Source organism: Rhinolophus sinicus, chromosome 3 (genome assembly GCF_057876585.1).
Source record: "Rhinolophus sinicus isolate RSI-liver-muscle chromosome 3, RSI-T2T, whole genome shotgun sequence".
NCBI lineage: Eukaryota > Metazoa > Chordata > Mammalia > Chiroptera > Rhinolophidae > Rhinolophus > Rhinolophus sinicus.
The window spans coordinates 4040653-4112138 of NC_142503.1; the positions used below are offsets into that span (position 1 = coordinate 4040653).

At 48.4% G+C, this 71486-nt stretch overlaps 1 protein-coding gene, 1 long non-coding RNA gene and 1 pseudogene across 2 annotated transcripts; 2 read left to right on the forward strand and 1 right to left on the reverse strand.

Moving 5' to 3' along the window:
- Nucleotides 1-3626: 3626 nt before the first annotated feature.
- Nucleotides 3627-5971, reverse strand: LOC141570736 (uncharacterized). Its single transcript, XR_012495194.2, has 3 exons — nucleotides 5525-5971; nucleotides 5134-5266; nucleotides 3627-4375 (listed from the first exon to the last, which is right to left on the reverse strand). It is a non-coding gene; the product is annotated as an uncharacterized LOC141570736 (long non-coding RNA).
- Nucleotides 5972-6629: 658 nt separating this feature from the next.
- UBE2QL1 (ubiquitin conjugating enzyme E2 QL1) lies at nucleotides 6630-43763 on the forward strand. The gene is made up of 2 exons (XM_019743382.3): nucleotides 6630-7911; nucleotides 42392-43763. The coding sequence occupies exons 1-2, from the start codon at nucleotides 7150-7152 to the stop codon at nucleotides 42521-42523; spliced, it is 894 nt and encodes a 297-aa protein (XP_019598941.2). The 5' UTR covers nucleotides 6630-7149; the 3' UTR covers nucleotides 42524-43763.
- LOC141570467 (60 kDa heat shock protein, mitochondrial pseudogene) lies at nucleotides 31867-42385 on the forward strand (annotated as a pseudogene).
- Nucleotides 43764-71486: the final 27723 nt, after the last annotated feature.

Here is a 71486-nt window from a genome sequence, read left to right on the forward strand (position 1 = left end):
CCAGAAGAGTCGGAGCAGGCAGGACTTTCCATGATGACCCTAAAGACTATCGTAACTCTTAGAGCTGCAGGGCCGGTACACCTGAAATCAGTCCTCAATGTTTGGTTCCTGAGGTTATAGAATTATAAATACAGTGAATTCATTCACAGCTGTGCCAACCCTCTGGCGAGTTAGAGCCTTAGCTGTCAAGAAGCAGCACCTGACAATTGAAATGAGTCCACCAGGTTGACTCGGAAAGCTTTGAGAAACGTACCCTAAAACCCCTTGAGCATCCCTGCTGGCCGGCAGTAGCTTCTCCTCACCTGAGTGGGAACACCAGCCTGCCTTTGCCTGAGACCCCACACTACCTTGCCCAGGGGAGGTGCCTTTCTAGGGGAGCCCTGCCGTCCTCAACATTCACCTCTCACTCCTCATTGGCACAAAACCAGAGCCCAGCTCACCCAAGAGGACAAATGCCCTGTCTGACCCAAAAGGAGAGAGTTGATACTCCTAAGGAATTGCAAGATAGTGTTAATTATACTGGAAGACCCTGGGTCCCAAACTGAAGGGCAGAGTGAGAATTGCTCAGGTGCAGACTTGAGAAAATGTCTAATGAAGATCACACACATGCATGATCTAAAACCCTTCATTTTATAGTTTTACTCCCCTCACTTGAGCTGTTAAAAATTCACGTAGGAAACTACACGTAGTAAAAACTTCTAACCGACTCCCAGCGTCCATATCTCCATTTCTTTCTAGTGAGTTGAAGCTGGCACCTGCTTTCCAGCAAGAGTGTACGTCTCTCAGACGCCTTTGGAGCTGGGATGGAACGGGATATGACTAAAGGTGGTGTAGGTAACGTCCAAGGCATTGAATTACAGGCATTTCCAGAATCAGCAAAAGGCAGCCACTGAAACTGCCCCTGAAGCTATGTGGTAACTGCCTTGTTCTATTACATACAAGAGCAATGCACTTCTTACGTCGTTGAGCATCTGGGTTATTTTTAAAGTGTTTTAACTAATACAAGATATATTATTTTAAAATAGAAACAATGCAGGGAATGATACATTACTTAAAATTTCACATGAATTAGTTTAACCAGCCATTTTCTTCCAGAATCCTTGAAGTTCAGTCAAAGACACCCTGGTACCTGGAAGGGTGCCCACCCAGTGCTGATGGCAGACTTCCTTAATCAAGGACCATGTTTCCCTCTAAGCCCAACACTTACCCTTCTGAACACAGCACCGCTGGCAGCTTCTACTAAATGATCCAAGTTGCCAAGGTGATAAAACCCCCTTGCCATCCTGAGTGAGGTTTGTATGGAAAACAGCAAACTGAGGTGGTCACTAAAGTGAAGGCTTTGAGAACTAAGTTAGAGAGTGGCGGGTAGTGGGTGACGGAGGATGGGTCAGGGAGTGGCGGGCAGTACGTGATGAAGGATGCCACAGAGCTGTGCTCTGTGTGGGCACCATTTCCAGCAGGGGCAGTGTACATTGGATAGACATTCTACAAGTCAGAGTCTTGCTTACAAACAGTAGAGTTCATCTACTACAAAGAATGTATAAGTGTCATTTAAAGAATCTCCAGGATGGTCAGAAATTTGATTTGGAGGCTACATCGCCTGAATGACATTCAAATTATACCACTGAACCCCCTCCATGGAGACCCTACTGTTCCGGCCAGGGTACAAGCATGGAGATGGAACTGTCCGCTCTGAGCTTCAAACCCCGGGAGGAGTGGCTGCTGCCTCTGAAATCTGAATCACCAGGTCCCCTAACAAGGACTAACCCTCTGTGGGCCTCCATCTTCTAACCAGAAGTTCTGCTCTGGTGCAGCGGATTGGCTGAGACAAAGCCTGTGCATGGCTGTAAGGAAGTCAGGGAAAGCACGTCTCTGGCTTCAAGTGAGTTAGGGAGTGGTGGGTAGACAGAAGAATCATAGGGGCTGTATTGGTTATCTATTGCTGCATAACAAATTGTCCCCAAACATGACGGCCTAAACGAACAATGTTCTTTCTTATCTCTCACAGTTTCTTTGGGTAGGGAACTCAGTCAGGACATACTGGGGATAGCCTGTTTTTGCTTCCCAATGTCTGGGGCCTCAGCCGGAAGCCTCAAAAGCTGGGGCCAGAATCATGTGAGGACAAGTTCACTCACATGTCTGGTGGGATCTGCAAAGACCTTCACTTGACTGAAGGTTGGACACCCTTCACCTGGCCTCTCTACACAGCTTGGGCTTCCACACAACATGGCTGGGTCCCCCAGGCAAGCATCCTGAAAGAAAGCAGTCAGAGCCTGCACTTTTTTATGACCCAGCCTCAGAAGTGACATGGCTTCACTGCATGCTCCTACTCCACTGATCAGAGCGCTCACAGCCCCATCCGCCCAGACTCAGGAGGAGGGAGCACAGAGCCCACGTTTTCCTAGGAAGAGTGACAAGAGGAAGAAGGACGCGTAGGATGGGACCCATATCCAGGCATGGCCAGCTTTGGGAAAGCCCGTCTGCCACAGGAGGGAAATTTTCCAGACACAGGAAGGGCTGCTAAAGTGCTAGTGGACAAAAAGCAGGATAGACGTCCTTCACCATCTATTTCAGATCGGCACTGCTCACCTCGTGCAACGCCCTTCTTCCCTTTTCTAGCCTTCCTTCCCTTCCTCTCTTCCTGCCCCCCTGCTCTTCGCCTCCATGAAGGCCTGTGGAATGTGGCACTGTGAGGAGAGCCTCGAACAGGCACCACGAGTGGGTACCAGGCTCCCTCTCCCACCACCTTTTGTATGACTTTGGGCAAGAGCGTCACTGCTGTGGCTTCGGATGTCTGTGCTATAAAATGAAAGGTTGAGTTTTTAATTAAACAACAAAACACGTGTGTGTCCATGTGTGTCTTAAGTAAATGCTGAGGTAAGTATGGAACATTCCTTGATGTTATATAATATAGAGGAAGATGTAATACATAGGAAAGCTACTATATATTATATATCTTATATGTGACACACACACATATTGCTTGGGAGGGCATTTGAGATAAGGCAGAGTGCCATCTAAGTGCCAACTTGATGACTGATAAATGAATGACTTAATAGGTCATGTGACCCAATGAGGTCAGAGATCCACATTCTGCTGCCTTGCAGTGAAGTCTTCTAACAGGAAATGTCGTTTTGTTTTTGTTTTTAATTTTGACAGTGATCTTAAACCTTTGTCCCAGATGATAAACAATATGTATGAATTGGGGGCAGGTATTTTGAGGTGGTCTGGCTGACGCCTTGACAACTCTATGAGGTTGGCAGAAATAGGACCAACTGGGAAAACGGGCACAGTCCTCTGAGGCAAAGAATAAATGGGCAAACCCCAGTTCTGCATCTCTTCATAAAAACTGCCCCTGGAGACAGCTGACCCCTGGAACCACTCACTTGGATGCTCATGGGGAGTCATTGGCAGGCACAATGCAATTTCCCAGTAAGGGACACTTGTGGTAACCAGTGTTTCCTCCTCCCTTCCTTCCTTTCATGGTGGATTGGCCCAAGTTCTCTCTCTCTGTCTCTGTCTCGCTCTCTGTCTCGCTCTCTCTCCCCAGACGTTCCCTAACCATTCCCCGCCCTTCCCCATCACTACTTGTGAACAGAGGAGGAGATAGAGACCCACAGTGTCCTTAGAGATTATTTTATTTAACTAAATGCTCTCAATTCAACGCTCCCAATGTTGTAAACTTAATCTTCAATAAGCTAATTTTTAAAGTTTGCTAATATTTTTTCATTATAATTGCAATATATTCCTTTTCAGAATATTTTAAAATCAAATAGAAGTGAATAACTATAGCAACAAAATGTCATCTCTACACATGCTTGTCTGGGTAGGTATCCATTCATCGAAGTGGGACTTTCTAGAATCTTCTGGGATATGAGAAGGAGGACGTTTGCCAGCCACACTGGCCCCTACCATCCTGTCACATAAGCAAATGTTTGGGTCCATGGACCGGGGAACTGAGGAGGGAGTAAGCTGAGAACACTTATCTGTGCTAACATGGTAATTGTTACCATTTATTTTTCTTTCTCCTTGTCTTTTTTCCTACCCACGGTTTTACATAGTGGATAGAATTTTGCACTCTGTCTTGTCACTTAAAATTATTATGCTGATCATATTTTCATCTTGCTATATAATGTTATTGCTGCATAATATACACTCGGGTAGATTAGGTATAATTCACCTAACACTTCCCCCTGGTTGTAACTTTAGGTTGTTTCCAATTTTTAATTAACATTTGGCCTTAGACCTGTAAGGAGTTGATCATTGACGCTGTGTGCCAGGTACGTAACAAGGAAGGTGACCACCATCTCATGTGCCGGCCGGTCTTGCTTTGGCCTCTTGTCCCAGCCTCAGTATTAACTGTAATCCTTTCACTCTCAAGGAAAAAAAAAAAATCTGCATTCAGACAATAAATTATACGATCACTCTAGTAATGATTCCATTCAAAAATAAAGGGCTTGCAGACAGTTCCCTGGGATTTTAAACCATTCCCAAACCACATGAGACAACATCCTGAGCCCCGCCCAAGGTCAACTGATTCTGTGGTGATGACAATCACATGGTAGAGGCTTTGTCACCTCCAGGACCTTGGGAATTGGGGCTGAGAGGCCCATGTCACAGACCTGGCAGTTCAGTGTGCCATCTGGAGCAGATGGTCAACCACCAGCTCAGGCCATGGAGGCACAGGGACCAGGTCGGAGCACATGACTGAGCTGGGCCAGCTGCTGAGCATCTTCAAAACTCAGTTTCTTCACCAAAAAAAGGGTCGGATAAAACCTGAGAGGGTTTCTGCCTGCGAATCCTACCAATGTCACCTTTCAGCCTTTTCATATCCCTCTTCCCACAGGTGAAATGAACTCACAGTACTTAACAGACAAACATTGTCATCTTCCTTCTCAACCCATCTTTAAAAAACAGAGCAAGATGGAGCAGAGTCACCAAAGAAGCCCCTGAGACCGGGACAAACAGACCTTCAGTAGCTTGCAGCTAAGATTCTGTCATCAGCCACTGGTCTTGCCTGGGCCACTGCCCTGCCCAGTCCCACCCACTTGAGCACAGCCCCTCCCCGCCCCCCAGAACTGCACCTGGTGGGGGGGGACAGCACTACAGGGTGCAGGGTGCGTGCCTGCTCACCTGTAGGGCGTGTGAGGATTATGCTGACACCTGGCTCTCCTGGAAGACAGCCCCAGAAAAGCGAACCCCAGACCCATACTCGTGTCGGCAGCGGCCTGAAGAGGTATTGTTCACAATCGAAGTGTTTCATAATCTGGAAAAAGTGAAAATGATATAGACATTCTTTTAAAAAATCATGGTCACCCCAATAAATTTAATACTAAAATAATCATGCTGGCATCAGAATGCACATGCTCCACTGACAAACTTAGAGGTTCCCCAAGTTGAAAGCCAAACCAGGAACAGCGGTGAAGCTTAGAGTCCTTAGCCATTTAGGTTTACGGGGTAATTTTCCCTATACGTCAGTGGTCATCTCCGCCTCTCACCGCTGCCCAGGGTTGGCCAGACTCACTAAACTGCGTGGCAGCGCGCTTTCTGCAAACATTGAAGCTTTTCTGGTTCCCAGGACGTTCCAGCTTCTGAGGCTCAACATTTTTTTTGCTCGAAATTTCCACAGATAAAAATAAGTTTCAAGCGTTAAAGGCAAAAAGGGAGGGGAGGGATGAAAGCGTCCAGGTTCAAGGAGGCTCTACTCCCCTTCCGCGGGCAGTCCCGGGGTCAGCTGTGGGTACAGAGGACTCCGGGGGCCGCAGAGGCGCCTGCCCCGCGCCCTGAGCACCCGCGGGCGCCAACGTTGGACGTTTCCCCGCAGTCTTTTGGAAACCAGCAGAAAGCCAGTGTTCCGTGGTCCCCTCCTCGGGGGATCCCTGTTCAGAATGCAGGGACCCTCCTGCGTGGCGGACCGGAGGGGAATCGGCCGGGGCAGCAGGATAAATTCGCGTAACGTTAACCCTTTAAAGTCGTGACTGAAGGGACTTTAGGAGGTTTGCGGTGGGCAAGTTCCCCGCATCGTCTTCCGCCGGCCCTGATCCTTCCATCAGCCTTTATGAAAGCGTCGCCGCCCCTGGTCCCCTGGTCCTGCCCCACGCCGGCCCAGGATTGCTGTGTGGGACGTCAGGCTCCATCTGGTCCCAGGGAATCAATAACCAGGTTGCTTTCCACGCTTCCCACTTCCTCTTCCCCTCCAGATTGTTCTACCAGGGTTAAGTGAGGTCGGAGGCTTGGGCTTCGGGACAGGGGGGTGGGGTTGGGGGTGGCGAGCCCGTATCCCAGGCAAAAGGACCGGAGTCTGTGAGACCCCCATTAGCGCTCGCTCTAGCGCGACCCATCTCCCCTGGTCCCCACCCTCGCGCCGGCTTCTGCCAGCTGGACGGCCTCGCGCGTGGAGACCCCGCAGCGCGGCACCCCGCCGGCCCGGCGCGCGCCGCTGTCTCCCCCCAGCGGCCGTGCGCGTGGCGCCGCGGGAGCCGGGCGGCGGGCGGCGGGCGGGCGGGCGGGCGGGCGGGGCGGCTCGGCGAAGGCACGCCCGCGGCTCCGCCCCGCGTCCCCCTCCGGCTGGCAGGGCCGCCCCCTCCGCGCCGCGCTCAGCTCAGACAGAGCAGCCGCCTCTGCAATGTCAGCAGCCGCAGCGGCGGCGGCGACGCGAGTGGCAGCGGCCGGGGCCCCGCGGTAGCCGCCAGCGCGGCACGGCCCGGCGGGCGCTCACGGCGGGAGCCCGCGGCCACCTCGCTGCCTCCGGGGCGCTGCGGGCGACTCTGCGCGCCCCGGCGCGGCGCTTGGACTCCAGGCCAGCCGGGCTGCGGCCGCGCACAAAGGACTGTGGACACCGGGCTCCGGGGGCTGCGCCCAGAGAGCGGCTCGGGGACGGCCAGCCACGCCGCGTCTCCTCCACGCCTCCGCTCCCCGGCGGCTGGAGCGGGAGCCGGAGCGGGCCCCGTCATATGACAGCGGCGACAGCGGCGGGGGAGCGCTCTTGCTGCCGGCTCCGCTGCGCCACGGCCGCCGGCGCCGGCGGTGGCCCGCACCGAGCCCCGCTGAGTGTTCGCCTATCGCCGCCGCCCCGCGCCCCCCGCGCCCAGGCTTTCGGGCTCCGGGGGCAGGAGCCGAGGGGAGCCCCACGCCGGCGCCAAGCCTAAAATGGCCACGCTGCTCCGCAAAATCGGGCTGATCCGCCTGCACAACCGGGACACCGAGGACCCCAAGCACCATCACAACCACCGCGGCGGCGGCGGCCAGCAAAGCGCGTCGCTGCGCGGCAAGGGCGGCGCCAAGAGCGGCGGCCACAAGCAGCAGCAACAGCAGCCCCCCGGGGGCGCGGGCGACGCCAGCCCCGGGCCGCGCAAGGGCAAGCGCGCGCCGGAGCTGGCCCCGCGCGACAAGCTGCCGCAGCCGGCCGCCGGGGCGGCGGGGGCAGCGGGCTCCGGGGGTCCCCGGGAGCGGGCGGCGGGCGCCAGGGCGGGGCCCGGCCCGGCGGGGGCGGCGGGCGGCAGCCTGGTGCCCGCGGCGCGCCAGCAGCACTGCGCGCAGGTGCGCAGCCGGCGGCTCATGAAGGAGCTGCAGGACATCGCGCGCCTCAGTGACCGCTTCATCTCCGTGGAGCTGGTGGACGACAGCCTCTTCGACTGGAACGTGAAGCTGCACCAGGTGGACAAGGATTCGGTGCTGTGGCAGGACATGAAGGAGACCAACACCGAGTTCATCCTGCTCAACCTCACCTTCCCCGACAACTTCCCCTTCTCGCCGCCCTTCATGCGGGTGCTCAGCCCGCGCCTGGAGAACGGCTACGTGCTGGACGGCGGCGCCATCTGCATGGAGCTGCTCACGCCGCGCGGCTGGTCCAGCGCCTACACCGTGGAGGCCGTCATGCGCCAGTTCGCCGCCAGCCTGGTCAAGGGCCAGGTAAGCGGGGAGGGGCTGGGGCGCGCGTTCCCCCGACTCTCTCCCTCCTGACCCGGGCTGCCCGTGCGCGCGGGGCTCTTTGCAAACCAGCCTCCAACCCGGAGACGTTTCCGGCGCCCCGCTTCTTTTCCCAAAGCATTATCTTTCTTGCCTACTTTTCCATCTCGTCTCTCCCGGTCCCCCGCCCTGTCTGCGCTGGTCTCTCGCTTGCTCCCTCTCTCCTTGTCTCCAGAATTCGCTCTGTCCTGCTTTCCCCGTCCTTACTCCCCTCATCGCCCCGCTATACCCTCCTCTTCCTCTTCTCTTTCTCTTCTCACCCTACCCCTCCCCTGTGGTCCCTCCGCCCTACCCCTCTATCCTCTGCCCTTCGTCCCCTTCTCCTCTCCCCGGCTACTCTTCCCTTTCCAGCTGTCCACCATTTCCTATCTCTCTCTCCCTCTCTCCCTTTCCCCATATCCCCCACTCTCTTCCCCTCCCTCTCCCATTCCCCCCATCTGCGTCTCCCCATCTTCTGTCCCCATAATCTCCGTGAAGGTGGGACTTTATGTCTGCCTCAGGATTCAAGCGTCCAACCTAGTTTATAACCTCCCCCCAACACACACATTTCCTCCCCAACGTCTCAGGTGGGTGCTTTGCAGGTGGGGTGCTCTGCAGAGGGTCAGCCTCCCGCTGGTATATCTGCTCCGGAGGCTATGCTTGCTTTTCCTTAGAGCATGTAGTGCAAAGGTGAGAATTTCACTCTTGAGAAATTTCACTGGAGAGGCAGAGGTGTGGTGTGACTGGTTCCTTAAGGGACAAGGCCAGACTCTGTCAAGGAAATGCCTGGTCCCTGCCCCTTCCAGGACCTTCACCCCTGGGAGGGTAGATGTTCAAGGTCTTGGTCTCTCTCAGACTCGTTTCTTTCTTTGGTTTCCTCGTGCCCCCAGAAGAAGTTAAATCCTTTATCAGGGCTAAAGATTGTTCACTAAATACTGAAATAAGGGATGAGTTTGAGTGTCCTCACCTCTTGCACCAGATGGCAGCTTTACTGAAAAGAAACCGTGGAGGACTTGAGAGGGAGAATGAATGAATCTTCTGAAGTGTGTTGTCCCCCCACCACCACCACCACTCCCTGCAGACAAGTGTGAGGTTTCAGATTCCCACGTTACATGCTCTCGATCGTGTTCAAGTCAGCTGATGTTTTCCAGAATCGATATTAAACGTTACTTAATAAAATGACATTTTTATACAGGCATCTTTTAGATTTATGAAGAATCGTTGTTTTGTTTAGAAGACCCTGAATGACCTCAATTTGATCTTTCTACAGCTGGCACATCAGAAGCGATCAGTCCCCTGTCACCTACCCCTGTCCCTTTCACTGCGGAATTTTTCACACTAATCAAATAACGCTCGTTCTGCCAATTTCACTAGAGCTGGAGCTCCTGGAGTACCAAGCCAGTAGCGTCCTCACTCCAGTGGAGAAAGGCACTTAATTCTTGACTAAGGTCTGTTGTTACCAAGTAACTATCCTGCTGGTCTGTCTTTTCTGGGGCTTAGGTTCCACTTATTTCTTGATCTGGAAATAGGATGGATGTGGCAGGTCCAGAAAGACATCTTTAACCGAGCAAGGTTTAACATCAGAAGTTCAGTGCTGCCTCTGGTGTGAGGAGACTGAGTCAACACAAGCCATGGGGGTGCAAAGGGGTCTCTTTGGTTTATTTTTCAAACGGGAGTATACAAATCATGTGGAAGCATGTTCTGCAGAAATGCCTTTGTTATTTGTTTCTGAAATCATTGCCACTCAGAACTCTCTGGAACTGTGTCTTACGTTCTTTCATTCTTCAGAGAGGCTGACTTTGGGGCTCAGGGGGAGAGGGGTGTCGTTTTGCCTTATAGAATCACAGAATCGTAACAGTTTAGACTTGGAAGAGGTCCTAGAGGTCACGTGGACTACAGTCTGCACTTTCAAAGATGCAGGAAAACAAAGACCTCAAGTTAGAAATAAGGACTATTTTTAAAACATACGTCTTAGTAAAGTAAGTGTCCTTCATGTTTACGTTGATGCTATGAGTAATAGTTCTATTTGCGCTCATGTACTTCTACAAAGTGTTAAAATAGACAGATCCTTGTGCATATATTTCTTTTCTTCGTAATCAGCATTGAGTCTTGCAAACAGTTTGCAAGTTAGAGACTTCAGGGCTGAAAGTCATTATCGACATGTTTATTTATTAATTTCAAAATCGTACCTAATTGAACTAAGGGCCTGCCACCCAGCATACTGTGTTATATTCCCTATTCTAAATTCTAGTGCATCAAATATCTGAAATGAAGGTGAGAACTCAGCAAGGCATTAAAATACCAATTCAGTTTCCTTGTGTTTTCCATGCTGACTTCATCCGTAAGAGAGTAATGCAGGCCACACATAAACTGTTTGAAATGCAGTGTAAGAAGAGGAGAAATGAAGGGTCATTAATGTTTCAGGATTCTGTGCACGGAAGGAGGCGAACGCGTTTCAGGAACCTAAGTGCTATTGTGCCTTCCCCACCTCATGAATTCCTTCCCTACAGATTGCTCATTGCACATACTATAGTTAAAGGTAAGGCTTTGGGGAAGCCCTCAAAATACCCGAGTAGGTATTCAAAGAGAACCAGGAGTGCTACCTAACCAGAAATTACTTTAAAAGAAAGGAATCATTTCATTCTAGTTCCATTCCTCCATCTGTTGGCATCTCTTTTTAGGATTTGTTTTGCTTAAGTGAAAAGTCAGAAAAGGCTCCTTTCCCCCTTTCATAATCGCTTGGCTTTACTTTCTGAATTGAGGATGTACCACGTTGATTTTGTTTCTGCACCTTTAGAGAAACTGTAAAGTGATTTTAAGGATTTAATTGGTAAGATTATGATAAAAAGATCTGCTTAACTGTTTTGTGTGCAAAATAAAAAACTGAGGGCTTATCACATGATATGATCAATTCAGTCATTTCCCAAGGCCTTTGCCTGACTCTTTGGTCCATGTCATCAAAATCTCTGATATGCTGCTTTATGGATTGTGGTTGCTTTAAATGAAATCAACATAAATTTCTTGTATGCTGCATTCTGTGTGGAGACAGCGACATACAGGCTTCCCACTTCTCTACTGGCCGTGACTAGGCCCTCTTTTGACTACATAGAGACATTTCAGGTAACTGTTTTGGTTGTCTGCAATTGGATGAAAATTCCTGTACTTTTAAAATGAACTGCTGACAATCTTCAAAGTTTAAGCCATTATTTATACCGTTTATCCTTTATTGAACCCAAAGAAGCCAGCTCATAGTTCCTGTACAGGACTTTTGACATCCGAAAGCTGTAAGATGTTGGTCTTGAAACCATAAGTAGCTGCGATGGTAGCACAGTGCTTGCATCTTGCAGGCAGCTTAAGGTAGAAGATCACGTGGGCAGAGATAACACAGGACAGACGCTGTGAACCTGGACTGAGGACTCGCAGCGGTGCCTCCACGGTTCTGCCGGAAATGCCCGGAGCTCGCTGGCTTAGCCTCCAGGTGTGGGTCCTGGAGTAACTGGGTGACTGGACAGAGACCCTCTTCTTGCAGTTGTGTGAGCAGAAGGGTCCCCAAAAGCCACTTGAGGGAACAGTAACTCAGGGTTCTGTTTTCATACCTGCTCACCTTTTGAGTGTCCCTTTTTAAAATTAACTAGATGTGGCCAGGAAGAGGGGACAGATGACACTTGAAAGACAGTTCCTTAGCCCTCCTCTGTCCCCTCAGAGCCAGCCACATGGCTGGACCCACCATGAAGACGATGATGATGATCGTGATGGTAAAGATGATAACAGCACAGCTAACACTGGCTGTGTGCTCCGGGCCACGCTCTGGGCCAGCTGAGGCCCGAGGCTGTGTCTCCTCGCTTGTTCTGCTGTGTGGATGGTCCCCGCACAGGTGAGGAAGCTGCAGGCCCACAGTCAGCTATAGTTCACACACGTCGTGTTAGAATACGAGCAGTGAGTACAAAGGCTCTGAACACAGCCCACACCAGCAAAAGCTGTCCAAAAGGCACAGTCAAGCCCGGGCCATGGAAGCCCCTGCTGTCCCCAGGTGGTGGTCTGAATTGTGACCTGCGTGATAAGCCTTTGTGTCCCCAGAAAACAGATATGCATCCAGCCGTCAGCAAAGACTGAGAATAACAGGACTGAAGCAGCCTCAGATCTTAGAAAAGTTGGTCAGGACGGTTATGTTTACTTGACAGCGCTGGCTTCTGGGGCTTTTGAATAAAGGAAACCGGCAGATGTGGCCACTTGATGGAATGTGATGAGGAAAGGGCTCTGCAGATCAGCTTTGGTGATAACGCACATCTCTGAGATTGACTTTGGGCCTTAAAGGGGTCTGCACCGGGGACGTCATTGAGAATCGTGTGTGTATGTGTGTGTATATGTGTGTGTGTGTATATATATGTGTGTGTATATGTGTGTGTGTGCAAATGTGCACACGTGCGCGCACACGCACACCCCACAGCTGTTTTCAGAGCTTCTTCCAAAGCACAAGGCCTAAAAACAGCACTTGACTTATTTGACTTGTGGCTGGAAAATCTCCAGGTCTTAGCAGAAAAACTGGTGAGGATGAACAGCGCTTTGTGTTGCTACACTGTAATAATTTCCCGTGTTTCCAAACCGTGTTGTATCAGCCTGCTAGGGCTGCTGTAACAAAGTGCCGCAGACTGGGGCCTTAAATACCAGACATTTGTCATTCCCAGTTCTGGGGGCTGGAAGTCTGAGACCCGGGTGTCGGCAGGGTGGGCTCCTCCTGAGGCTGAGGGAGGAGCTGCTCCGGGGCTCTCTGCTTGGTGCGTGGACCGCGTCTTCTCCGCGTCTTCTCCGCGTCTTCACACCGTCTTCCTTCTCTTCGTGTGTGTGTGACCCAGTCTCTCCTTGTAAGGACTCGGTCATACTGGCTTAGGGCCCACCCTTGTGACCTGCTTCCGTTGGTGTAGCCACATCCTGAGGTGCTGGGGTAGGACTCCAGCATGGGTTTTGTAGGGACACAGTTGCAGCCCTTAACAAGCCCCAACAGGAGTTCCTTAACCACTTCAACCTCTCATTTCTCTAGAGGCCAGGCTGGTTTGCAAAGGAACGGAAATGTGTAGGTGATGGAGAGCTTTGCCCACGAGGATGACTCTGCAGCTTGAGGTATCCAGGTGCTTGACTGTTCAGAGAAAAAATAGCTTGTTCCGATACCAAGTAGGGCAGGCAGGAGGATGCAGGCAGGGCCCTGCCTCCTAAAAATAGTCCCACGCCAACTGGGCGGCCCCACGGCTCAGCTCCCTGGCACGGTGCTTCCACCAGGGCTGATGGGACAGTTAATAATAGTAGTGACTCGCTTTGCCCTCAGTTGTCGACTTTGGAGAATCTAAACTTGCAAGAAGAATGTGTAAATGCATTTCCGTTTACTTTTCTGGTTGACATTAGGGATGTGAGAGGTTTGTTTTTCTTTTTAAGGGACAACATAGTTTGGGGGGGGGTTGTTTGTTTTTTAATGGAAAGTGCCAACATGGACAGTAAGTTGAAGTATGTTTTAAGTCTGAGACTCACCACCCAGCGTGCCCTTTCTCACCCGCAGGAATAGGTGTGTGTGAATCCAGGTGTAGCAGTCAGGCAGCCTCGGGTACCACTTTGGGGACGGCTAATTTGACGAAAACAAACAAACAAAAGCAGCCACCAGGTGTGGATTCTTTGAGCCACATTTCAAATCTCCTGAATCTTCATTTTTTGCTGTGTTGATAAGGTAGTGGGGAGGGGGATGGGTGACAGGTATAACTCCCTTCCTCTCTGCCAGTGGTTCTCTGCCAAGGCCATAAATTAGATGCCCTGGGGAGTGTTTACATTCTCCTAATGCCAGGGCCCTACCTTCGGAGACTCTGGCTTCCTGGTAGAGGCTTGTTGGAAAAGCTCCTACGTGATTCTACTGGGCGGCCAGGGTGAGAAAAGCCACCTGGACTCTCATCGTTTCCAGGTCCCCCTCTGGGTGCATCCTGCCACCAGCAGCCATGGCAGGGAGCGTCGGGTGGTGGTGGGTGTAACCGAAGCCCCTCACCATCCCCCCCCCACCTCGATGAGACTCCCTGTCCTCTGTCAACCATGACGGAGTGCCCTGGAAGCCCTGCCATCATAGAACCAAGTCCTTCCTCCCTGGACGGCGTGCGTAGACCAAGCGGGGTGTGAACCTGAGACCAGGACGTGTGCTCAAGACAGGTCACTCACCCTCGATTGGACACGGCTGGCAGTGCTCAGGTGCAGACCACCCAGACCTGTGGCTGCCTGGCTGACTCACACAGCACAGGTATGGAGAGCCTGCCATGTACCAGGCACTTGCTAGTCACACAGTGGTGGAGAAGAGACACGGAAAGTGCCTGCCGTGCAGAACTGATTGTCCGGTGAGGATACTACAAACCCATTCATATGTCTTCGGCATGTCGGCCAGCTTCGCAGTTACATTTTGCTTAACATTTGGGTACAGGTCATCTGTTGACCATACATGGACCTGACAACTGGCAGTGGCCTGTGTGTGCACTGGGGGCTTGGGAGAGGGGGGTCCAGGGATCAGCAGGGTCGTCACACTCCCCCACACTGTACCTACAGGTGGGGGAGACTTGACTCTTATGGTGAGGCCCAGCCTGTCATTCTGAACACTGCTTCACTGCTAATAAGTGGAAAAAGCAGGCATTTCCCAAAACACACAAAGTTGTAATGGCGGAAACATTTCCTGTAACGTCCATGCTTTCCTACCAGGGAGTCAGCAAACTATGATTAGGTTTACCTGTTTGTTTTTCCTCGTTGTCACACACTTCATTCATTCATTCATTCCTTCATTCATTCAGCACCCATGTGCTGAGGGTCTGCCATGACTTGGGCACCGTAGCCACCTCACTCTTGGCATTCCCAGGGCACTGCTTCCCATTCTGTGCATTCTCTGTCTTCTTCCTGGCTGTCTGCTGGGCCAGCTACTTTGGGGAGGCCAGGAGGAAGCAAGCTGAGGTAAGTGAGAGGACAGAGGACCCCAGGGTGAGGAAGTCTGGGGACGAAGCAGATCTGGGACAAATCAGGTGGCAAACGATTAGAAAAGGAGGGCAGGCCATGGCTGCAGGAGCTAGGAAAGGTCACCTGAACGTGCTCCTTCCCCACCCACGAGATTTGCTGGTCCGAGCACACACCCCATCCCTTCGCTTTGACCCCTCTTGCAATGCAGCATCCAGTTGCAAACGTGTATCAGCTGCTGTGCAAAATGTTTTATGGGTCATTCGATTAAATCCTCACAACAGCCTATGGGATGAGTGTTGTTGTTATTCCCATCTCACAGAGGAGGAAACTGAGGCTTGCTGAGGTCAAATCTGTGTCCAGGACAAGTGGCTAATAAAGAGTAGAGGTGAGTTGTCACCAGGCAACTCACCAGTGCCAGAGCCCTGTGGTTCTGACGAGCTGTCGGGGAGGCAAGTGGAAGCCACTCCACCAAGTAGCATGTGCAGCTTCGTTGTCCCCAGGGGTCCCTATGGCCTTAGGGGAAACATGGCAATGACATCGTGCTTGGTTTTCCTACAACCCCCAGAATCGATCCACGGGGAGGAGTGATGTATGCATCACATCTAACACATGGCACTGAATTATCAGCGAAGTTGGACCACGGTGGCGGTCCAAACATACCATCAACTTTTGTATCTATTGTGGGAAATGGGAGAATGTTTTCATTCTTGCAAACTGTAGAAGGAAGATAATTGTGGCTGCTTTATTTCTTCGATACACAAAAGGGAAAGGCATTTTAAAAATTCTGAAAATAACTCGAGAAAGAAATGCTCTTTGAACATAATTGTTACATTGGTGGAAACCACTCAGATTGAAGAAATTAATACTTTAAAAATAATTTCTGTAAAAGAAATACTAATTCTCTGTCACAATATTTGGCAAGCATTCTCAATATTTTTTTATTAAGAGTTCTTTGAGGAAAGAGATAAGGAATTGCTATCTTACAATGGATCTGATTACACTTGAAGTTGAAATGTTGTCAGCTCACTTGGGAATTGAAGGAAAACATTCTAGAAAAATGTTGTTAAGGGGATGCTTGCCATTTTTTGATCTTGAAATTCAGACATTTCCAAAAATCAGAATATGGAGTTGCAGAATTGATTACATATTGATTGTAATAGGAAGCAGCTATAATTATTGTATAAAGTGGGACATAATTATTAGAACAATTATTTTGGCCTTACTGATACATATGAATTAGGGCGATTTTTGCATCAAGCTGGGTGCCTATTTTTGCTTCCTGGGAACTACCAGTCGGGACTGGAGTGTAACTGTACAAAAACAGTGAAAACAGAAACATGAATGACAGCAGGGATTTATCTGTGTTGAGGTCTTTCACGGTTAGTGGCATAGCCCTACTCTCTACCCTGCTTCCCAGCCAGGGAAAAGCAGAAATATGGAGGAAACTTGAAACTGAATTTGTTACAAGCTTGAATTAATTGTAACTAGTTGACTATTATAAGCCTAGCAAATGTAACTTTTAAAAAGTCATCAAAATACTAAATCGTGTTTCTTTCATCTCGCTTGGTACAAAGGGACGGTATCTCATGGAAGCTTGCCTTGCGGCCCATGTGTGTGGAAGAGCTCTCCCCTGAGGTGGGGGCCCCCCCCCCAGAGCTGTCCAGGGAAGGCAGGGCACAGCAGAGCTAAGGGTTAGGGCCTCTGGGGAGTGCCCTCATCCCATATGAAGACGGCCTAAAACTAACCCAGGGTGGCAGCTGCCATCTGACCTCTCACAGACCTGCTTCTTTTTCCTTTGATCACTTTTATGATGTATATTATGGAAAAATCCTCATCTTAGCTCATAAAAGATCATTTCTCTAACTGTAGGATCAACCAGTAGAATTACGTAAAGCTTAAAGGAAATCATTTTAACTCATAAATAAAACTAATCTGATAAAAAGTGACTGAACTTTGCTGGATTGAATTAGGGTGATTTAGTAATTGTATTTAAAGGGGTATCCTGGCATCTGCCTTTTCATAGAGCGATGGAGGCCTCTTGGTTATTCCCCCAGATCAGTCAGAAAGGAATGGGAGACCCCAGAACCACTTCCTGCCACCTCTGGCCCCGACAAGGCCACCTGGAGAACTGCGTGGCCCCTCGGCATCTGGGGACACCTGCAGACCTCTCCTCAGAATAATATTTTGAAATGCACACAAGAAAATTCATAGGATTTCCAAGGAAAACAATTAGAGTAGTTCCCCCTTATCCATAGTTATGGTTAACCCACATCTGAAAATATTAAACAGGGAATTCCAGAAATAAACAGTTCATAAGTTGTAAATTACGCACCGTTCTGAGCTGTGTGATGAAATCCCACAGCGTCCCACTTGCGACGCGAGTCATCCCTCTGTCCCAAGTTTTCTGCCAGTTAGTCATTTCATAGCCGTGTGTCTCGATGATCAAATCAGCTATCAGGGTTCCCCAGTACGTGTGTTCAGGTAACTCTGCTTTTACTTAACCATGGCCCCAAAGCAGAAGAGTGGTGATGCTGGCGATTGGGATCTGCCAAAGAGAAGCTGTAAGTGCTTCCTTTAAGTGAAAAGGTGAGTGCGGGGCAAAAAGATATTTTGAGAGAGAGAGAGAAAGAGAGAGAGACTACATTCACATACCTTTTATTACAGTGTATTGTTATAATTGTCCAATTTTATTATTAGTTATTATTGTTAATCTCTTGCTGGGCCTAACTTATAAATTAAACTTTACCATAGCTATGTATGGATAAGAAAAACATAGTGTATATAGAATTCAGTACTGTCTGTGGTTTCAGGCATCCAAGGGGGTCTTGGAACGTACTACTGTATATACGTACTACTGTAGACTACTGTATATACTTAAATATGGTTATCACATATCAAAAAAAAAAATGTGATGAACTAAACTATCAAATTAAGAAGCACGTCTTTAATAACATTTAAGATCCAACAACTCCCTTAATTGGACATAGTAACAAGTATTGATGACATTTCAAGGTATCTGCAATTGTACTGATTTTTTATTTTTAAGTGTGGGATTTCCATTGGTGGCGAAATCAAGGCACTGCTCATACAGCTGTGGTTTATCACTTTCCCTCATAATTAAATGAAGTGCTAAATTGCAGTTAGGTGTTAGTGAAAATAAAGACATTTTTCCCATCCAAGTGTATATATGCTTGTGGGGGTGGAGGGGTGGAGGAAGGCCTGGCTCTGAGTGTGTCTTGGGGAAGATCTTAAGGCTAATTGTGCAGCTCCTGGCCAGAACCACTGGGAACAAGGTTTAGGAGCCCCGTTATGTCTCAGTTCCACCGTAGGTCTCTTGGGCTGGGGTTGGGAGAAGGCCGTGGATCTAGAGGCAGACACAGGGCTCCAGTACCATCCCTCTCCTGAGCCTGCTCCCCTGCCGGGCAGGTAGCAACCTCCCCAAGCTTCAGGTACCTCACCTGAAGATGAGAAGCAAAATTCCCACTTCACAGGTGAATGGTGACACTCAAGAGAAATGATGTACAAAGTGCCGTGTACAGAGGGGGTAATCAATAGATGTTCCTTCTTTTAAAGAATTGGAATATTTATTGAAATAAATACAGCAGAAAAATATGACCAAAGACCCCGAGTTGGGCTTCCACTCAGCATCCATTACATGAAGGGTTCTGCTTTCACAGCTATTAGTATTTCAGGGCGATAATGAGCTCCAGTTGGCTCCAATTTTTTCATACTTGACCATAATTTTACAAATTTCACAAAAATCACTGGATAGCCTCCTCTTGACCCTCTCATGGTGGACCCTTGTCATTGCCTCTGTTGGCTTCCTGTCGTCCAGTCATTGTGTATCATCAGGAGATGGCTTCTGATAACGATGGCAGCCACGCTACTGTCCGATGTGATACCTGTCTGATGCCTGTGTCTCACCTTCACAGCACTGCTCTCCTAAGAACCCTTTTGTTAGTCGTTTCTTTAAATTAGCTCAACTCCCTTTGCTGCTGCTGTGTTAGAAAATTACATGGGAGAATATTATTTAAAACCTGTACCTCTATCATCTCTAAATGCACACCAGATGGTAGCCATTAAAGATTGTTGAGGTTCTTTCTTCATTACAGAATACCATGTCCCCTTGAAAGCTTTGTGGCGACCATTTTGTTTCCAGATGAAAACCTGGTTCAGAAATTGATTTTAAAATTTTGTAAAATGCTGTGGGTTCCAACCATTATCACAATTATTGCCTCAGTACAATTGAAAGAGAGTGTCACTATAGTTGGTTACCCTTTAGCTTCCTACAACCTTTAGAAAAGGCCTTTCTTTCAGTGAAATTGAAAAGGCATCTAGTTGAAATGTTCAACCTGCGGGAATTGTTGTATTTTCTCAGAAACCTCTGGGATGTGGTGTATGACATCGTGACAGTTGGAGGCTAATCAACAGTGGACTACCAATGCCTGCCTCCCTTTCTCTTAGCTGCTAATTAGGGCCGTGGACATTGGTCCCAAATCTAGGGTAAGGGCCTCTGCATTTGGTAGGAGAGCAACTAGATGTCTCCAGGGTTCAGCTCTTAAGACCGAATGGCGGAGCAGCGTTTCCACAGGCAGAGGGAATGGGCCACAGCTCATTGATCCTCCAGGCTTTTTATGCTGTGTCTGTTGTACCCTCTCAATGACTTTCCCGAAGTTCAGCAATATTGAAATCGGAAATTGATATCTGAGGTCACAGGCAGGAAGCAGTCTGCTGTCCCCAGTGTTTCTCAGCCTGCTGCGCAGACCACTCGAAGAAGGGATGCGATCTACGCGGCGAGGAGTCTGCCGCAGCTGAGTCAGTTTATGGACCTGGGTGATGTTGCCATAACTACCGCTTTCCGTCTGTAGTGTTTTCAGCATCATGGTCAGCAGAGAGCAACAGATCTGTCCAGCATTGCTCAGACTGGTTTTCACATTTATTTTTGTCTCTTTTTTTTTTCCTTTCTGGCAAACTCAATATTTAGCTATCATCGAATCTTTTGGCTGAGATCAAATCAGTTTCCCTATCCTAAGAGAAATATTATAAGCCCTCAATCCACACCTTGGCCCCAGCCACACAGCCTTTGGAGTCTCGGAGGCTTGCTGGTTTCCCATTCTGATAAGTGCCACTGGGCTCTCCCAGCCTGGTGGGAAAGCATGAGCTCATTGGCCCTGACGGGGCCAGGAGACTGCACAAGAGCAGGTAACCATTGTTTAATTCATCATTTAACTGTTGAAAAGGGATGGACGGCCCCACACACTTACTGTGGCCAGAAGACCCTCAGGAACTTCAACTGGGTCTTGGTCAGCACCCCACAGGAAAGATACCCGAGGCCTGGGACTCTCAACCCGAACGCAGGTGGAGGTGTGTGAAGGACGCAGCCCTCAGGCAGACATAGGAGGCTTGGGTCTGTGTGGAGTAAGCAGTGAGGTTTCTGCCTACAGGTGCTGGCCGGAGGTCTGGGGTTGAAACAGGCTGGTGAGAGCAAGTCAGACCCCGGATGCAGAGCAAAGTTTGCATTCAGCTTTATCGTCACAAAGCACTTAAGGGTGCGTGACTTCTGGGGGCCCTTGAAAGGGAGGCATTCCAGTACAAGGAATAAGGAGGCCGGCACAGGGTGGGGCGGGGCTGGGGCCTGTTTGCTTGAGCCCGCACTGCTGGTTCAACATGATTGAACCAGACCATTACATCTCCAGTAGGAACTAGGGGCTAAGTGAGAATTTCCAGGGGGCATCTTCTTCCCTCTATATTGTCTCATTTTGTAGCATCAGCAAGTAGGAATTGTCAAATAGCCAAGTTTGAGAGACCACAAAATAGAAGATGGTCCACCATGAAAGGCTGAGCAGATGAGCTTGTTCCAAGATTGGGAAGTAAGAGATGGCCCTCAGCATGCATTCAGAACAGAAGACGCCTCACCCAAAATTCCCGTGAATGGTCCCCATAGAGCCAATGGAAACTTCTACACTGCACCATTAAATTAAGTTGCCCCCAAATGTTGAAGGAAATGTTAAGAATGCTACCGAACCAAAGAGGGTCCAGCCACATAACACCCAACAGAGCCAAACCCTGGACACTGAGCTTTGCAGTGGAGAAATTAAAGCAATTTATTGGCGGGGCTCCGAGTCAGGAGAACAGGAAGCTGGCACTTAAAACCCGAACTCCTGGATGTTTTTTAATCAAGGATATTTAAAGGCAAAAATTAAGGGTTAGGGGATAGGGGTCATGGGCGAAGCTGATTGGTTAGTTCCTGTGTAAGCTTCAGTGGTTTTCCTCAGTCTGAGTAATTCAGTTCCTGACATCACCTTGTCTGGAGCCTTCATAACTGTGGTCAGGTGAGCAACTGGGTTGAGGAGCCAAGATTCTGCAAAACATCTCATGATTGTGCATCAGTGATGTTTCCTTTGGAGCAAAAGGCAGAAACCAAACATCTTGTGACCTTGTTATTGTCTAAGCCTTCGTTGCTTTATGCTTGACTAGCACATGTCTCTAGTGTCTCAAGCAAAGTGTGCTTTAAACACTTCCTGGAACTTGCTACACAGGCAGGCCTTCAGGGCGTGACTAACTCACCTTTTACTCTGACTAGAAGCTAAGTGGTGACCAAAGCAGTTGAAACACTTAGCAAAAGCCTGTACCTACACCCCTAGATTCTATGATCTAATACCTAAACATGTTGACTATTAACTGTTCATTTCAAAATCTCGACCACAAGGAAATGCTTCTGATATTTCTGGCTCCTGAACCTGGAAGAAAAGATTCCAGTAAAAGATTGTCATTTATTTGGCCTTACGAATAATGCAATGCTATGAACTGGTTTTATAAATCAAGCCTAGTTTGAGTGAATGATAAAAGAAGGGACAAGTTTTGTAAGTAATCTTACCTTTCGGAAGTATGACTCACTCAATCATCCACTCATTTGCTACTAAATATTTTCTGTCTCATGTTATTTTCTCTACATAATTACAGTGAATATTGGTATTTGTACACCATCTACATTTTCTTCGTTTCCTGCCGTTCTCATCTACTTCACTACTTTCTGCTCTTCTTCTAAGTCAGTAAGTCACAATATTAACTAGTAGGTAGCGTGTTTTAGAAAATGTTTCAGAATATTCAAGAATGTTTCACACTGAGATTGGGTGAGTAAATCCTTTCAAACTTATATGTTTACGGTTTACTTGGAATTAAATGTGTACTAACTACAGTGATTCTAGAGGTCGTCTGAGAGAGAGTGTGGGTTTGGTAGTGAATAGAAGGGAGAAGAAAGAGCCCCCAGAACAGATGAGAGGATCACAGCGTTTCCTCAGTGCAGGGTTTTGGATCCACACCCGCCATTCTCCCACACTGGTGTAGGCTGCAAAGGTGATTGTCTTGTGGTGTGGCTGGTACCCACTGCCACACTCCATGGACCTTGGGCCCCACTCAGGGTATAGAAAGGGACCAGGAGCTGGGCCTTGATCTGAAATCTCCCAAACCCAATTAAGGTTAGCATTTGTGTTGTGATTTTAAACTGGAATTTTTGTTCCAGAATATTCTAAGCTTTTTTTTTTTTTATGGGGTGGGATGTAGAATCACATAATTAAGTAGAATTGGGGAAAGTAGACATAGTGCACGTGTTCACCTGTAAACCCAGGTTTCAGTGATGTTTACTGAGCCCTGACAACATTTGCCATTCCCTTGCCACTCAAAGTAGATGCTCTTCCCAATCTATCATGGGTTTAAATTCTGCAATAGGAATAAGGAAGTTACACCTCCCCGTTTCCTCTTCTGCGAACGGGAACAGGAGTCCACCTGGAGTCCCTGTGAGGATTCAGTGAGCTGCTATGGGAAGATGTTAGCTGCTCCTTCAGCACCCAAGCCCCACCCAGGCCCTTCTCCAGGGCATGTCCTCCTTGCCGCCTCTGCCCAGCTTCTGGCGGAGCCACCCCCTTCCCTGTACAAACTGCAGAGCACCCTGCTTCCAGCTTGTTGTGTCATGTGTTACCTCGTGGGAGCTGTGCCTTGTCTCCCTACCCTGATGGGCTAGATGTCCCTCCCAGGGGGAATAACTCCCACAGGGGAGCCCCTCCCCACAGGTGCAATTTGGTGTGACCCCGGGTGGGCGTGTGGGGCCCGTGGGCACTCGCCCAGCCCTTGCACCAAGTGGGCACGCCACGGCTATTGTGGCATGAGACTGAGTTGGTAACTCAAGTACCGCAAGGTCATGAGTCATCAAAGAAAAATTATAGGTGTTGCATGTCCTGTAAATTGCAGTGTCGGGAAAGTGGACATTTTTAGCAACAAAATGACACTTGATCAAAAAGGCATTGTCTGCTTGATACCGAGTGCCAAAATAATTCACCCCTGGCACCATGTGCATCCCACGTGATTTGAATTTTCTGTTTTGCTCTAAACACCAAATTTGGTGAGCATGGTGTTTTAGTCAATGAGAATTGGTTTCGTGAGTTTTTGTTTTTCATCATGTGCCCCTGAAATGTCGTCATACTATTTGCCAGGAAATGCATCAGGCTGACACTGGGTGGAGGCTTCAACGTAGCGTCTAAGAGATCACGCTCCCTGTCCCCAGGTCGTCCGTCAGCACATGCGGGGCTGGTGCTTATTTTGTGAAGTAATTTTAATGTGAACGTTGTTATTTGAAGAACTTCTGTAAACATCTCTTTGGTTTCTTTGTGGTCTTATCATGATTGGAGTTTTCTGTGCTACCGTATAAAAGTAAATTCATTCTCTCCTCTCAGTCTCTCTGTCTCTCTCTCTTTCTCTCTCTCGCTCTCTGTCTCTCTGTCTCTCTCCCCCCCTCCCACCCCACCGCTGCCCGTTCCCTTCTTCCGTTTAACTGTGGTTTTTCTTATTGAAGTCTGTATTGTTATTGGAGGGCTGCTTCGACAAGTACCACAGACAGGGCAGCTTAAACAACAGACATTTATTGTCTCCCAGTTCTGGAGACCGGAAGTCTGAGATCAAGGTGTCTGCGGGGTTGGTTCCCCCTTGAGGTCTCCCTTCTTGGCTTGTAGGCGGCTGCCTTCTTCCTGTGTCCACACATGGTTTTCCCTCTGTGCTTGTCTGTGCCCTAATCTTCTCCTACGAGAAACCAGTCATATAGGATTAGGGCCCACCCATATGACTTAATTTTACCTTAATCACCTCTGTAAAGACACTGTCTCCGAGTACAGTTATGTTCTAAGGTACTGCGGGTTAACACATCGCCATATAAACATTACAGAATACAATTCAACCCAAACAGCCTTTGCAAACACGTATTAGTTATTTTTCCTCTGTGACCTTGATCTTAGATGTCCCATCTTCCTGGCATTATCCTGGGCCTGGCCCTGTGGCCCTTGCTGCCTCCAGGTCTCTTCTGTGAGTAACTGACTCTTTTCCATGTCATCAGCCCCCTTTCCCTCCTGTAGCATTGACACATTCCTCTTCATGAAACTTAGTTTTTCCAGGTTTCTTTGTCTTTCTTAGCTTTCCCAGAATTTCTTTCTTTTCTCCTTTTCCCCAATGGTCATAATTGCCTTTATTTTTTTCATGCTTTCCTTTTCCTTTCTACCTACAGGATTTCCCCTGGCTTTCTCTGCTGTGGGCGTCTAACCTTGCGTTCAGCAAAACCCATGAGCAGGGGCTATATCCATATTCTTTGGCACTATTGCCATTTTGCACCTTTATTCCTGCGTGCCTTGTGATTTTTGTCCTACTTTTCCTTTTCACAGCCTCTAGAAATCTCCCCACGCCACTCCTCTGTCTTTGTCCAAGGTTGACGAGCATATTCTTTTTTCTCCTTTCTTTGCAGCCGTTACTGTCTCAAATGTCCCTGTCCACACTGGGCTAGTCACCTGTCCTGTTTCCTCTCTTCTGTTTGGTGTTTCCTTTCCTCTACTTGCCCAGGGCTCTTTGTCTGCCTTTTTCCCCTTGGGGTCATCTCAGCCATGGGAGCAGATGGGTAAGAAAAGGGACTCTTTGCCTGGGAGTCTGCAAAGAAAGAGGACTTTGGGCAAAGCCAGGGTGCAGAGGGGAGGCCTTGGGCAGGCAGTGGAGGTTGAACTGAAAGGGATGGGGGCTGCTAGGTTGATGATGATTTCAAACATCATTTTGCGGGTCGGTGATTCTAGAAGGCCACACTACTGGGGTCAAACTGGGGTTAAAATTATTGTGAATATGTTTTAATCCAATTGGTTTTTATGCTGATGCACCCAAATTGATGCATTTTTTTTTTAATCAACAGTTATTTTTATCATTTCAGATGTTCTTATCAAACTTAGATGTAGGATGCTTTCTGAAAGCCCTCAATTTCATTTTTATGGTAATTTTACTCATTGACTTTATAGTTAAAGCAGAAAACCATTCTTGATTGGCAATTTCATGGCTCAAAGTATTTGAAAGAAGCACATAACTAGAGTTTGGGTGATACACGAGATCCATCTCAGGGTTTATCAGGGAAAACAATTTTGTTCAGCTATTTGCACTTTACATGCACTCTTGTTTTACTCAACAGTAGAGGAATTCACTCAAACATCCCTACATATTTCCACCAGTCTGCCGCCCGGACCTGAGAACAGGCTAGCAGAACCCTGCGTGATAATTCCTGGGGGAGCCTAACACAGTGTGAGCGCAGCCATCCCCTCTCTCCCAGCCTGGCCGATTCCGCTGGCTCAGCTCCGGTCCCTCTTACACCTCCCCTCCTGGCTCCGGTCTCCTTGGAACCTTGAGCTCTGTAGAGCAAGGACTTGGTGTCATCGCCAACACTGACAGAGGACAACACACTGTGTGAGCCCTCCCTTGTCTCCTCCATCACAATTATGTTATTTCTGTGTGTCTAGACACACAGCTCAGCAGATGACACTCAGCATCTTTTCCACGCTTGATCGCCGAGGCCAACTGTTCCCAGATGTTTCATGAGTGGAGGGAGTTTCCATAAACGTCACAAAGAGCAGAGGCTAACAAAATGTCATAAGACTGGGTCATTAATATATATAATCCAAGGCTTTTTAGACAATAAAAATGCACGTTTAAAGTATTTATATAATTTTCTTTTTCAAGCAGTATAAAGTTAGATGTTCACATTTTAATTTCAGGATGACACCCCTAACTTTCATGATATCATAATGAAAGTGATCTGTAGGGTTTTTTCCTTCCACTAAATGCATTTAACCCAAAAAAGTCAATTAAATGAAAAATAACAAATGGATTTCCGGTTACTGTCGACTTTGATCTGCCCTCCTGATGATAAGGACTTATTAGAGAAGTAAATTGCTCTAATTCAGTTTAATGTAACAATTAGTGAGTTGAAGTCAGATGTCCTTCTGCAGTGAACGTGAAAACAGGAGACACATTATGACAGAGACTCAGGCAAGAGCCTGTGTTGGTCTCCGGCGATCACGGGCGAGTGACTCATGAGCTGCTGGGTCAAGGGCCGAGGTGCACGTCTGTTTCTGTGCACCAGCGCTGAGACCAAATGCTCGGAGGTACTCAGAAGACAGAATGTGGTGTATGACCTTGTCCTTTAAAGTTGGGCCCCTCGGAAGACCCGTCCTCCCTAGAGGGCAGTTCTGGGGGTGCACCTTTGTCTATCTCCGGTGGGTCCACTCGAGTCAGGCCTGCAGTCAGCCAGGCATATAACGATAGTGTAGCTTTTATCATCATCGTCATCGTCATCACTGTTAACTTTTTTCCCATTCGTGCCTGAACATCCATGGTTCCGTATTTCATGAAGGTGCCTGAAAAAGCATAGATTTTCTGATCATGCACAAAATTTTAATGTATGTTATTCTGTCAAATGTGCAAAGCTGTTAAGAGTTTGTTTCTGATTATAGAAAGTGCGACATGCTTATTGCACAAAATCCATGCAGTACGAGGATGTAGGAAGTACAGAGTGCAAACTCCGTGGTTCCACCTGCCAGGGGTAACAATTGCTTTCCTACACACATTCACACTCACACACACACACAACCACACACACTTAGACAGTCACACACACTCACACACACACAATCACACACACACCACACACTCACTGGTGTAACCATTTTCATAATAATGGGATTGTGCTGTTCGTGAGGGTCTGAAGTTTGCACATCTGCACCATGAACATGTGTCTGGTCAGCTGCTCTAACCAGCCTGACTCTTTAAATGGCCCAGGGCACCTGGTGTGCTGGTGCCATGTGAGCAGCCCTTCCCTCGTATAAACAACCTGTGTGCCGCCGTGCATGGCAGGCTTGCTCACTTGTGCCCGTGTGACTGGAAGGAAAGCACCAGGAGTTCATGACTGGGTCCAAGGGCATGGACGCTGCACATATGGATCAGATACGTGTCGTCGTCAGGTTGCCACTCTCTCAGGTCACGCCAGGTTACACTGCCATCAGCAGCATGAGCTGGACGCCTCCCCAGGTGTCCCCATCTACTGCTCCAGTTAGTATTTCCCAAGCTCATTGGCAAAACAGATCTTATTTTTAAACGTATGTATGTCTTATTTTATTGAGGTGTAGCATCTGTATTACTTTTCTAGGACTGCCATAACACATCCTGGGTGGCCACAACAGAGCATACCCGAAAATCTCAGTATAACAATAAACGTGCCTTTCCTACACACAGTCTGGTGAAGTTTGGGGCCCCCCTCCATCTTGTAGCTTCTCCATCTGGAGCATGTGGCACCCAAGTTCACAACAACAGGGCATAAGAATGGGTGGGCACGTCAGCTTCTAAATGCCCCCACCCAGAACCAACAGGCATCACTTATGCTCACAACCCATAGGCCAAAACTAGCCATAGGGCCACAACCTGATTGGAAGGGAGGCGGATGTGTAAGGAAGCACGTGGCTCTTTGTGGAACACCGACGCTCTCTACCACGTCAAGTTCCTCAAAAAGAGCCACGTCTTAAGTCATCAGGTTGCACACATGAAACATGGAAACTTTCTGCATATCAGTCAGACCTCGGTTTTTAAAAATATATGTGAGCTTTTAGGATTTTCTGGGTAGGAAAGTCTAGCATCTACAAATAGTGAAATGAACAGGCTACTGCAACCCAGTGGCACAGAAAAACTGTGAATACCATGAGATGCAGGGAAACGAAACTAGAGCAAAACTATTATTTTTGCTATTTCAAATAGGAAGATTGAGTAAACTTGACCTTTGTATATTTGAATTTTAATGCAAGCTAATGTAAATATAAAATAACAAGCCAAGAAAATTAATGTGTACAGTTGGTCTTACGACATTTAAACTATCACTGCAAAATGTACATGGATTAACTTCCCTGTTACTAGGGAAGGCAGTTTTGATGATTTACTCCCTAACTCCCTTGACATCTAATTAGTGCCCATCACAACAGACCCTGCACAAAATTATTGACTGCAAACTTAACAACACGTTGCATGAGGTGTTTTCAGTAAAAATGAAAGATTTTACTTTGGAGTTCCAGTTCTCTGAACTTATTTACTTTATTAAAGATACTTTTTGAAAAGCTATGATCAGAACTTGAGGGCTGGTTGAAGTTTTTAGCCTGCAGGGCTGAAATGATGTTGGCCTGAACACGTGGCACCTAAGGGGTGCTGTTCACTGCCATGCTTTGACTTCCTGGAGATGACCTCCCGAGCAGGGGACACGCATTCTTAGGCTGTTACTAACAACCGCTGCAGGCTGCGGGTGGGAGAGGGAGGCCGGGTGTTCTCTGGACAAACACGGTTGGGATATCTGGCGTATGCAAAGTCATTACAGATTCTTAGAGCCAACAACATGCTGGTTCTTGTGAATGTTCAGGCACGGGTTCTCCCATGCTCCATTTCCCAAAATTCTGCATCACAGCGTTTCCACTCTAATTCCAGGAATAGGCTTGGGTTGCTGAGGGACAGTGTCATTCACTACCTCCCCTCATTCTTTACGTGATCGTTTACAAAATTGCAACAAGTGTGTGTCCTCCTGCTGGGTAAGGATTCGATGAGCTAACATGTAAAGTACTATGTGGGGCAAGTTTTGGGAAACGGTGACACATGTGTACTGCCTTTTCTCTGGAATGCGATCTGGAACATGAAGGCTACTTCAGATCAGTGTCGATACTTCTACAAGATCTGCCACTGGTTCCTCAGGAGACGTGAGCACCCTCTGGGTACGTGGGCATGTGGTACTTGAGTACCCAAGATAATGAGAAAAGATGCAATGACCTTGAGTTTTCATTGTGACACAGAAGGAGAAGTGTTTTGGTTCATCTCCTGTCGTGCCCTAAGTTCACAGACATGAAAATAGATGGCTGTGGGAATTGAATAACCATAGCTGAAACTTGCCGTATAGAGTAGATCCAGCCATTATATCTGTGGTTAAAATTAAGTATCCAAAATTGAAATATAATTTCCTTTGTGTATAATAGCCTAGCAACTGACAGCCAGTTAGGCATTCTAATTTCTCCAGAAAACTTGAAACCAAGAATTCTTAGAAATATTTGATATATGATATTGTTTAACCAGAAATCTTTATATAAATTGCTTCATTTAATTTTTATTACATTTCAGATATCTTGGGAATATATTTGTGTTAAAATTTAAATAGTTTTCATTACGCTTAATATCAAGTGCATCAGTTAAATAAGTCATGTATCAGCAAAACGTGCCATTTAGTGGCATTGTGTGTCCAAACATATCTCTAGGATTTGTTTTTTCTTCAAGACTGTGTCTTTATAGAGGACCTACTTGGCTAAATCAGTTTTCTTTGCTGTATTAATTGTTATTGTGTACAGTTATGTACAATTGTGTATAATTATTAAGATCAGGTTGTTATGTAGCCTGGTCTTAATCAAGAAAACTAAGGTATTGGACTCGCCATGCAGCAGTCTCAATTTTGAGATTATGTAGCTAACAATGTATAAAGTATAGGTTCATTTTGGTCCCAATCTTAAAATTCCCCATATCTGTGAGGTTTGGTAGAATCTAGGAAGCTGCTGTTTAGTGTTGTGGATAGCATGGAAGGAATGTTTAGGAATCTGATTTTGTTCTAGACTCGAGCATTTCTTACTGGGGCGACTATGTCCCCACCTGCCAGCATCAATTTCTGCTCTTGTATCAGGAACAATGGTAGTTGCTCTGTCTGCCACACCAAGGGGTGAGATGCAAATGACAAAAGGTCATTTGAAAAGGATGTAGAAACAATAGCAAGCTTTGCGAGCATGAGGATCAGTCCATCAGACGTGCTTCCTTCACACAGCATTGTAAACAGGTAGGCAGGAGTGGACCCGGCAATTCCATCTCCATCGTAATGCCTGCCGTTTTGCTTTAGCGTGCTCATTCATGACAAGGATGTGTGACACACGTGTCCACTCAGGGTCTGTGGCTGCTGTTCTCTGCACATGCATTTTGATTAAAGACAAGACCCTCCCGTGTGCAGCACCACGTCAGTATCATCACGGAAGAGATGGGAAGAGCGTTGGTGGTGGTCGTGGGGAGTGAGGCTGGGAAAGGACCTCACAGTCTGACATAAATAAATAAAGAGACTCTATTTTTGTTTCAAAAAGGACAGGCACAATTGGATGTACTGCTTAAGAATCTGCTGAGCATTTAAATACAGTTGTGAAATGTTCCATTAAAAATTGCACCAATATTGCGCAAAGCTCCTGATATTCTAGGCATGTTTGGGTGGGGGCCACGACCGTGAGCCCCGAAGTAGTTACACTCTGGGCCTGTGTCGTTGCTTTTTCTAGTGTAGCCAAGCGGTTGTGAGCATGGATTCCAGAACCCAACTCTGAGAGTTCAGATTCCTGCTCCACCAGCCACCCGCTGTGTGACCTTGGGCAGTCCCACTCTGTGCCTCAGTTTCTTCGTCATGAGCCATGTTATGGCAGTCCATCCCGGTGGAGGCCTGGGAAGCCCTCGGAACAGTGACTGGCACACGCTTTACCTGTGTCGTGTTATAAAGTCTGTATTGTTTGAAGAGTCTCAGTGATGTTTGTAAAGATCACCGAATTCTTTTCTCTGCTTATTATAATTCTTAATGCAAAGGAAAAGATTCTATAGCAACACCCTTATACAAATAAAAGAGTTGAAATCAGAGTGTCCCTGAAGTAATGACCTAAAAGTAATAATAGCCATCCCAGTTGCTTATAGAAAATCACTTTTTAATTTTTATTAGGTCAGCCAAAATCAGTCCTCAGTTTTCTAAGTTTTTCAGTCAGAGACTAGAAATTTGTTAGAACCAACTTCCTTTCTTGATAGATGTATCATAAGACAATTTGATGGTAACAGAACACCACGTTTTCCAGAACTGTCCCCACGCCCTTGCTTAACACCGAGTAAGCTGTTGTTGTTTTTAAATGCCGTATGTTTGCCCTGCGTTTTCTTGCAAACAGAAAAGCATGTGTTGGGTTTTATCTACTCTGGAACCATCACCTGTGTGGCATGAACAAATTGGGGGAGGTGGGATGACAGTGTGTACCCCTTAGATGGTTGGATTCCTTTACTTTTATCCAGTTTTCCTTAGCACAGAGCCAGGTGGACTCATGCTCAGAGCTCTTGATTGAACAAGAAACCAGTGTAGGTGTGAGGCTGGGGACGGGGTAGGAAGGTGGGGATAAGGGATGATGGCGGGGTGGGAGCCAATGGGGGCCAGAGAAGGCAGGGGCTGTGATGCAGGAAGCAGGAACTCCAGCCATGGAAGTGAAATGCGGAAGTGCAATGCGCCAGCACTTCCTGGTATGGGTGCTGGATTTCACCGCAAGACCCTCCAGAAAGTGTGTTTTATGAAATACACTTCGTTTTTTTGTTTGTTTGGGGGTTTTTGAATTTTATTAAATGTACTGGGGTGGCATTGGTTAGTAAAATTACATAGGTTTCGATTGTACATAATCGGCCTCTCGTCTGTTTCTTCATCCGTACATCAGGGTTGATGATAGCAGAGCCCACCTAGTAGGGTTTCAGGGAGGGCTTTATGGTTTTGCTTTTGTTTTGGGGGAGTTTTTGTTTTGTTTTGTTTTTTATTAAATTTATTGGGGTAGGTGTGCAGCCTGTACTGTCCCTCACTCGCCGCCGACGGCTTGCCTTGCCGCTCGCACAGCCTGCTGTTTCCCCACAGAAACGCCTCGATTACACGAAGTCCTTCGCCAGATTAGGCCAGCATCCAGGGCACTGGCACCTCGTCTCACTCGGGCATATGCCAAAGGTGTAAAGTTTGCTGCAGGTGCCCGAGCTTAATGCTTCAAGGTGTGGACCTTTTAGCCAATGCTGTAGCCGTTACTAGGGGGCCAAAGGGAAGGACAGTGATTATTGAACAGAGTTGGGGGAGTCCCAGAGTCACAAAAGATGGCGTGACCGTTGCAAAGTCAATTGACTTAGAAGATAAATATAAACATGGCGCTAAACTGGTTCAGGATGTTGCCAATAATACAGATGAAGAGGCTGGGGATGGCACCACAGCTGCTCCTTTACCGGCACGCTCTCTTGCCAAGGAAGGCTTTGAGAAGGTTAGTAAAGGTGCTAATCCAATGGAAATCAGGACAGGTGTGATGTTAGCTGTTGATGTTGTAATTGCTGAACTTAAGAAGCAGTCTACACCGGTGACAACCCCTGAAGAAATTGCTCAGGTTGCTACGATTTCTGCAAATGGAGACAAAGAAATTGGCAGTATCATTTCTGATGCAATGAAAAAGTTTGGAAGAAAGGGTGTCATCACAGTAAAGGATGGAAAAACACTGAATGAGGAATTGGAAATTATCGAAGGATGGAGTTTGATCGAGGTTATATTTCTCCATACTTTACTAACACAATGAGAGGTCAGCAGTGTGAATCCCAAGATGCGTATATTCTATTGAGTGAAAAGAACATTTCTAGTGTCCGGTCCGTTGTACCTGCTCCTGAAATTGCCAATGCTCACCGTAAGCGCTTGGTCATAACTGGGGGAGATATTAATGGCAGGTGGCTAGTACACTCGTTTTGAACAGGCTACAAGTTGGTCTTCAGGTTGTAGCAGTCAAAGCTCCAGGTTTGGGTGACAATAGAAAGAACCAGCGTAAAGACATGGCTATCGCTGCTGGTGGTGCAGTGTTTGGAGAAGGATTGACTCTAAATCTTGGAGATGTTCAGCCTCATGACTTAGGAGAAGTTGGAGAGGTCATTGTGACCAAAGATGATGCCAAGAGAAAAGGTGACAAGGCTCAGATTGAAAAACGTATTCAAGAAATCCTTGAGCAGTTAGATATCACAACTACTAGTGAATATGAAAAGAGAAAACTAAATGAACGTCTGGCGAAACTCTCGGAGGGAGTAGCTGTGCTGAAGGTTGGTGGGACTAGTGATGCTGAAGAGAATGAAGAGAAAGACAGTCACAGATGCCCTCAGTGCCACACGCGCTGCTGCTGAGGAAGGCGTCGTACTCGGAGGGGGTCGTGCCCTGCTTCGGTGCATTCTAGCCTCGAGCTCGTTAACTCCAGCTAATGAAGATCAAAAAATTGGTTATGACGCTCTGCTTGGAGATTTTGTGAATATGGTGGAAAAAGGAATCATCGATCCAACTAGGGTTGTGAGAACTGCTTTATTGGAAGCTGCTAGAGTGCCCTCTCTGTTGACTACAGCAGAAGTTGTAGTCACAGAAACTCCTAAAGAAGAGAAAGACCCTGGCATGGGTGGAATGGGAGGCGGCACGGGAGGTGGCGTGTTCTAATTCCTAGAGCAGCGCTTTACCGTTATTAATGAGAACTGTGAGAGGCGGCGCGAGGCAGCACTCCTCACCTGTAACTTCAGAGAAGTCAGCTGAAGGAACTGACGGGAGAAAAGGCTGGCGGGGGTTCAAGAAAATCACCATAACCATCAGTTGCTGGTTTCAGCTGACAACATACAGTGGTTTGCTCCTGTCATTGTCCATGCCTATGGATAATTTATCTAGTATTTTGGAACAAAAAGACATTTGTACATTCCTGATGGCTAAGTGGAAGAGCCATGTTCCAATGTACTGCTTTCAACTTAAGTCACGGAGGCATTGTTACTGCTATCCTGTTACAATCAGGATTTTAGAGCTTGTCATCACCCAATGAGAAATTAAGAAGCAGCTCTTCTGTGGAGAGTAAAAATAATATGTACAAAGTAGAAAAATATCCAATTATGTGACAACGTTTGTGTAATACAAATTTGTTTTCAAGTTAAAAAAAATTATTGGGGAAGCATTGGTTAAGGCAATTATATAGGTTTCAAGTATACAATTTTATAATACATTGTTGTGTGTTCACCCCCCAGAGTCAGTTCTCCTTCCATAACCATACATTTGACCCCCTTTCCCTCTTACCACCTCCCTGCCCCCTTACCCCCGGTAACCACCATACTGTGGTCTGAAGAGTGTCGGGATCATCCAGTTATGGAGGGTCATAAAATCGCAGGAAACCTGGGAGACGGGCATGTGGGTGGAAGCAGATTATTTCCCACGCACGTGATGTGCAGCTTTGGGGAGTGAGTGACCCATTCGGCATCGCTGCTTTCTGTCGGGAAGGGAACAGAGGCAGGAGGTGTGGGCAGTGGTGTTCTTACCTCGCTGGCAGGCGTCAGTCCGCTGGTTCTCCTGACTGCCCAGGGGCACTGCTCTCCCTGGAGGAGAGGAAGACAGGGCCTCTGCCTCAAACCCTCGTCCTCAGGCGTCCCTTCTTCATTCTGACCCCCAGCAGCAGGAAGGCTCCGTGTCCCCAGGGCCCCGACCGTCCTTGATCAAGGCCAGGGCAGGATGGAGGCAGCCTCAGCATCCTGGGTGGCAGCAGGCTCCCACCCCAGAACAGACGGCCACAGGGGGTTAACAGGCAGACTGAAAAACCAGGGGGCGCTTGGGGAAGAACCTGATCCTCATTCTTTCCCAAATGTGTTCCAAGAAGAAGGGGTAATAGGGTGCCTTGAGGAAAGTCAAGTGTGTAGGGAAGAGGCTTGGCTGGGTTCTGACCTAGGAGGTCAGATTGGGTGGGAAAACACTGCCGTCTCCTGTCAGCCTCTCAGGGGGGAGCAGACAGCTGTCCTCAGTAAGAAGGCCGGGTTGCTGAGGCCAGTGAGGTGAACACGTGTTTGTTCAACGGAGCCAGATCCAGGGAGAAGCATTTACGCTAATGAAGATGCATTCACTCACTGTATGGGTCGTCCAGTGAGCCTGCCGTGGTACCAGGGGCAGACGGTCTGCCCATGGGACTTTTCTAGAACTCCGCACGGAGGCAGCTGGAATTAGCTCGCCACAGAAAACATGGAAGGAGTGGCTGTTTTGTGCTAAAGAAGTGTTTCAGCCGTGAAAATGGAACACAGTGTCCTTGGCTTGGCCTGTCAAAAGCAGCTCCCTTTGCATTCTGTGTCAGCAAAAATGGAACCACAGATTGCCAGTCGTCTGCAGGAATATGGACTGTGAGTAAAGGAGTGTCTCAGGAGGGAGGCTCGCCTGCTCCCATCACACAGGAACCAGAAGCGAGGGGGGTCCACACGATACAACAGGTGGAAGACCGGCTCTTGCGGTGAAGGCAGTCAATGCACTGATCAGCTCTGGGGTAAAGCAGACTCTGTGGTACGTGTGGGCTGGAGGCCAGGAGCTCCATGTTGACAGGAGGGTGTGGAGGGATGGAGGGGGTTCAGTGACCACGGTGCATCCTGTATCCAGTGGAGCAAAGCCAGGGTGGCAGCATTCATGGAGTGAATGGTCAGTATCTCGTTTTCTTTCTTGTATTTCCATGATCTTTCTCCATGTCTCTGAGAGACGGTCTGGCCTTGAGGTTCAGAGTGTGGCCTCTAGTTCTCACTGGAATCCTGTGTGACTTTGAACACATTATTGGTCTGTCTGTGCCTGTTTCTTCATCCGTACATCAGGGTTAATGATGGCAGAGCCTTTACCCTCTTCTATCACCTCACTCCCCCCTTACCCTCTGGTAACCACCATACTGTTGTTTGTGTCTTATGAGTTTTTGTTTGTCTTGTTTGTTCATTTGTTGTTTTCAGTTTTATATCCCACATATGAGTGAAGTCATATGGTTCTTGATTTTTTTCCATCTGACTTATTTCACTTAGTATGATAAACTCAAATTCCATCCATGTTGTCGCAAATGGCACTATTTCATCTTTTCTTATGGCCAAGTAGTATTCCATTGTGTATATATACCACATCTTCTTTATCCAAACATCTATCAAAGGATAGTTGGTTGTTTCCATGTCTTGGCCACCATAAATAAAGCTGCAATGAACATAGGTTTACATATATCTTTACAAATAAATGTTTTTAGATTTTTTTGGTAGATACGCAGAAAAGGGACATATTGTAATTCTATTACCATTTCTGGGTTATATGGTAATTCTATTCTTAATTTTTTGAGTAACCTCCATACTGTTTTCCAAAGTGGCTGCACCAATCTACACTCCCACCAATAGTGTATGAGGGTTTCTTTTCCTCCACAGCCTCTCCAACATTGGCTGTTGTTTGTCTTGTTGATGACAGCCATTCTAACTGGTATGAGGTGGTATCTCATTGTGGTTTTGATTTGCATTTCCCTAATAGCTAGTGAAGGTGAGCATTTTTTCATATATCTGTTGGCCATTTGTTTGTCTCTTGGGAGAAATGTCTCTTCGGGTCCTCTGCCCAGTTTTTAATTGGATTGTTTGTTTTTATTGTTGTTGAGTTGTATGAGTTCCTATATATTTTGGATATTAGCCCCTTACCAGAGGTGTTATTTTCAAATATCTTCTCCCAGTCGGTTGGCTGTCTTTGTGTTTTGATGGTTTCTCTTACTCTGCAGAAGCTTTTAATGAGTGTGTTCAGGGCCCATCCTGGCACACAGTAAACACTCGACAGAGTCGCCATGACAGCCTCCAGTGCAGCTAACGAAACCCACTGGGGGCCAGCTGCTTAAGCAGAAGTATTAGTGGAATCTCCAAAAACATTTTTTGAAATGATTATCCGGTATCATTTAAATTTTTAACCAAAACTTTCTCTTTTTTCTGCTTGCTTCTTCCAAGAAAATGCAATCTGTCTCAAAACAGAATCAATAATTGCTAGAACTTTCTTTAAAATGTAAAGGGAAGGGATGCTTATGTTTTGCAAGCATCAAAAATATCCATGACCTGTGCCTTTGGTGCTGCCAGTGGCTTGAGAAAACTTTTATGATGATACTGAATATTATCCAATTTGATCCAAAACTGATGCTGGTTTTGTCATCCTGAGAGGTTTCACAAGGTTAAGAGCAAATATCTGAGGACATTTATTACCTAATACTTGATAAAATATTTTAGAGACTGTAATAGAGTGTGTGTGGTTACATAATATTTCTCAATGGAAAATTTTAAAATGTCCCAGTAAGGAAACATTCCTTCTTGAGTGAAACAGCTTTACATCCTGGGCATTACTCTTATACTTTGCCCTAATGAGAGTTATTGCCATAGGAGAACTAGTCTGTGTGGCCCCTTCATGGGAGGGAGCTGGACTGTGGCCATTTACACTCATTGATTCACTCATTCATTCATTCACCCACTGCCCCACCCACCAGGCCCCAGGCTAAGCCTCATGCCTCTCATTCACCTGGCCTACCCAGCGTTACCTGCTGTCTCCAGCAATGCGCACAAGGTCTGTTGGGTGGCAGGTACTTCGTAAATCTGCGGAAAATACAGGTTTTGGTTTGGGGAGTTTTTTATTATTAAGCTGCACTTTTTTTAAAGACCCGGATTTTTCTTCAATGTGCAGAGATGGCTAAAAAACAAATCAAGAGTTTTTGAAGTTCTGACTTTATATAAATCAAGCAAATATCACCCTTCTGAGCAGACTTTTGCCTCTTAAGGCCGATGCTTTCCAGGCATTCACTGGTCACCCTACAGTCGGATCCACCAGCTGCACCCCTCCCTGACGCCTCCCACCACCGACACCCCCTTGCCTGGCCCAACCCCTGAGCCGGCACATTCTGCTTTTCCTCTTGCCCGAGACCCCACCGGCCCCCCAGGACCCCTCCAAGGCATCCCCTAAGACAGTGTTGCCCGCAGGCTCTCCCGTGCCCACTTGATATTGCACGTCTTGCCACTGTGCACAGCAGGCCAGTGATGTATCCGTCCCCACGGGCTCACCCCACGCTGCAGGTGTCAGTGGTTATGTGACTCACATGTGGAGACGGCGGTGCAGGGAGGGCGACTTGCTCAAAAGCTTGTGGCTGGTGGGCAGAGCGGACGCCTGGCGTCGCTCCCTGGCGTCTCTCGTGGGCTCTCAGCCACATCCGCCGTTCAGAGCCCCTGATGGGAGAGCTCTAAGCACTACATCCAGCAGCCTCCAGCCCCACCATGTGCTGGATTCACCCCGAGCCCGGCCCACCCAGAGACTCAGTGTCTTATCCGGAAACCTGCTTCCTCCCCCATCAGAAATGGATGCCCTGGGTCCCCTGCCCCTTAATGACATCCCTGCTGGCCTCAGCCCCTTTCTCTCCACCCCATTGCCTCTGCCCCAGGCCAGGCCTTCACCCATCTTCTCTGGACCATGACAATAACTTAACTGGCCAGCACCCCCACCTGACGGCCACCTGCCTCCCAAGTGACCCATCTCAAAAGACAACCTGGCCCGATGCTCTGCCACCTCCAGCAAAGGTCCAGATGCTGCAGGAGGTGGTTGAAGACCTTCCTGTCAACCGTACTGCATGTAGTGGGGAGAATTGTGACCCCAAAAAGATGTATTGAAGTCGTAACCCTCCCTCTGCAACCCATGAACGCGTCCTTATCTGAGGTCTTTGCAGATGTCAAGTTCAGATGAGGTCATCCTGGAGTAGGATGGGCCCTAATGCAATGACTGGTGTCCTGGGAAGAAAAGAGAAAGTTGGTACAGACACAGAGAGACACAGGGAGAAGGCCATGTGAAGGCAGAGATCAAGGTGACTTGTCTACAAGTCCAAGGACAGCGACAATTGCAGTAAACCACCAGAAGCCAGGGGGCGACGTGGAGCACGTTCTCCCCTTCAGCTCCTGCAACTGCCCCGCTCTCACCTGGGTTTTAGAATCCTGTCCTCCAGAGCCAGGAGAAGATCCATTTCTGTTGTTTTAAGCCGCCCACTCTGTTCCCACAGCCCCAGGATCTAGCATGCTTCCCATCCCCACCTCCTCCCTCTCCCTCCTCCCAGAAGCACCTCCCCAAGCTCCTCCTGGCCTCCCTTCCTGTGTTCTGGCTGGATTATGCCACTTGTCTTTTGAATCCAGCTCCTGAACACCTCCTCCAGGAAGTCTCCCCTGCCTGAAAGGAGCCCAGCACACATTTGAAACCCGTATTGCAGAGGTTGTGCTTTGTGAGTGCTGCTAGACTAACAATTACACTCCCAAGTAGCTGCTCTGTGATTCAGCCCAGGAAATGAGTATAGGAAGCTCAAAACTTTACATGAGCCGTCAGGAAATTCTAACTATGTTTAAAGGAGCAGAACTGTAATTATAGGCAAGTGGAACACAAAATGTCACAATACTATGTTTTAAAGGAAAATGTAAGGAGAAAAAGCTAATCAAGGGAGAACTATAGAATGAATGTATTTGTGCCATCTTGTTAAAATAGACATTACTGAGAATTTAGCCACATAAATGCGAAATACTGGATTTGCATGAAGACATTTTTCAGAGTGTACACATATGCGCACATGTGTCTGTGAGTGTGTGTGTGTGTGTGTGTGCTGAGGTGAGGAGTGCAGAATTCAGCAGACCTGGCTTCGAATCACTACTCCAGCACTTCCTGACTGTGTGACCTTGGGCAACTTACTTAACCTCTCTGAATCTCAATTTCCTCATCTGTAAAATAAGCAAATTCAGTATCTTACCTGACATTCTTAGTGATACTGTAAAGCGGATATTATCCCCACTTATAGAGGAAAGTACAGAGAGTCACAGGAGTTAGACTGAAAGTTTCCTTAAAGTCCAGAATCCAGGAGACTGGACCTTGGAAAGAAGAACGCGAGCCAGTTCAACATTAGCATGGCCGTGGACCGTCAGGAGCTGGGTGGATGCACCTCAAGGGAATCTCAGCCAAAAAGGCCCAGCCACCCTGGCAGAGCCAGGAAATGTAAGGGATCATTTTCAAACTCAGTGTTTCACTGGGTGATATTAAAACAGCCAGTCCGAGGAGGGCATCTGTGAACTGAAAACTGGGTGCAGGGGATAGCAGAGGACACCGCCGCTCTTGATGGACAGCTGTATGCACTGAGGGCTGTGCGACTCCGGCTGGCTGACACCAGGCTCTGTGTCCCGGACAGACTAAGTGCTGGGGCTTCATGTTCATAATTCTTCCCGGGAAGAAACGGCAACAAAGAGCCGTCTGTTCATTTGGGCTTTTGTCTGTTGTTTTTTGTAACAATTGGGACTTTCACAAAGAATAGGCAACGTATGTGTTCATGCCAAAAGCAGCAGAATATTCCAAGATTATCATGAGCTTGTATTTGTCTGGCTGCTTTTAGTTCAGAATTCTCAAATCACCATAAATTTTCAGTATTATAGAAAAGAATGACCGGGATGTTTAAATTTGCGTTTTCTGCAAACATATATGTCTCTCCCTTGATATTTGCTCTTAGTACGCAGACATCGAGGCCGATGTTCCTACACAGATGCGTTTGCGGGTGTTTAATGAAGTGACTTTGGACTTGGATCTCAGCCCATGGAGATGCTAATTATAAATGGATTGGCTCTTGGTGGTCCCTTTTTGTCAAGTACAACTGCACCACATAAGCAGTGTAGGAAGTTATAAAATTAAAACTAGACGTCATATCCTAGTGAGACGTGGGGAACTTTCTAGACGTCAGTGGATGGCGGTTTCCTGTCTTGTCTTCCAGTCTTCACCCTCTTAGCAGCTCATTTGCTGTGAACCAAGCAGCACATCAGAACAAGTGGTACCGCCCTTGATCGGCAGATGGACGGGTGCGTCCAGGGAGGTCCTGAGGGCAGAGCACGACTGTGCCTCTGGATTTCTGACTCCTCACCGGGGTATCAGGCCAGTATCCACTGGTGAAAAGGAGCCATACGCTCTGAACTTAAGTATGTAAGACACCCTTCCATTCCCAGATCCTCGTGATTAGGAACCATTTCCCCTGTGGAATCTGAGGCCAGTCCAGCTCTTGCCACTGGAGTTGTCAGTGGGTTGTCAGAGAAAGCCAAGATTGAGTGGACCTTGCCTGCCAGCGGCCACACTGGGTAACTGCTGCCCTCAGTGCCTGTCCGAGGGGACAGGTATGTGACATAACCCAGGGAGGCCTGGCTCTGATTGAAGTTACTTTGCGGCATAGACAACACATGTCCACAGATGTGCTATAACAAAAATATTACGTATCAGGAATGCAGAGGGCACATTCAGAGACAATTGTTAGTGAAAGTTCATGGACAGCAGGAGAACATTGGGAATAGTATGTACGCATTTGCTAGTGGAGAAAATTCAGCCAAGTCTTTCAGGGGTGTTTCCCCCAGCAGCAAAGTGCATGCATGAGACACTCAGGAAGACCTGCAGATTTCCCAGGAAGAAGGGAAGTCAAGTGCAAGGAAATGTGCCCCAGGGGCAAAGAGCGAGTTTCAGTTGCTCTGCCATGGAGAGGCCTCATGAAGACTGAGTTTGGAATATTGGGAGTGACAACAGCTCGGTCTGATTGAGGGTCCCCCCTGCCCAGACTCCTCGTACTCTTCAGGCTGCTCATTCCCTCTGAGGCCAAATAAACGTCATTTCCCAGGGCTCTCTGGAAGGGTGGCCTGAGACGGCGGTCACATAGCAGTGTCTTCTGGCTCCTTCTCTGGTGGTCGAGAGCCTTCTATGCCCACCCTAACATGAATCAGACCCTCTGGTCTACTGCAGACCCAAATGCTCCGGTTCAGACCAGAACATAGCTGGTCACTGGGGGTTGGGTGGGGGTGGGACATGTGAGGGGGTGTGGACCTTTCCTGGGGCCCCCACATCTGCTGGGATTGTGGGGAAAGCACTGGCCCCTCACCTTTACCCCGCACTCAGGATGGGAGGACAGCATTCCCCCTCTATGACAATGGCTCCACCTTCTGCTCAAGAAATGGCTCCCCAGTGACATGACTTACACGAAATTCACTAATTGCTCCTGGGCTTGAATTTTAAAAATCAGGTTTTTAAAATGTGTGTGTGACTGTAAGTATACTCATCTATATATATAAACATAGATCTCTACTGTTATCAAAGGAACTGAAAGTTATAATTAAAGGCATTCTTTGGTGGGAGGGAAGGAAGTTAGAACAATATTTGCCTTGCAGACAGCTGGGATACGCTTTCCATAAAGCTAGCCCTCCTCCCTGGAACCAGCAGAGGTTGCTTTTCCGCATCACATTCAGAGGGAGGCGTGGATTCGTGAAGACATCAGCCCGTGGGCCTCCCCTCCCCTCCCCTCGCCAGCCCCTGGACTCCTCCATCCGTGTTGTAGCAAAGCCTCGATGTCCTGTGTCTCTGCGCTGGTCACACAGATCCAGGCATCAGAAACGCCCGCGACTCTGCGTGTTTTAACAAAGACGGTGGGAAACCATCCCTCTTGGGGCTCTAACCTGGTTTCTCTTTTCTCTCACGCAGGGTCGGATCTGTAGAAAAGCGGGAAAATCAAAAAAGTCCTTCAGTCGCAAGGAAGCAGAAGCCACCTTTAAGAGTTTGGTGAAGACGCATGAAAAGTATGGCTGGGTCACCCCGCCGGTCTCTGACGGCTGATGTTTGCGACGTGAATCAGACGCTTAAGCCGCCTCTCCACACACACGGACACCCACCATCTCCTCCTCGACGCTGAGCATCCCCTACCCTTTTTTACTCCAGCCGGAACTGAACCCTGAACGCCCAGAGACGTTTAAGTTATTTATGAACAGATGTGTTTACAGAGAGCGAGACAGAGCGAGCAGACACTGTTCGGGATTAAGTTTCGATCATAAATGAATGATCATCCCTCGGTCACTTTAGAACAGATGTTGAGGCGGTGACACTTCCCAGCCCACCTGCCCCTCCGCCCCCGGTCACATTGCCCTTGGCTTCTTTCCATGACAGCAGCTCCAAAGAGCAGGCAGGAAACCGGAGGCCGGCGGCCCGCTCTCCCCATTTCCGTGTCAGTGACGCGGTTCGTCCTCCAAGGAGCCCTGTCACCGCTAGATGTGTGCTGTGCTCTGTATCTGTTTCTCTCCCTGGCAGGGCATCGTCACTTGAAGACGTGTCTTTCTGTGGCCCCATGTGACAACATGTAGACCTCATTTGTGCTAGACGACCTTTGGCTCACGAAAACAAAAATGTAATAGTGCCAGGTTCTAGTGATTTCAAACAACTGCCCTCTTGGTTCCAATGTGCTCTCGGTGCCAAGGGGGTGGTGTGCGTCTGTCCACCGAGGGCCACGCGCCCTTACAGGAGAGGCGGGTGCTGTGGCCACATGGGGGCGCATGACGCTGCCATCGCCAGGTGCGTGTGCGCTCCCTGGGGCTCAGCGCCACAGCTGGTGAGATGCGGACAGTCTCTTCCCACATCCTGAGATGCTCCTCGGACAGCGCGTTTCTGTTCCTGTCTTCTCCCGGCTGGTCAGCCCACCACCAAATGCAAAAGACAGTTTCCCATTCACTGACGTCATCTGACTCATTTGATCATGTGTGCTAGTGACAGGGAATGCCAGAACTGCCAAAGGAAACCAAGTGATCGTCCGATGATTTGCATGACCGGGTTTATCTTCACCCCGTAGTCACTTGTGTGTCCCCCGAGGCCGGGATGCGTGAGCTCCCTCGCTGAGAGCTAACGTCCCTGTTATTTAATCTCCCCACAGTTTCATTTCTCTCTTCTGTTAAGTTACTTAGAACTTTCTAAGAAACTCCATGAAATGAGGAAATACTGTTTATAATAATATGCCGGACGAGGAAAAGTGTTCATCCAAGTGGAAAATCTTATTGGACACATTTTAAATAAAATCATGCATACCTGACACACTGAGTCGAGAATCCAGTCTTTGTGGGCTATGCTTCCATTGAAAATATTGAATCTATTTTTAACAGTTTTAATATTTCGAATACTTCAAAAAGCATGACACCAAGGTTCAGCATATGAGTCCAAGGGACCTATAGTTTCTGCGAAAATCCAGTGGATTAAAGTGGTCCCCAGAAGCGAGCAGGGAGATAAGCAGAAAGCGGAACATGAAGGGATGATCTGGCCAAACTGAGATGGTGCCGATTGTACTTTCCCATGATGAAGGAAGGGAAATCTCCTTTGCTGGTTACATAAAATTCCAGGCAGTCTTGGCTACTACTTGGGGACCAATTCACTGTCAAGGTTGTCAGAGCTGTGACCTCACCTCAGAGGACAGGGGTGGACGCCTCCCAGCACATTTGGCCATTGCCAAATCTGCCCTTTATTGCTGGCTTTACCATTTTACCACTTTCTTATGTGTCCCAAATATACCTGCAGCTCTGTCCAGCCAAAGCAGCAGCGTTTGGGAATGCATGACCTCCTGCTCAAGTTCCCTCTGAGTAACAATAGTCATGAAATTCAATGACAATGAACTTAAAGCGTCCATTCATCTGATCCTCTATGGAGAGTTCTCCGTCCTGGAAACCTGACATTTAGCGACCGGTCTTTAGACTCTTGGCTATTCGCTATTCGTTGTAATCGAAGCACACTGTGGATATTAAAGCTCTACGACAGAGACAGCTTGCTAGGGAAGGCACCTGAGTTTCTTTCTTTCCAGAAAGTTTCCTCTTCTAATGTAAAATGAAAGGTAACTTCCTTGAAGGAACCCTGTGTATGTATTAGGACCAATCTCCATATGTCCCGAGCTGGGTCACCTCCATGCTGTCTGTTAGCTGGTTGAACAGTTGTTTCAGGGGACGCCACCCTCGAGATGCAGCCAGGAGGGTCCTTACAACCTAAGGAAGGGCTGGCCTGCTGTCCACAGCAACAGGAGGCATTTGGCTCAATTTCTACCTCTCCCTCCACCATGACTTTGATCTCTTTTGCATGGCATTTCCAGAAGGTTCATTAGAAACTGGAAGTTATAGAAGAAATATTCTTTGGTGAAAGAAATACTTAAGTTGGTAAGGCTTTGTCATTTTAAAAGCAGTGGGGAATAATTGAAAACTTGACTATGGCTTTGACGCTTAGGCGGCAGCAAGAACTCCCTTCCTGGTGGCTGGAAACTTATAGGCAAACATGGTGGTGCTGGTCAAATAGCCAACCCTTCTGATGACCGCACGGTGGGTCATGCCGGCCTCCGGGCTCACCCCAGCCTTCGGAAGTGGGCACCTGCCTGCGGGGCCCAGTGTGGGAGGGATTAGACCCAGACCCAACGGTTCCCACACAGGCCGAAAAGGTCCTCCCTCTCCAGAGAGGTAGCAGGGCCGTAAGGGATGGGATGCAGAGCCCCATCCCGTCAGCTCTACAGCCTACTTACTGCCAGGAACTCCAGTCCACCCAGAGGTCAGAGCCAAAGGGAGAAAACAATACAAGTGCATGTGCACTTGCCATCCTCCCAAAACTCCTTTCCATCCACTGCTTTTTCTAGACTGGTTGCTTTGTCCCTGGGAGCCCCTGCCCACGGCAGGCCACCATGGATGGGATCTGCATGTGCTTTACTGGCCTTCTGGAAGATCAAGGTTACTTGTGCCTCACGGAGGCCTATGTGAGCAGCAGTGTTACTGCCCAGTTCCACACGCGCGCACACACACACTCACACGCACACACAAACACACACACACACATACACACACACACACAGGTATACACACACATACAGAGGGAGCCAAAAAAAGATATACACATTTTAAGAAAGGAAAAAACTGTATTAAAATTGTAACACTTGATATATACCAATAACAAAAGATGAATACAAGTCATGTGTTTTTTTGGCACCCCTGGTATTTCCTAGAAGGCTCACAGGCTCAAAAAATCCATAGCTCAGAAAAAAACAGGGTTTAGGCCTAAATTTTCAGCTTCATTTATCGAAATTTGACCTTATATTTTGAAAGGAAAGTCTGTAGACTAGTGAAAAAGACCGAGGCTAGAAAGCCAGATGCCTACCACACCTGCTTGAGCCTCAGTTCCCTTGGCTGTAAAACTCTTCCCAAGTTGGTATGAGAATTGACCTACATGTGAGGAAAAGTGCTTGGGAAACCAAAATGTGTCATATGATCTTTACATGTCATCTTTATTTTATCGAGAAATGTATATTCGCACCTGCTTTGATTAGAACACCCTTGGATGACGGCTCAGACTGAACAACTATACACTGGTTGAAATACAATTCCCTTGTAATCACATGCTGGCTTGCTGTCTCCAATCCCCTACTTCACGTCAATCAACCAAACGTGCTGACCACCCCTCCGCTCAGTCAGATTTAGGGCATGCAGACTGTGAGACACGTCTCTTTCCCTGGAGGAACTCATAAGAAACACACACAGGAACCAGCAACAAGTTGAGACCAAAGTTGAGACCAAAGACCCGTAAATGCTGAATGGCAGGGCAGGTAGGGTGGAGTTGTGCAAACACAGGCTACCTAACTGATAACTGGGGAAGGTTTCACGGAGTAAGTCAGGTTGGAGCTATGTATGGGAAGAGGAAAGAAGGACAGGTGTAGAAATGGGGGGTGTTGAGGAGGCCCTGGAAGGAGGACTGTGAGAGAGGAGGAGGGGAGAAGGTCTCTGACACTTCTCACCTGTAGGGAGCCTGTCTATAGATCTGATTTCAGGAGGCAGGACGCAGTCCAACCGCACAGCCTAACGGCGCGTGGAGCTGGCCCCTCACCTAAGAATTATATTCCAGTGTCTTATCTGAACCCGCCTAACGGCATACAACCTGTTAATGGAATTTGCTTTCTGGAAGGGCAGAACTAGCTTGCTAACTCAGAGGAGGGTAGACCCACTGACTCTGAGAGGCCACTTACTCAAAAATCATACACTCTACAAGAGGAGGAAACAAGCCCAGAGAGCGTGGGTGGCCTTTCCAAAGTCAACTGGAGGAACTAAGCCCAGGCCTGTGTCTTGCTGGCACTTGCTGGTTTGCCCATGGACCATTCGGCAATTCCCACAGCCCACACCCAAGCACATGCCCACTGCTGAGTTAGTGGAGCTACAGCTCTTTCAAGCTGGCTGGGAAACATCCAAACTGAGCCGTTATGTGTCTAAAGCAAATTGGTGCAAAGGGCAGAGTTTTCACTCCCGATTGGCACTTAGGCCTCAGCCTTAGATCACAATCAGGCTTTGTTTTCCCTGCTAAGACATTTAACTAGTACACAGCTCTGTTCCTCGGCCTTATGCTATGTTCTACCTTGTCCTTCTGATTTCAGCAGCCTCCAATTTACGTAGTCCTGAATAGCACTCAGTCCCACCTGAACTGACAGATGCGGCCAACGAACTTGGAAGGCCAAACACAGTTGACATGCGGGAAGGTTACACAATGTTAGTTAGCTTTGTTGCAGGAGAAACACAAGGCCCACTGTGCTGGCCAAAGACACATAATCAAGGCAGAGTATTTGAACAGGGTGTATCCAAAGGGTATCCAAAGGGATCTACAGGTCATAACAGGGCTAGACACATGGCAGAGTGAACCGGGGCACTCGGCCCCCATAGTCAACCTCATGGGTCAGTAAGGCAGTGCGTGGTGAGGGAGTAAATACCTGCGCTGCTTCCCACTGTGGATTCACTCTGTTGCTTCCCCATTTCTCTACTGGAGGCAAATTAAGTGGCTGTCCTCCTTCGTAAACATGCAATCACTTTGTAGATCTCGGGCCATCACTGGTAATGACACTAATGGAGCTAAAATAGAGCTGCTGTAACCTGAGGTGCCTGGTTTCATTCCTGCCTGCCTCCACAACTGATGTGATTTTATTTCTTGAAGGCTGTCACCATTGTGACCATGGAAGGTTGTGGGCTTCTGTGAAGTTTCAGACTATCACAATTCAGACTGAGACTTTGGTGAATACTCTTTCCAAAGTTCTCCTCGTCTGTGGGCCTCCAAAGGAGAGGGGGGAAATTGCATGCACCGTAAATAAGTAGAAAGAAATGTTGACTACTGGAAGGGAGTGAATGCACAAGTCAAATAATCTGGAGGCACTGTCCTTTTGGGAAACACGATGACTCTGAAAAGCAAGACTTTAAAACCAAGAAATGTCTATCCACGGGACGCTTGTTGCATCCTTGCATGGTCTACGTTCAGCATTTGTCGGCATTCTCTTGGTTTTCCAGAAGCATTACCCTCTGTGGTCATTGTGGGCAACTTTGTGTCACACGGTGCCCTCTGACCTTTTGTGCTTTGATTTATTTGTGGTTTAAAGCACGTCATGGGTATTCTCTATAAAAGTCAATGAAAATGTAACTGAACCAAATCTAATTAACCACCAGTGTCTCTTAGATTTCTTCTTCAGCTTACATTTGCATTAGAAAGATTTGTAAATGTGTTCGCCAAAAACTCCCATTAAAAGTTTCTCAACATAATTGAAATTGCGCGTTTTGCACAACATGGCTGTCTAAACTAATACTGATTTACAGAAATACTTCTCTGGAAAACTGTTATAGGGTAGTAATTCTGCAAAGTGACCAGTTTCACATCCCTAAGCTCAATTATTTAAAAGGTACTTCAGCTAACTTTTCACACTAGTGTATAAGTTGGCTTTCCGTTTTTATTTTAAAGTGTTTATCAGAGAAATTTCTCCACCCGTGTGTCACTGTTTGAAGTTGTTCCCCAATCAAGAGCACATTTTTCATTTAAAACCTGCAACTGTGATGATTTCGTATTGAGTAGATACAGACTTTGAAATCAAACAGCCTTGATCTCCCTCTGCCTCTTACCACATGTGGATCAGGAACCTGGCCTCCAACACCCTCAGTTTCCACTTTCCACAGCAAACTTAAGAAGTTAATACCTCCTGCTAAGGGGTCCCTGGGACAAGACAGGCAATAAGTGGGAATCGTGAAGCCCTGTGCCTGCATGGAGCTTATACTCAACACATGATTTTGGAAATAACACGGAGATTGATCTGGACCGTCAAGTTGGCCACTTGGGTTGGCTGTTAGGGTCTACTTCAGGTTGTTTATTCCATCCCAGCTGAATGCATCCTTCCCTCCAGTCGAAGGCATGGAAGATCCACTATCAATAGGGTGCTGGCCACAAGTGTCTCTTGGGCGATGGACATGGATGAGTGTCCAGTCACACACTCTCCCCAGAGTGTATCTAACTAACCCCAGCTGGGTGGGAGAGTTGGCTGCAGTGGCTCAGGTAGTCTGTGTCCAGACACACAGTTTTCTTAAGGCAAAAGTGAAAGAGTCAACAGGATTGGACCTGGACCCTACCACTAGGAATTCAAGGTGTGGTCTCTGTGTCCCCAGGATAAGGGCTGGTCAGAACTACACAAAATGCATGCTTGTGAGCTTGCATTGTCTGTCACCAAAGTGTTTGTCTTAAAAAGTTTAATTTCCATTCCAGAATAAGTGCTACATGTTAATGGAAACAGGTTATTTTTACTTACACACAGGGAAATGGTAGCCATGCTGACGTAGATGGACGCAGTCTGTTTGCAAAAATGGAGCTAAAGTCACCTGTTCAGCCTTCCGTGCGGATCGTGTATAACTGTGGGTCAGGATATGATGAGTCTTGAAAATGCGACTTGTTAGTTTGTTTGTTTGTTTGTTTGTTTAAACTTATCCCAGAGCATGTGTTAAAATATTTTTTGAGTCATGAAAGTTTTTCTAATAAATAATTTGAAGGTTAAATCCAATCAAATAGTTCTAAACAACATGAATAAACTTTCCCACAGGGAACAACGTCTGCCTTTTTTTTTCCTACATCTGCAAAGTTTTTGATTTCTCAATGACCTTTTAGAACTATCTGCTCCTATTGTCTCCATAGGCAAGGCTTCGAGGTGGAATTAGTGGGCAGTACTATGCCAGGTTTGGAGGGAGGAAATGAACGTTTAAAGCATAATTGATTTTTCTAATCTGATTTTACCTCAATAGGTTCAATTAGTTTCCTGTGTCGCCAAAACACTGCATTAAGTCAATCCTGAAACAAATGTAAATCTCTGACTCCAAAGAATATTTGCAGCTACAACATTTCAGAGTTTACTCCTTTTAAATAATACAGATCATTTTGCATTTGACAATACCTATTTGTACTCAATTCTTTGCACACACACACACACACACACACACACACACACACACCCCTGATTCCTGTAATCTTGTTCTCATTGTTTCAAGGGTTTGCTTCTCTCTTTAGTCTCGTTTCTACATTTTATGGTCTTGCTTGTTCATACAACACAATTAATTTCTGAAACAACACACAACGCCATGCAACGCTGCCTACTCCGTTCTCCACTCTCCTGTCATCTGGAGCCTCAGCATCTGACCTTCCGCCACATGGGAGTGGATGCTGCTTTGGGTAAATGATAGCTTGCAGCTTGCTAAAATTTACTGCAGCAAGTTAGCACTGGAAACAAGAGCTCTGACTTCTAATCTCCGATTATTTATTTAACAAATGACCTGGAAAGGGCCTCCAAGATCACTGGAAATGACCCTGTCATTTCATGTGGTTCCGTCTGCCCAGGCTGACTCCTCAGCGCAGAGCCGGTTCCAACAGGTTTCCTTCCCATCACATAGAACATTCTAAAAGCAGTCTATTCCAATGAGTTCTAACAGTGAAAGGATTCTTCATGACAAGGAAAATACAACCTAGAGGCCCCATTTTACAGAAGGGTGTTTGACGGCACATGAAGTTAAATTCAGAGCCCAGGGTCCTCGTGTAACCTGTTATAAGCCTGGGGCCAGCAATGGGGGCCCTGTTACTTCTAAACATGGTGCCTTAGAGTAGAAAATATCTCCACATACAGGACTGTGAGGCATCTAAGAACTAGGCAGTACCTTGGAACATGAAGAGAAAAAACCGTATACATACTAGTGGGTTGAGTAGCGCAGCCCAAAAATATATGCCCAATTCCTCACTCTTGGAACCTGTAAATAGTGTTCGTCATTCTCAGGGCCACAGTCTGTCCCCACCTGCCGGCCAGAATCCAGCCCCATGCTCAGCTCTGCTCTGCCTGACTTGCAGGTGCTGTAACGTCTGGCGAGGGTTAACTAGAAAGAGAAAGTTTTAATTAGAGCGAGACAGGGCCCAGGAATGAGGACGGAGACACTTTGCGTCATCCCCTTTTCTGAGGATGGCAGCTTTGAATGGCATGTGCCAACGTGTGGGTGATTCTGGGAGGGGCTAATTACTGTTCTCAAAGCTGACCCAGGCCTGGACTCCACAAGCCACTGAGCGGTATGTGAAATAGTCCAACTGCAGTGGAGTCAAATTCTGTCCCCAGGGTGGGGAGGGGCAGACGTGCCCCCCAGGGGGACCTGGCTCTGCAGGCTCCACTTCCACTGGGAGGGTGACCCCGGAGAGCACGCTGCCCAGAGCCCTGCGGTGGCTGTATTTGCTGCAGAGGGACCCGCCCACAGGAGGACACGCGCCTTCCAACCCCCAGCCTAAAACATAAGACGGCACTTCTGCACCACAAATAGAACAGGAGGCAGCCACACAGGCAGGACCTGTGCAAAAATACCCATCTAGATTAGAGCTCACCCTGTAATTCCCTTTCTCTCTCATTTGGAGAATACACTTTTTTTCTTTCAAAAGCTTCCTTTTCTTCCCCATAATTCTGAATGTTGGGCGAAACATGCTTCCGACATGTCTCTGCCTCGCTCAGCACTGCTCCCCAGAGCCAGGGAGCAAGAGGGGGGCTGGCCTTGTCAGAGCTGCCAGGCTCGGGCACGACCCTTTGTCCTAGGGCTCCCACCTCCCCCCACACCCACATCCTTCTTCCCAGGATTTTGTCCATTTGGTTACATTAAGTTAGTTACTGAGTTACCTGCTGCTTTGTAAATTGTCGGGAGTTTATATGATGCTCATTTATCATTGGCTCAGTTGTAACTTCTATTTCCTTTATGTGGCTGCGTCTAATTGTTCTTTAATCTAATTGTTCAGTGTGTGCCCCTGAGACCAAGCTCTCCAACTTAATTTTAGGGATGAGGAGTGTTATTGGTGTCTATTTTTGCATGTTCCCCTCAAGACCTCGTGCACCAGACTGGGGCTCTCAGAGAATGCCTGGGGACTGGTGGATTGAGTTGTGCAACGGGCTTCCGGAAACTAAGCTTTGCCACAAGATCCTGGCACAAGTCAGGTGCCTGCGGCCTGGCCCGAGGTGGCCCTGAACTAGGTTTGAATGGATGGTTCATCAAGTGAGTGAAGTAAAGCTGCCAGAGCTCCGAGAGTCTCAGCCCTGCCCTTGCTGGGGCCAAGGCCCAGTCAGGCTCACCCCCACCTCCCAGTTCAGGAGGCCAACGGGACTCAGCGGGATGGCCAAACAGGTGTCTTCATTTTCTATGCCCTGGGAGAAGCTCTGGGGTCGGTGGTGCTGGTGGTGCAGACAGAGGCCTGCAACATGTGAGGCTGTGCACACCACTCTGGCATGCCCAGGAAGGTCCTTATTTTGTTTTTCTTTTAACATTTATTGAGATGTAATTCTCACTCCGTACAATCCACCCATTTACACTGTACAATTTGGTGGGTTTTGGTATATTCACAGATAAAGGCAACCATCATTGCAATCAATTTCAGAACATTTCCATCACCTCAAAAGGAAACCCTGTGTCCTCCATGCCTCACCCCACCATTCCCCCAACTCCCCAGCCCTAGGCTACCACTAACCTACTCTCCATCGCAGTAGCTGCCCTGTTCCGGACATTTCATGTAAATGGAGCCATTCGGCACGTGACCTTCTGTCTGGCTTCTTTCACTCAGCACCATGTTTTCAAGGTTCATCTGCATTGCACTGGGATATCCTTCCTTCTCATGGCTGAGTAATATTCCATTGTGTGGATAAACCAGGATTTATTTATCCATTTGTCCATTGATGGTTGTTTCCCCTGTTTGTCTGTTACAAACAACGGCTGCTATGAACAATGCATGTGATTTGTTTGTTGTTCTCCAGAGGAAGGTGAGATCCAAAACAGTCTTTCCCGTCCCGCCACCCACACAACACCCCCCACCGCACATGCTCATAGCACCCCCACCAGGCACGGGGCTGATCCAGCGCACGGCACAGAGCAAACCCTCAGCTGCAGGAGGTCAGCACAGGGCCCCCACACTGGTGGAAGGGGCACATTTTAAGGACTGATGTCCTGTGAGGGAGCAGTGTGGCCTGTCTTCCCTCGGTGACCCCATGGGCTTTCCCAGGCTCCACCCCAGAACCCGGGTCAGAAGAGAGGCTGGGCTCTCCCCAGGTGTCTCAGGGTCAACCAGGTGAGAGACCTGGCCTGGCCCTGGAAGGAAGGTTCGGGATTTTGAGGGAAAGGCGCTTTGTAGCTTTGGGGCCTCTGTCAGTGAAGCAGAATTTGTGGGCCCCAAGGTGTGAGGGAGAGGGACAGGGGTGGGGGGTGTTTTGCTGGAAAGCCTGACATTTGCAGCACTGAGCATCTGATCGGGTGGGGGGGGCTGCAGTCCCACCGGGATGTCAGCAAGCTGTGCAGATCCTGCTGGGAGCCCCACTGGCCCCCTGGTATGGGGAGGGGTACAGAAACACACCACCTCCTCTTTCAGACTTGGAGGGGGAGGCTGCTCAGAGCACAGCCCCTCCCTGTGGCTCCTGCTGTTTGAGGGGCCAGCTGTCCCCACAGGGACCCTGTGAGGCCTGCTGAGCTCCCTTCCCCTCCCCCCTCCCAGGCCATCCTTCCTGCAGGAAGAGGGTCACTCAGGTCACCGGACCTGGGGGACTTGGAGTCCAGGAAGACGTACACCCCTCCCTGCAGACATGCAGTGACTCTTCCGGAATAACCTTCTTTAGACTGAACTGTAACTGTGGGAGGAGCAGAGACCTGCCCGGGATTCTGAGGCTGCTGTCACAGTGGTTCCTGCCGGGGGCCCACTCAGGACTAGAACGGAGTGATTTCCTGCTCTCTGGCCGGGGACGCGTTCCCTGGGGAGGTGATGTGGGGGACAGGTGCTCCCCTGCCAGGGCTGTGGAGGGCAGATGAGTCAACAACCCTGAAGTGGCCTAAGGTAAACAGCTGACACCTCTTCCTTCCCTCCACCAGCACCCAGCGCAGGGCTCTGCACACAAATATTTGTGGAATACATAAGTTTATTGGTGTTTCTCCCTTGCCCGACAAGATCAGTGATTCGGAGAGCCTGTTTTCCCAGATAGAAAATTTACAAGTGTCTAATTGTGGACTTGGAGGAACCCTGAGGCTCACCAGCACGACCCTGGCTGCCCAAGGGAGCCTTTGAAATGCTGCTGCCCAGGCCTTGCCCAGGCCCATGAAGTGAGTTCTCTGGGGGGTGGGGGGGGGGAGTATATGTTTAAAAGCTCCCAGGTGGCTCTAAGGTACGGTGCCAACACTGGCCATTGTACAGATGGAGAACGTGGGGTAAGGCATTTTCCCAGCCGGATGGGTCCCTCGTCCTAACTCCTGTCCAGTGCTCCCCCAGCACACGCGGTACAGACGCCACCTGGGGCCGCGGCCCACCATCGCCTCCCACTCAACCTCCAGGGCCTCTGCTCCCAGGATGCACCTGTGCCCCCAGAGGCAGGCATCCAGGCCTCTAATCTCTCAGTCCCCACACCTCTCGGGGCCTCTGCACAGAGCCACCACACACAGCAGGGCAACGGGCAACCTAAAACCGCGTGGATCTCAGGGCAACGTCGGCCCTGGGCCCGGGCAATCTGGGCATTTACAGCAGCCACTGGTTTCGTCTCACGTGCAGCCTGGGGACCGGGGGCCGGTGGTGCAGGAGCCTCACTCTCCCCGGACAGCAAGGAGAGGGTACCAGACAAGCAGTGTCTGCCAGCCTCGGCTTCCTTCTAACCCAACCGCAGAACTTCCATTTTTAACCAACAATGACATGGAAATGCACTGTGGATGCAGAACTGGATGCCGACCAAGGCCGACAGCGCTGGCTGGGAATAAAATGGAGACCGGGGACGGCTTCGTGAGTCCTTCCTATTTGTTATGCTTTGATTGAGTTTGTGTACAAGGAAGCAGGTGAAGTTGGGGGGAGGGGGCATGGCAAGGCAGACAGCTAGGCTTTGAGACTGGCTTCACCACCACTTGCTGTGCGACCTACTGAAGTGTCTAGACCTCTCTGTGCCTTAGCTTCCTTATTTGTCAAAGGAGGCTGAGATGAGTTCTGCAGAGGCTTCTGTTCATATTAAATCATCTAATCCGTGTAAAGTGCCTAAAGCAATGCTTGGCACCTGGGGTGTCAGTGAACGTGAGCTGTGGCTAGGAGCCCCCCCTTGGCCCTCATGGACTTTTCTGCTCCACTTCCTCTTCCGGCCAAGAAGTCAAATCACTGCAGTGTGTGGTTGGCTGCTTTCACAGAATCGATTATTTGTCCCACAAGCGTATGTGACCCTGCCATCTGCAGGTGCTGGAGGCTCTGTGGGTACGATGGAGAACAGGACACAGGGACCAGGCACGGGCCAAGGCTCGGGTCCCAGGGAGGGGCTTCCCTTCGGGATGTGGGAGGTAAGTGAGCAAACAAGAGAAAGATTAGACAGCAGTGAGCACAGGCACACCTGGGGAGAGGGGACATGACAGCCAGGCTGTTCTGAGACGGTCTCTCTGAAGAGGTGACTCTGATGACAGAAGGAACAGGGGCTCTGCAGGCAGGAGGCACAGTGGGCAGAGGCCGGAGAGGGGAACCCTGTGGTGTGTTTGGGGACTCACGAGAAGGTGAGTTGCTGGGGCACAGGAGGTTAGTGAGGTGGGGGTGGGGGTGCGTGAGCCAGGCCAGACCAGCTGCTTCCTCATCCTGGGAGGGGCCTAGCAGGTGTCCTGAGCTCCTGCAGGGGAGTGGGCAGTGAGCTGAGGCTCCCGGCTGTCTGACCGGGGCCAAGCCGGACATCGAGCTGGGCCTCAGCCCCAGCTGACGTGTGTGGGGGGGGGCTCACCTGGGATCTGAGCCCCCTCCACGCCGAAAGACCAGGCCGGTGCCAACCATGGTGGTTCTTCCAAATCAGTTAACAGCCAGTGGTCTGTTTGTTTACTAGTATCTGAAGTGCTCTATGTGGAGCTCTTCCATAAAAACGTTTAGCTCGTTTTGATGTAACATGGTGAAATCCAGCTAATAAATATTCCTTGAAGATTATTATATTCAGTTTTGTCACTGTGACAGGAGAAAAGTTTCCATGGGAGAGTCTCGATCTGCAAGGGGGTCGCCATGGTACACAGGAGACCCAAACTATCGCAGCTCCATGTGACTTTGTGCAATAATATTAGAGGGCACGTAATTAACAGCACAATGGTGGGGTAGAAATAAGTGCAGTAGAAATTCAGAGGGGAGAGGGATCACTGGTGGGTAGTTTTGCGAAGTCTCACAGACGAGGGATGGTGTGAACTGGGACAGAGTGGGGACTGGCCTTTGATCATCATAGAAGAGGGTGGACACCTCCATCGGCCAAGTTAGGGGCCAAGGGCAGAGGGAACAGAAGAAATAATGTAAAGGCTACACACTGCATGTAGTCACGGCTCAGCTCCCATGTTAGAAGCGAGGAGAGAGCTTACTTTGGGGGAAGGTGTGTTGAGACAGGGAGAAGGAAGAAAAGGGCTTCTGGGATGGTAGGAATATCTTGTCCTAGGGCTGGGACTCCCAGCAGGCATCACACAGTGACCTTGAGGGTGGGCTAGAGGTGAAGGTTCATGTTAGAGAAGAAGTCAGCTGGGAAGAGCAGATTTGGGGTGACCTTGGCAGGGTCTTGGCCTGGGTTTTGGATCTAGTCTGTGGCCTAGACAATGACTGGCCGGTTGCCACTTACCCAGGGTGGGGGTGGGGGGGCAGCTCTGCTGTGGGAGGGCCTCCTGGAGCAGCAGGGGCCGCAGGGAGGATGCTGAGGTGAGGATGGCAAAGTCACTATGGCAGGGACTGAGGACCATGGCTCAGATGCTGGCCACAGGAACAAGTCTTTAATGTAATTACAAGTCACTTCATGGGGAAACTGGAGCCCTCGTACCCTGCTGGTGGGAATGCAAACTGGTGCCGCCACTTCAGGAAACCGTCTGGGAGTTCCTTAAATGCTGAAAAACATGGAGTCACCCAATGACCCAGCGATTCCACTCTTACGTACATGCCCAAGAGAAATGAAAGCATATGTCCACACCACAATGCGTGTGCGAGAGTCCACAGCAGCACAATTCACAACAGCCAAAAGGCAGAAACAACCCAGGTGTCCATCAAGCAATGAATGGATACACAGAATGTGAGATGTTCACAAATGGTATTACCTGGTCCTACGAAGGAACAAGTTCTGACACATGCTACACCTCAGAGGAACCTTGAAAACATTATGCTAAATGAAAGAAGCAATTGCAAAAGGACAGATGTTGTATGATTCCATTTATACGAAATGTCCAGAATAGGGAACTCTATAGAGACAAACATAGATTCAGGGTGATGTTCAGGGTGGGTTGGGGGGCAGGAAGGTGACAGCCAAAGGGTACAGGCTTCGTTTTTAAGGTGATGACGTGCTAAAATTGACTGTGGTTGCATATATCCGAATATACCAAAATTATTGAATTTTACACTTGAAATGGTAAATTTGCTTGGTATGTGAATTATATCTCCATAAAGATATTTTAAAAAGTCATGTCAGCGGAAGCATTGGCAGAATGTTGTGACACACTAGACACGGGCGACAAGAAGAATCCCCCTGGGCTATGGGTGTGGCATCTCAGTCACAAGACTTTGGCCTGCGCTTACATCAACCCTCCTGCCTTCCCACTGGGCCCTGTCAGCCTCGTGGGCCCCCGAGTACATAACGGTGGGTGCACAGTGGGAGGGGAGAAAGCGCGCTGGAGCGGGAGACTGCGTTAGCCCACAGCCAGAATGCACTCAGCAGTGAAGCTGCCGGACGGTAATGACGAGAGAATGGCTTTGAAGCATTTTGAAAGCTGGAGCGAGAGAAGAAATTCGTCCTCACCTACAAGCATTTAATGTACGTATCTCCAGGCCTCTCCCATTAGTCTGAGATGTTTTCCAGACTTGGCAGGAAGCACTTGGGCAGTGGCAGATAGATTTATGAGCCTGACAGGGGCAGAGCCCAAGTTTCAGCCGTGTCACTGTTTGCTTTCTGACTTGGCACGAGCCATCCCAGCTTCCACCCCAGCCTTCTCAGCTGTGCGCTGAAGGTCACGGACACAGATCTTTAGAAACTTATTTCTGCTAAGAATGCAATAAATAAAAAAAGTTATCGCAAAGCATTTACATCTGTCAAGCCTTTGAAATATGCTGAGTGCGAATAAAACGTCTCCGCCAAGGTCAGGGCAGGCCCTCTCTGAAGACATTTTACAAAACGGCTGCAGAGGAAAGTAGAGGAAACTGGACACTTGGAGCGGGCAGGGAATTTTCCCCAAACATTTTCCAACTTGTAAATCTTCCTTTTCTATTGCAGCTGTGAACAAAGCTTAGTCAGTCAAGGGAAAAATGTCTCTTCCTGAGCAAACAGCTTTCTTTGATGTTCTCTCACTAGTTCTGTCCCACCCCTCTCGGATGGTGGCGGAGTGGAAGGGCCCTGAAGTAATCGCTATCTTCAAGGGGCCGGACGGGACACAGCAGGCAACACAAGCAGACGCCTTGGTCCATCTCACTTGTTTTATGCCCACAGGTCTAGGAAGAGGGGCCAGCACCCGGCGTCTACTCGAGGCCTTGCTGGCAGGCCACCCCCCACCTAGTTCATTTGTGTGACAAATGAAAACAGAGAACAGTGAGATGCAAGAAAGGATGCAAACGAGCATGTGGAGAAATGGGACCCTCGTGCACTGCTGGTGGGAAGGTAAATTGGTGTAAACACCCTGGAAAATAGTATGGTCTTCAAAAAGCTAAAAGTAGAACTGCCATGTGATCCAGCAATCCCACTTCTGGGTGTTTATCAGAAGGAAATGGAAACACTAACCTGGACCGCGTGTGCCTGCTGAGTACCTGGCACCCAGCACAGTCGGCAGTCCCCACAGCAGGGACACACCGTGTGGCCGAGGCCCATCCTGTCCCAGCTGTGACTCAGCTGTGGTACGACTCTCCCCCAAAGCGCGGCCCCTGGATGACAACCAGGAGGCCTCGCATCCCTAACCTGCTGCTGCTCTCATCCTGGTGGGCTGCGTCTTGGCTTGCTGGGGCATTGTGGGTGCCCTTAGGGACAGGCCAGCCCAGGAAGGGGGATGGGGTTCCCTCCCCCACGTCCCTTTGGGCCATAAGGAAGCTGCCTGCAATGTCCCACTGGGGCCTTCTGAGAGGGAGGAGGCATGTCCTGGGGGGTGGGGGGTGTCAGGTGAGGCCCTGACTGAGCACAGTACAGCCATGGGGGAACCGGGGAGTGGACGAGGTCCCAGCCCCCAGCACCCACACTTGCCTCCTCTGCGGCTGAGTCTCCTGACGACACAGAATGACCATTTCCCACTCTTGTCCCTTCCTTAGGGAGCCAGCCTTCAGGCCTGGGGTCTCCTGCGACCACCCACCCTGGCTGAACCCAAAACAAGCCACGGCATCCAGAGGCTCCCTGGTAATGTGGGGAGTCTGAGCTCTGCAGTATGGTCAGGTGTCTCGCAGACACGGATGGAGGGTGTCATTCCCCAGAGAGGAGGCAGCCCTCCAGGACACCCAGTCTGGCCTGGAGGGTTTGGGGTGAGTCAGCACCGAGAGCTGTTCCGTGACCCAAACCCGTCTGCTATCTCCCACATTTAGTTGATGCAGGCCCTGGGTCTTGGCAAGCCTGCTGTCTAGACGCCAGGGCTCTGGCCAAGATGAGCTGTTTTTCTAAAAGAGCCTGTGGCATTCTTGGCAGAAAGGACAGAGAATGGCCTTCCTACAGCATGGCCAGCTCTTAAAGCTCTAAAGAGCAACGACGCTGGAACTCACTGGCAGGTTTTCTCCCAGCAAAGCCTTCGAAAGCCCAGTGTCCCTGGGAGTCTCGTGGTCGTTCAGACTGTCCAAGACAGCAACAAATTAGAGAGGGGAAACCTGAACGGTCACCAAACCCCTGCAGGGACCCTGTCACCCTCCCTCCGTGATTGGGGCCTCCTGTGATGAATGGACAGGGATGTTGCTAGGAGGCCCTTGGGCTGGAGAACCTGACAGCTGAGAGCTCAGCTTCCCCTCCCTCCCCCTCAAATTCTGGAAGCCCTGGGGGAGGAACCCAGCTGGCCTTTTTGCTTCTCCATGGGCTGGGGCTGCGCATGGGCTGGCCAGCGTCCCTCCCACCTTAGCTGCACAGAGCACTGAGGACATTCATTTTTTCAAGGGACATGGTGTTGCCTCAGCTAAAACTGGGTTTCCATTGGTAAGGAAGGTGGGGAGGAGCCCTGGCGAGGCAGCATCGTCTGCCCCGAACACGAAGGAGGGAGGCCAGGCTCCCGGGCTGGGCAGTGAACAGGGCTGGGAAGGCTGGGCAGTGGCTACAGGCAACATTCTCAGGTGGATGGAGAGAAAGAAGGTTTCAGTTTGCCTTCTTAGGACTGACAGTAAGTTGTAGTCACACTGGTGGTGGAAAGATGCTGGGGGAGGTTTGGGGGGTGGGGAGGTGGGAAATCGATTAATAAAATCCACAGAGGGCTCTGGAGCACACCTCCCAGAGAAGGGTAGGAGGCAGGACTTGGAGGGGAAGCAAGTACGTCTCCTGGGGGCAGGGGTGCCGGGGGGACCCTGGGTCTGGTCTGCCTGAGGTAGGGGGGGTGTGCTGCCACGTGGGCCTGGAGCCAGGCTCCTTCCCTCCCACTCCACCCCTCCAACCTCACTTTGGTGGCTGAGGAGTCCAGCTGTAGGCTCTGGTTCTACGTGCGGTCTTGCAGGCCAGACCACAGGAGGCTGCAAGGCTTTGCCCGGTGGGCCGTGGGGAGCTGCCTCCACACCAGACTTAGTGGCTAGCACATTATGCTGACACAGCCAGGAGTGCAGTTTCCAGGCTCTCGCCCTCATGTGGAAAGGTGCTCATTCGGGTAGTAAATGGCCATCAACTGTGACTAGTTGGCCGTCAGCTGTAACCAGTGAGCCATTGGCCACTAATATAACTGCTGAGGCTATACTAGCAGCAAATGGGGGATGAGGCTATGCTAGCAAGAGGATGGTGGCTGAGCCAGCAAGCTCGGATTACAGTTAGTAAGTGAGGTTGGGTGGCAGAGAGAAGTGGATGGCAGGTTGCAGATAATGTGGCTCCTGCTTCCTGTGTCTCCAACCCAGCCGCCAGCGAGAATATAGTGATATGACTCCCCTACCTATGGCTCCGTGGGTGTTCCTTTCTGGCCTCACCATATCCTGCATTTTTATGTGGGGAGTGGGAGCTGAGACCCCACATGAGACCCTGCATGACACACGTGCCTCCAGGTTTTCTGGAGGGAATCGCAGTCAGGACTGAGGCTCCTAAGCCAGACAGGCTCACACACATATGTGCATTCTTAGCCCTGGCGTCTCCATTCACCTCCTTACTGTGGGTCTGGCTGAAGCATTTGCCCCATTCCCACTCCACGCTTTTCCTCTCCTAGCTCTCCCTCTCTCTGCCCCTGGCCCCCAGGGCCATAAGGAGGCAGGAGCCATGGGTTTGAGCCTCCTCAGCACCAAGAGGATTTTCCAGGTCTGTGCTGACCCACCTGCCCCACCTGGTGCCATTGGGGAGCAAGTGGAGCCCTGGGGGCCCGGCCTCTCCTGCCTCTCACCTGTCACACTGAATGAATCAGGGCTTCGCTGTTACCTTCTGTTTGGCTCATTGAGCTAAATGACCACCTGGATGCTTCATTGCTCGGTAGTGTCCTGGTTTTTCATGTCAGTCTGGGAGCCTCTGACCTTCAAACATGGGATGATGCTGCCGGGAGAGAAGCTGACTAGGACGCGGCTGCAGGAGGGAGCTTCAGGGCCACAGCCAACTGCCCTCCAGGCTGAGCCTCAGTAAAGACTCCCAGGACCTCCCCGGAAAGTCACCCCCCTGCCAGCTCTGGACGCCTCACTGCTGGGCAGTCTCACAGGCACAATCTAACTCACCTGCTGGGAATAAGGATAACCGTCTTCTCACATGCTAGACTCTAAGCAGCTGAGGGCCACCTGGACCAGCTCTGTGTTCCATCACTGCTGTTTCTAGCGCCTGGCACAGAGCCCAGCATATTCACCAGATCGTCCCTGAGTGAGGGAGTGAACGAAGCCCTCACCTCTCTGAAGAGATCAAACCAGAGCCTTTGGCTGCCTTGCTCGTGCTCCCCACCCCCAAACACCATGCAGCATTCCAGTTACTCAGCCGCTAGAAGGGGTCCCTTCACTGCCGACTTGGAAGCCCTCTGCATCTTAAGCCCCTGTGGAAACGCCTCCTTCACTGGAGGCCCCATGTCCCTCCCTTCTGTGTTCCCATCGATGGAGCCACAGCGTGACCCGAGTACCAGATTTCAAGCCCAGGCCTTGAGAAAGAGGAAGCTCCTGCTTCCTGTACCCTGCAGCTTGGTGTTACCCAGCAGCCATGCTTGTAGGAAGTCCAGGCCACATGGGGAGGCCTCATGGCATGTTCTGGCTAATGCCCAACTGAGGTGTGAGCTAACAACCAGCATCGACCACCGGCTGTGAGTGGGGACACCTTTGAGGTGATGCCCGTTCCAATTGCCACCTGAGAGCAATCTTGTAAGAAACCCCAAGAACCACCCAGCTGAGTCCAGTCAACCTCTAAAGCAGGAGGATGAGGGCCACTAATATGAGTAAAACAATAACGAAGGCACTGCTTTTGCCTTAAGCTCCTAAAGTTTAGGATGATCAGATGTTCAGCAACAAGTGGGACAAACGACTAATAAGGGTTGTTGCAACTGCACTCGTAGCTCACCACCTGTCCATCTTCAAACAAGCTTATTAATACTAATAAGCTGTGCCTCTTCTTCGCAAAAACACAGTACTTTTTTTATCACTTTGAATCTCTTTTGAGAGATGCCACTAAGCATCACGAACGTTGTGTGCTGGAGCAGAGAGAAGCCAGATCACCGACGGGGTCTGTGAATTTGAAACTGTCCAATTGCAACACACGTGCTGAAGGCTACTCATAAAAACACCTCACTGAGTCTGTTTAGTTGGTTCATTACGACAATATTTTCTGCCAGCTTCTCTCTTTGAGCAACATAAAATTGTTTGCTTGGTATTTGCGTAGGAACAAGTTGCTTTAATAATGGAGAATTATTATAAATAACTTCAATATAGAATAGAAGTTAGAGCGAAACACAAGATAAATGCATACCTGAATGTGAACTGGGTTAATAGCATCCTGTGGAAAAGACCTCCTAATGCCAAGCGGTTGGTGTTTACTTGACAAGGAAAGCCAGTCACCTCAAACAGAGGGTCAGAGCATGTCATTCAAGGGCAGGAACAGGCAAGGGACAGTTTAATGTCTGGGAAGGAAGTTCTTTCCTTGTCCACAGGGACTTCTTCAAAGAGTGGGTGTTTACAGAGCAGGGACTCTGAGCCTCGTCTACAAGTTCTTGGGAACACAATGCTACTTCCTTTGCCAGAAAGACAAAACCAAAACAGTTTCAAGGAAGCTGTTGACAGCTGCATGGTGTCTCCGTGCAGACTCTACGTTCTAGAACAGCACAGGAAAAAAAATAAATGGTGTATTTGCTCAGGATGGAGGTAATCAAGATTGTCTGAAAGACTTTGTAGCATCATATTTCAAGATCTTTCAATCTTTCACAATATACCCCTTGAATCAAGAATGTCTGTCCATCTTGGAAGATAGATTTGGAAACTGAGGCCAACCCACAAGGTTTATGAACGGTTCATGTATTCGTAGGCTTCTTGGCATGTGATAGTTCAACTAAGCTAAGGTTTTTCTTTCCCCTTTTTCTCTTTAAAAAATAAAAAATAAAAATTGGACCTCAGATGCACAAGATTGGGGTCTCTGCGTAATCCTAGATTCAGGTTCCGGTACCATCACTGGTCCATGCATGGCCTCTTTGTTAGTATATGTATCTGTCTGTGTTCTTTAATGAATGACCTTGAACTCACCAGCCAACCCAAGGATGAGAACGTTGCCGATAACACCTTCATGTGCACTCTTTTCCCATTATCATTTTGCCTCTTTCCCCAGAGGCAACTACTATCTTGAATTTGGATTTCATCATTTCTTTGCTTTTTAAAAAAAATATACTATGACATACATATGTAGGCCTGAACATATTTTGTTTAGTTGTGTGTTTTTTAAAACTATGTGAAAAGGTTGTCATATTAGCTGAAGTCTTTTGTGACTTGCTTTCACCCAGCATTCGGTTACTACAAGGCATCCACGTTTCCTGTAGCTCATTCCTTTTCACCCCAATGTGGTAGCCTGTTGTGTGAACAGACTCCCATCTATATAGGTATTTGGGGTGTTGCCAGGTTTTGCTATTAGAAACAGCACTGCTATAAGCATCCTTGTTCAATATTTCCTCTGTGCATCTGCAAGAGTTTCTCTTAGCTATGCACCTAGGAATGGGCTTGCCAGGTTGTAGGGCATGCTAATGTTCAGATTTACAAACTGATTTCGAAAATAGTTATAACTCTTTATGCTTCCACCAGCAATGGATAATATACTTTTGATTCACTTCCTCTCCAATACTCGGCCCTGTCAGACTTCATGATTTTGCTGATCAAACACGGGTGTGCAACGGTGTATCACTGTGTGACTGGCAGGTTCCTGATGTCTACTAAGGTTTATCATCTCCTCATAGCTCATTGGCCCTATGTATTGTCTCTTCTTCAAAATACCCGTTCATGTCCTTTATCCATTTTTTAAAAATTCAGTTGTCTTTTTCGTATTACTTTGTATAACTTTGCTTTATATAGTCTATGTTAGTTACATGTGCTGTGAATTCCTTCTTTTTTTTTCAAGCTTGCCAAATTCATCAGTGTTTTATAGTGCAAGCTTTTTGTGTATTGTTTAAGAAAGCTTTTCTTATGTCAAAGTCAGAAAAAAAATAATCTATATTTTCTCCTAAAAATTTCAGTTTTGTTTCTATTTTTGCTCAACATAGAGTTGACTTTTGTGTATGGTCTGAGATAGGGACCCCATTTACTTTCTTCTCTATGAGGAACGGAAAGCCAGCTTTTCCAGTTCCATTTACTGAACAGCCTCCCCTTCAACCAATGATTCCCATCTCACCTGTCATTTATCAATTGGCCACGTAGCTGTGGTTCGGTTTCCGAGTTTCTGTGCCGCCCATTGGTTGATTTCTTATCCATAGCTCAATAGCTCATCATCTCATTGTCTTAATTACTACAGCTTCATGATAAGACGATGTCTACAGACAAAGCCTCCTCCCACTTGTTCTTTAGAATATTCAGGAATATTCTCAGTCTTTTGATTTTTCCCTACACGTTAGAATTCAGGCGTCAATTTCATGAAAATCCTGTTGTAATTTTGATGGGAGTTGCATTAAATCTAGAGGTCTATTTGGAGAGAACTTGTATTTTTATACCATTAAGTTTCCCTATTCATAAACAGAGGCTATCCATCCATGTATTTGGTCCTTCTTTAATATCTTTGTGTGTACTGGTTTTCTGTGTATGTGGTTTACATTTGATTTCTTAGATTTGTTCCAAAGTAACTTACAGATTTTTATCTATTATACATTTTTGGATATTAACTTCTGTATATCACTTTTGTATCCAGCCACCTTGCTAAGCACCTGTTTTTCTACTAATTTATAGATTTTTGTGTTATCATTGTAGATAATCATGTCATCTGCAATTAAGACAAATTTCCCTCACTTCGATCATATGTCTTTTGTATGTAATGTCAGAAGCAGCTTAGTGATCTGGGGCACCCTGGGACTGTTGCTGATTTGTAAAGTGATGCTTCCGATGTAGCGTCATTAGAATGATTCGGTTTGCTATTGTCAGGGACCCTGTATCAGACTAAGAACATTTACTGCTTGTCCTGGTTTAATAAGAAAGCTTTTATTTCTCATCATGAATGGTTTTAGCAGATGCCTTTTCTACATCTACTGCCGTGGTTTTCTTTTTCCAAACAATGACAATTTGCAGATTTCCTTACACTCGTAGGCAGTTCCTAAGCCATTGTCACTTCTATACACTCTGGCATTCCGTTTGCTAATATTTTGTCTTCATAAGTAAGATGAGCCTGTGATTTGGTTTTCTTGCACTATCCTGCTTTATTTTGGGTTTCAAGGTCATTCCTGGCTCATAACATGAGCAAAGAACAGGCCTCTCAAATAAATTACTTTTCTGCCTCCACTGATTGGCTTACTCAAGTTAACCTGGCCATCTCAGAAAGCAAGATGGGAAGGGTTCAAAAAGAAGCAAGAGGGGAATTTTATAAATTATCATGATGTATTCAAGTACCTGTTTTATAAACTGCCTATTTCAGTGTTTTTTAACCCTGGCTTAAAAGTAGAATCACCTGGAGTTTTTTGTTGTTTGTTTGTTTTTTGAGGGGGTGGGGTGGTTTTCCTTAATGCCTATGAGAGGCACACCCAGGCCAATTAAATTAGAATCTCCGGGGTTGGGCCCAGCCTTTGTATTTATTAAAAGCCCCCTAAGTGAGTCTAATCTTCAGCCAGTGTTAGAAAAGCTGGCACATAAGAACCTGAACTCTCCTTTCCATGAAGCAGTCTCACAGGTCTTCATCTTTTGAATGGGCCAGTCCGTCAATCCACCAACCAGTGAGTATTTGTCAACTGCTGACTTATTTCTGTGTGGGAACCATTGTGCTGATCACAGAATAAGCAACACAGGCAGTGGACAGCAGGAGGCTGAGTAGACTACAGTTCACTTCTTCAATGAGGTCGACGTGGCCGCCAAAAGAAAGCTCTACAAAGATGTGAGGGACCTTGCGCTCATGCAGCTCACAAAACAGTAGGTGCTGATCATAATATTTCTTGAAATATTTAGATAGAGAAAAAAGTTGCATGGGTAAGCAACAAACGATCACGTTAATTGCTTTGTGTGGACAGTAGGAATTTAGTTTGCTTTTATGGTTTTTTCCCCCTTGCCTGTTGGAAATGCATAGGAATTTCTTATGCAAAGAAAAAGAAACGCAAACTACAGGATGAGACATTTACACAGCTGACTGTATTTAAGGCACTTTTGCTATGACAGAGCTCACTCATCTTAGCTCCAGTGTGAGGGAGAAGAGGCTGGCACACAGGCGGGACCTGGAAGTTCAGCTGCAGCCTCTCCTCTGGGCTCCTGTCTCTGTCTCTGTGACGACCTGCTCCTGCCTCAGTGTCCCCGGAAGTCCACACTGCCCAGGTCTGTAGTCCTTTGAATCCAGTGCAGTCCCTTTAGGCAAGTGACTAAACCTCCCCAAGCCTTACTTTGTCATTTATAAACAGGGACGTAATAGAAAGATGTCAAATATTTGAGAAGGAAATTTCTAGCCAAGTACCGGTTGCATCAAGAACATTCAGCAAAAGTTCACTCTGAAACAGTAAGTGTTATTAATTGTGACGATGTGCAGTTAATCCTCAGCATTTCCCAGTGGGAAAAAGGGAACGAGGACATTCCGGGAGGACACAACAGCTGGGACCGACCTTGGCATCCACGAGAGCAGTGGGGAGGGAGGCTATGGTGCGGTGACGAGGTGGCAGCTGGAGGAATGCGATCTTTGGAAGTCAGAAGGAGGAGCTGGAAGTGGAAGGACCAGGACCCAGAGCCCTTCCAGCCATCACTGAGCTGTCACCAGAAGCCTGGATTTTACTGTCCAGGCCAACATGGCCTGAGGAGACAGAGGATGGGTGTAACCTACTCAGGAGCGTGACATCACAGTCACAGGTTCTGCCTGCCGTCCAGGGAGGGGATTCTAAAGGGCACGCACACCAGGCGATGGGAACCTCGGGGGTCATCCTGGAATTCGCCTCCGACACCTGCCTGTGTCTGTAAGACGTCCCCCTAAATCTGGTCCAACCTACAATAACCAGGGGAGCCCAGGAGTGCCCCCTGAGTTCTCTGCATGGCTTATACAGCCTCCTGGGAAAGAGAAGGTTTCACTGTGGAACACGGAAGGGATAAAAATGAGCCTGTACCTTTCCGAGGGGCCCAGACGGGTCATGTGACTCTGCAGTCTGGGGCCCCTGGTGTTCTCAGAGCTGCTGAGGTGACTCAAATGGGCAGCCAGGGGACAGCCACTCCGCTGGATCATCATTTCAGGAATAATCGTAATAAGATAAAAATTAGGATTCGTGCTGCTGCCTGGAAGCAATATGCAGCTTATTAGAGCAGAAAGTAGAGCCTTGCAGGGGGTGTGTATGCAGCCTGGCAAGACAGGGGCTTCGTGCAAATGGGAGGAAATGGCTTATGTCAGGACGTCCCCAGTCAGTCGGGGAGGATGTGCCAAGCCTCCCCAGCGCAGGCTGCAGAGACACAGCCAGTTGTGCACAGGCTGACAGGCCCTCATGGAGCTGATGGTCTCCTGGGAACGCACAGTAGCAGCGTGACGTGTCCTTACAGCTGCTGAGATTCTGGCCTTTTTTTTTTTTAACTGGAGCACAACAGGATTCAGCTCTGTGTCTTACACTTTTTAGGTGACAAAGTCATATCATGGAGTGTTAAGAGAAAATGCATCTATTTTTGTCCTAGAAATTTATGAATGAAATGAATGTCTTGGGTTGGCTTTAAAATAATCCGGAGCAGGTAGGGGTGTGTTTGCGTGTGTGTGTGTGTGTGTCAGGGGGAAGGGTCAGTGTAGACATTACAGGATCAGCCCAACGTTACTTGTTGGAGTTGGGTGATACTTACATGAGGAGGGTTCCTTGTACTGTTCTCCCCACTTTTGAATGTTTGTAATATTTTATAATAAAAAATTAAAATTAAATTAAATTGATTGGTCAAGAGACAAAAGAGTAACATATAAAAACTGTTATTTTGATAATAACATATCCAAAATGAAAAAGCAAAGCTGAGATCAAAGGGGGTAGAGGACTGCTGTTGTACAGAGGACACTTAGCATGTGAATCCTTACCTCACACACATCTGAACCCCATGTTGGGCTGGGAGCCCTGGTTCTCCCACCTTGCTGCTGCCACCACCTGACACAGAGATCGGCCAGTTCCACTGGAAGCCCCCCTTGGCAGAGTGCTCGGAGAACAGGGGGAGGGTCTGTGTGTCTTTACACCCCAGCCCCTGGCACATTGCGTGGCACAGAGAAGTGCCTGAGAAACCAATATGTTGATAGAACTGAAATGAATCAACATGAGCACTCAGTTTCTTCCTCTCCTACCAGGTCCGCTCAGGTCTTTGTGGAAAACACTTCCAGTTTGGGGGTTCCACACTTCTGGAAGACGTAAACATACTGGGGAGAGTCAAGATGTTAAGAAAGAAAGGCCTTAGCCGTGGGAACAAAGAAAAAGGGCACAAGTGCCGGGGCGGCCGGATGGCTCAGTTGGTTAGAGCGCGAGCTCTGAACAACAGGGTTGCCGGTTCAATTTTCACATGGGCCAGTGAGCTGCGCCCTCCACAACTAGATTGAAGACAATGAGCTGCCACTGAACTTCCGGAAGGGCAACTGGATGGCTCAGTTGGTTAGAGCACGAGCTCTCAACAACAAGGTTGCCGGTTCAATTCCCGCATGGGATGGTGGGTTTTGCCCCCTGCAACTAAAGATTGAAAACAGCGACTGGACTTGGAGCTGAGCTGCGCCCTCTACAACTAGACTGAAGGACAACGACTTGGAGCTGATGGGCCCTGGAGAAACACAGTGTTCCCCAATATTCCCCAATAAAATTAAAAAAAAAAAAAAAGCAAAAGTGCCAAGGCAGAAGTGCCAAGGTCTGGACAAGGATGGAGACGGCCTCTTTCTCCACATAGCACCCAACAGAAGACAGATGGGTTTCTATCTCAGAAATTGGGTGAACCATGTGAGAGGCATAGTAAAGATGTCTACTGAGTGGCAAACTCCACGGGGCAAGCTCTGTCTGCCTTCTCACCAGCCATCCTGATCACACGTCACCATATGACATGCTGGGCATGTAAGTTGTGGAGGGAAGGAAGGGCGGGAAGGGGACGGTCTAAGGAGGCTGGGCCCCCTGCATTTGAGCACAGCACACTTTCACTTGGAAGCCAGGTGCCGCGTGGAAACGGCTCTGTGTCTGGAGCAGGAGACGTGCATGTATGTCTCACGCTCCTGCCCACTGTCCCAGGTCTGTGACTTTGCATGAGTGCCCTTCTCTATCCAGAATGCCACTTTCCCACCTATTATATAAATGATGAGGAGGGCGAAGTGAGCTCTGTCTCGGCAGAGATTGATAGTCTCTCCCATGATTAAAGAAGTTTAGAGTTGTCACATTTCCATTTTCATGACATCTGTTTAGTTTTGGCGATGATTTATTGGATGCCTTGGTACAACGGGTGACTCCCAATCATGTTGTACCATCCATTGTTATCCCATTGTTCCTTTGGGAAAATGCCGCACGCCTTCCAAAGCTGATCTAGGAGTGCAGTACAGCAAAACACCTGGAGTGCGTGTGCCTGTGTCTCACCTGGGTGACAGCTTCGCTACTGTCAGGAAGGCTGGTCTGAGGGTGACGCCCCATGGCAATGATCCCAAAGGCACACAGCAGTGGAGGGGCTAGGGGGAAAAAGGCTGAGGTTACATGGCTCTCCAAGTTGTCTCCTGTCACCAGGATGCCGCCATAGGGAGACGGGGCACTGAGCGAACTCTCTGTTCAAAGCATTCCCAGGTCTGAAAGTACTTCTCAAAACACCACTCTTACTTCCAAAAAGAGCACTCTTTGTGGGCTTGCTTGGGAAGCTGCTGGAATGTCAGCATGTGCTCGTCCTCAGAAGAAAGAACCAAGTTTTCTTTTACAAAACAGGAAGGTCTCCCTCACCCATACCGCATGCCAGTCCTGGCACAAGGAGGGACCTGGTGCAACAGCCAATGTCCATCATCACAGTGAGGTTAATGGGCACCGTGGATTTGGGCAGCAGGTCAGCCAGTGAGGGCAGGGCTGTGGCTCCGGGTCCTGTGGTTCTAATGAATCTGCAATAGCTTCCATCCTACTTTATTTTGTGTCACTGCTGGGCTGTTCCCAGTCTGCGGCCTCAGTGGGCAGGGCCCACAGATGAGCTTGATGCCTGTGGTTGTCCAGACAACCCATCCCATGCCAGACTCAGGCAGCCAGGAGGCTGACGAACCACAGGATAGCATGATAACTGCACACGCTACAGGAACTTGCCATATGCATTCAATGTCCCTCCAAGGGGCAAGGAACCAGTGCAACAGTACACATAGCCATTCCACCCAACGTTGGACTCAGAAGCAGGCACTCGGCGTGTGGCATAGGAAACCAGAATGAGTCTCATTTTCCACATGAACATCCAACTGCCTGAGTGGTTGTTGTAGAGTTTGAAGATGTTTTTTTTTTTTTGAACCCCAAGCCAATTCCTTCATCGGAGGCTCAGCTGAAGGAGGGATCTGTTCCAAAGCAGGGGCAAAAGCTATGTCCACCTCCCACATGCCGCCTTTCCTTACATGTCACATGAAATGGTTTGTCACAGGAGTTAACTTTTATCTTAGCTTGGGTTGCTCTACAGAAGATCATAGACAGGGCAGCTAAACAACAGACATTTATTTCTCACAGTTCAAGATCAGGTATCAGCATAGTTGATTTCTGGTGAGGGCTCTCTTCCTGACTTGAAGACGTCCGCCTTCCTGCTGTGTTTTCACATGACAGAGAGG

Bases quoted from the DNA above. Each gene is read 5' to 3' on its own strand.
- UBE2QL1 (XM_019743382.3), top strand. From the start codon at position 7,150: ATGGCCACGCTGCTCCGCAAAATCGGGCTGATCCGCCTGCACAACCGG. The intron at 7,912-42,391 runs GTAAGCGGGGAG...TCTCTCACGCAG, and splicing joins CCAGCCTGGTCAAGGGCCAG to GGTCGGATCTGTAGAAAAGC.